Raw genomic sequence first — 72,089 nt, 5'->3', positions numbered from 1 at the left:
ATATACTGGATATTTGATTACAGGGTCTTTCTTACAAGAGAGAATCCAACCCCCATCAACTCCCAAGGTCTCCATATTTATAGGAGAAGGCACCTGGGAGTTGGTAAGAAGGTCATCCCGTGACCTTCTTACCTATCATGTCAATTCTGTGACATTCATGATTAATTCCTAAACCTGACACATAAGTGTGGTCAAATCAATAGGTAAGGAGATATGGGGCCGCACGGCCCAACCCAGTTGTGGGTGTCTGAATACGCACGTTCCTGCTGCGTGTCCGAGAAGTCAGGGATATATCAAACACGTGATGTCTGATATATGCATGTTTATCTTGCGTGGTTGACTTTATAAAGGGTCATAGCCTCCAACCCCAGCTCGTACTACGATCTGGGTACTTAACTCGACCTTCGGCCTTCAGAGCCCGGACTCCCTCCTTAAGTCACCGGAGGCGAACCCTCAGGTTACCTCGAGCTAAGGAGGTATGATCTTATGACGGCAGCTCCAGTTTTGGGGATGTCCACGAGATAATCATGATTAGGCTGCAGCTCAGCTCGCTAATCAGCCCGTGGGAAAATCAGGGCGTACAGTACTATACTCGCAGAAGGCTTTATGGGATCAGATTCAAGAGTATAAACCTACAACTGTTTGTACTTGTGGGGAAATGAAGACTATTTTGGCTTATCAAGAAGAAGATCGTGTTCTTGAATTTCTGGTGGGATTGAATGAGTCTTATACTAATGTCAGATCTCGAATTCTCTTACAAGATCCATTACCTAGCATTAACAAGGCTTATGCCTCGATTATCCAAGAAGAGAGACAAAGGGGAATCATCAGCACTCACACTGAAGTCCCAAGGCCTAATTCAGATTCTCAAGGCTCATCTACCCATGGGCAATTTGCTGGAACTACTCAATATAACATAACTCGCCTATCTTGCACTCATTGTGGCATGTCTGGACATACTATGGACAAGTTTTATAAGATACATGAATATCCTCCTGGCCACAAATTTCATGGTAGATTTCCCAGCAAACAACATGGTCATCCTGGTAACCCTCTCCATAAGCCTGCTGCAAATTTCTCTAGAGGAATGGATATTTCTGGACCCGCATTGCCCACTGATCAAGAGCTGATATCAACCTTGACTACTCAATGTCAAAGATTGATGGACTTGCTTGGACAAAAAGGTCAAGAGTCATTCCTATCTTCATCCACATCATCCAATTCTGATCCCCCACTTGTGTCTCATTTCTCTGGTAAGACCTTTTGTATTCCCAAGCATAGATGGATCATTGATACTAGAGCTACACATCATGTGTGCTTTGATGTTTCTTTGTTTACTCAAACCCGACCCAGTACTAATCTGACCTATATTTACCTAATGGAGCTACCACCAAAATTACTTGTATTGGAACCATCCATGTTTCACCCCATATTGTATTACAAAATGTGCTTTGTGTTCCTGATTTTCATTACAATTTGCTTTCTATTAGTTCACTAATTAAATCTACCTCTTGCTCTTTTCATTTTTTCCCTGATTCTTGCATCATTCAGGATCATATGAAGACACAGCAGATTGGGACAGATGATCGATTAGGGTAATTATATTACTTGAATACTTCTTGTACCTCAGTCCCATCCAAAATTCTGCCTCCATTTTCTCCTTTTCTGATTCTAAAATCAGTACTGAAACTGTATGGCACTATAGATTAGGCCATCCCTCTTGTATCAAAGAACATCCTTTGAATAAAAGTTTACAATTCAGACATTATTCTTGTCCACACTTTCATTGTACTGTCTGTCATTATGCTAAACAAAAGAAATTGCCTTTCATTTCTTTAAATCATATTGCTGCCAAATGCTTTGATCTTATTCATATTGATATCTAGGGGCCTTTCAATACTTTCATCACAGAAGGCTATAAGTATTTCATCACCATTGTAGATGATTGTTCTAGATTTACTTGGGTCAATCTTATTAAATAGAAATCTGAAGCACAAACTGTCATTCCAGCTTTTCTTCAACTCATTAAAACTCAGTTTGGTGCTCAAATTAAAGGCATTAGGTCTGATAATGCCAAAGAGTTACAGTTCCCAGAGTTGTTTCAAACTCTTGGCATTATTCATCATCATTCTTGTGTTTAAAGGCCACAACAGAATTCTGTTGTTGAAAGAAAGCACCAGCACTTGCTAAATGTTACAAGAGCCCTTATGTTTCAGTCTTACGTTCCTCTGTGCTATTGGGGTGAATGTATCTCTACTGCTGCTTATCTAATTAACCGGATTCCTAGTCCTAATCTGAAACATAAAAGTACATTTGAGGTTTTATATTCTAAAGTCCCTAGCTATGAGCATCTGAAAGCTTTTGGTTGTTTAGCCTATGCTTCTACCTTATCTGCCTCTAGAACAAAGTTTTCTCCTAGAGCAATTCCTTGTGTTTTCTTAGGCTATCCTATAGGTATGAAAGCATACAAACTCTTAGATCTAAACACCAATAAATTTTTCTCTTCTAGAGATGTGCATTTTCATGAACACATATTTCCTTTTGTTCAGAGTCCTGAATTACCCTCTGGATATAATGATTTTTTCTCTGCTGTGCCCGTTCCATCTGTTGTTTTACCAGATCTATCTACTTCCCAATCTAAGATTCCTGTTACCACTACTTCATCCTCCACTGGAAGACCTGTTCGAGTTTCCCACAAACCATCTTATTTGAATGATTATCAATATTTTTTGTCCACTAATCATTCTTTTTATCCTCCACATGAGTCTTTCCTAGTTACTTTACATCCTTTATCTAATGTTCTTGACTATAGCAGGCTGTCACCTTCATTCAGAGCCACTGTTTTGTCCATTTCTAGTCACAGGAACCAGAATTTTTCAGTCAAGCTTATGGGATTCCAGAATGGGATGATGCTATGGCTTCTGAGATAGCTTCCTTGGAAGCAAATCATACTTGGTCTATAGTCAATCTGCCTCCTAATCATCATGATATCGGCTGTAAATGGGTGTACAAGATCAAATACCATGCAGATGGCAATATTGAGAGACACAAGGCCCGATTAGTCACCAAAGGTTATAATCAACAGGATGGGATTGATTACACAGATACTTTTGCTCCTGTTATGAAATTGATCACTATGAAACTCATTCTAGATTTGGCTGCAATTCAAGGATGGAATTTGTATCAATTGGATGTTAACAATGCTTTTCTCCATGGAGACTTGCATGAATAAGTGTTTATGATTATACCTCAAGGGTATAGTCATAAGGGGGAGCTACCTGTCAATGCAGTTTGCAAACTTCAAAAATATTTATATGGTCTCAAGCAGGCTTCTAGGCAATGGTTTGAAAAATTCTCAAGCGCTTTGATTTGATGAAGGATTCAGCCATTCTGCCACTGATCACTCCCTGTTTATGAGATATTTTGGCAACAAATTCATCATTTTTCTAGTCTATGTAGATGATGTTATTCTAGCAAGCAATGACTTGGATGAATTAGAAGCCTTGAAGGGAAGATTGAACAACAGGTTTAAGTTGAAAGACTTGGGTAAATTGAAATATTTCCTTGGACTAGAGATTGCTATATCTGACAAAGGGATATTTGTATCTCAAAGGCCATATGCGCTTAAGATTCTTGAAGACTTAGGGTATCTTGGATGCAAACCACTAAGTACTCCTATGGAAACAAATCTGAAACTCAGTCAAGATGGTAATCAAGATGGGAAAGACAATCCGGCAGACCCCATGTTATATAGAAGAATAGTTGGGAAACAACAATACTTGACTATAACTAGACCTGATTTGTCTTATTTAGTCAATAGATTAAGTTAATTTCTAGCTAATCCAAGGAACAACCACATGAAAGCAGCACAGAGGGTTCTACAATATATTAAAGGATGCCCAGGTCAAGGAATCTTCATGTCAGCAAAGTTCCATATTAGATTAGAAGCATACACAGATTCTGTCTGGGCTGCTTGCCCTGATACAAGAAGATCAACAACAAGATTTTGCATCTTCCTTGGAGAATCAATCATTTCTTGGAAAAGTAGGAAACAACACATACGATATCTAGATCTTCAGCTGAGGCAGAGTACAAAGCCATGGCCAACACAACATGCGAATTGATTTGGATTCTTTCTGTGTTAGAGGAGCTGAAAGTCAAACATGAAGGTCCTGCAATCCTGTATTGTGACAATAAAGCGACACAACACATAGCAGCAAATCCAGTCTTCCATGAAAGGACTAAACATATTGAAATAGACTGTCACATGGTTAGAGAGAAAGTGCAGAAGGGAGTCATCAAAACCAGCCATGTTTCAAACAAAGAGCAACTTGCAGATATTCTAATAAGGGCGTTATTCCCGAATCAGTTCAAGCTTCTCCAAGACAAGATGAAATTGGAAAACATATATATTTCATCTTGAGGGGGAGTGTTATAATTGAGTTAGTTAGAAATCTATTAGGTTGTTAGTTGAGGAGGTTGGTCTAGGAGTTTGTAACCGAGTGAGTTGGTTTAGTAACTAATTGGTTACTGAATTAGTTCTTGAGCTTAAGAGCTCTATAAATACTCATACATTGTAATATTTTTTTGATTGATAAATAAGAATACAATTTTACAATTCTTGAACTTTTTCTAAACTAATATGTAACGACCCAAGTTCACTAATAAGGCTTAAGGGCCTTGATTAGTGTGCCGGGAGGGCATAACTGGATTATATGTGAATTAAATGATTAAAAGCATGTTATATGATTATTTGAATATTTGTGATGCATGACTATGTGTATTAGTATGCATGTAGGCCCTGATTAGGTTAGAAGGACATACTTGTAATTTTAGCCCATTGATGGCATAAATGTAAATAATTGTGATAAATCATTGAGATCACATTATTATGTGGATATATTTAGAATCTTTGACTCGAGGCGATCCTAGTGAGCGGTTCAGCGAAAAAGTCACGGCGAGGATTTATACCCGGCTCGGGGCGAGCCTGGGGGTAATTCTGGGGACTTAGAGAATATATTGGAGTCCATTTAGATATTGAGGAGTATAATTGGTGATTAGTTAGGTGTCGGGAAGTAAGCGGTAAAAATTAGAGACATTCGAGGAATTAGCGGGAATTGGGTGTAATAACTAAAATGCCCTTAGGAGGTTTAAAGGCCTAGTTTTAAATGGGAGGGAAATTTTTTCATTTGAGTTAAGTAGGGATAAGTATTATTAAGCTTTATACCTTAGTGGAATGTGTAGAAGGTAGTAGAGGTCTGAAGGAAAGAGAAAGAAAAGAAAGAAAAGAAGGAAAAGGAAAGAAGGGAAAAGCAGGGCAATTCTCATGAACGGTTTGGGTTTTCTTCATCAATTTCTTCTGGAAATTTGGAGTTAAAATTCAGAGGAGCTTTGGGCTAAGGCTGTGTACTTGGGATCTTGATCAGGTTGGGGAATTAGCTAAGGTTGTTCATCATTTGAGGTAAGGTTTTGAGGTTAATATTCAGTTCCTGGTTTGGTATTGAATTGGCTTTTCTAAGCAGATTTTTCTGTGGGAATTCTATGGAATTAAACATAAGGGTTTGAGGAGGTGAAGGCTAAGCAAGTGTGGAAGACAACCTAGGCTGAGCTCATCCATCAAAGGTAAGGAACTCTAGATTTAGGCTTTGTGATTTCTGTTGTTTTGCTGAGTTTTTAAGCTTTAGGTCCATCCATGGTGGATGTTGTGTTTTGGGGTGCATGTGAATGAATTACTTGTGGTTAGGTTGTTTGGGATGAGTTGATGATGTTGGGAGGCTTGTTTTGAAGTTTGGTTGAGGTTTTCTTGGGTTTTAGAAATGTTTGGCTCGAGGAAATTCGAAGAAGAGAAAACTGGGTAGTGTCTGGCTGTAACTAGTGTTGTAGCGCTAGCCTTAGGGCACTACAGCGCTAGGCTTGGGTGTCTGGGAGCCTGATGGCTTTGCTTGTAGCGCTGTAGCGCCCACTTTAGGGCGCTGTAGCGCTACCCTGTTCCCAGAAAATGGGTTTTTGGGTTATTTCTTAGGGATTTTGTCGGGGGGCTTGGGGTTTGATTCCACCACCCCGTTTGGTGGAATTAGGGCTTCCTGAGGGCTCGGGATTGGTCCCGAGGCTAGGTTTTGGAATTGAGGTTTGGAGTTGGTTCTAACTTGTGACCGTGACTAGGTGTACGCTAGGGCTCAGACGGGATCGTGCTTAAGGACCGAATTGAACAGAGCTATCAAAATTTAAAGGTGGGAAAAAATGCACCCAGTTATGTGTTTGTAATGGAACTAAGAGCTCCCTATATCTGTATGATGTCATAGATGGTATTATGCCATGGGACATGTGATAAATGGCCTAAGGGTGCCGTAAATAATACTTGCGCACAAGGCGCGGCTCGGCCATTGGTAGCTGAGGACAGCTTAATATTCACTGAGCTTGGTTTAAGCGGGTCGGAGTCAGTGGGATAAATAGAGGGTGCGGCCTAATGGCGTTAACCCTGGTTATCGTATGTGAATTGATTAATGATATGAAATGATGTACTTGGTGTGCTGAATACTTGAATGACATGAATGGTTGGACTGTTGAGTACTTGTTTATACTGTATGAGTTATCTGGTTGTTTGCTTGATGATTATGCTCTGTTATTATGTTTTCTTGCTGTGCCTCGGCTCATGGGTGCTACGTGGTGCAGGTAAAGGCAATGGAAAGTTGGACTAGTCCTGAGATGGAGAGCTTCGGGGTTGAATGTACATAATCAGCTGATCGACCGCTACGACCGAGGAGTGGAACAGGTCGAGAAAAGCCTATTTGTCTGTTTTGCCTTAGAGTGGCTAGTACTGTATTTTAATCCTGAAATTTTGTAAACTGTCTTATAACTTTACTACTTTTGGGATCCCATGTAAAAGAAAATGTTTGATTATAAGAAATGTAACTTTTGAGACCAAAATCTTTTAACCCTAGTTCAACGGTGGTTTCAGTAACACGTTTCTAATTAAATGACTTGATTACCAAGTCTTGCACTTTTATAAACACACAGTGTAATGGTCTTGGCTATTCAGGGCGTTACAACTTGGTATCAGAGCGACCTCGGTTTAAGGGTTCCTGAAGACTGGTTGAACATGTACATTCGCCGCGAAAGACAAGCTCGACTCCGGGTTTGGTAATTGTGTATACATGATTATATGCTTAAATGTATAGAATGGAATATGACTGTTGATATCTGCTTGATTAATAGGGAGCATGAGATACTGATAGGGCCTAGCCCTTGACTATTGCATGATGATATTGAGGCGTGCTTATCAGCACTGCTATGCATGTGGATGAAAATATTTGGATAATTGGATGAACTGTTATATTTTGATTGTTTGTGAATGTTTGAGGTTCTAATGGTGGATCATGGAAGGATTATTACCCTGTCATCATAGTCTGACTGCCGAGTCGTTGATTGCAAATTAACTTGGATAATTATGCGTCCAAGAAAATCTACAAGACTAGACGGCACCAGGTCAGAGACTAGAGATGATGCCTAGGGCCAGACCCCTCCGCCAGTCCCTGAGAATTGGCAGCAGCTTATGGCAACACATGCAGGCATGGCTACAGAGCCAGGATGAATAGATTCGAATTCTGCGACAGCAGGCTCCATCAGGGAGTGTTGCCCCTATTGTGCCACTTGCAGTGGTACCAGTTGTACAGCCAGTAGAGGTTGGGAACAGATGGGAGCCGTTGTACGAGCGGTTCATGAAACAGCAGCCCCTGATCTTTGAGGGAGGACCTAATCCACTGAAGGCTGAATAGTGGATGACCATGATTACTACCATCCTGGATTTTATGAGGATAGAGGGACATGATAGAGTGGCCTATGCCACATATATGCTGAGAGAGGATGCCCAAATCTGGTGGGAAGTGGCATCACAGACCAGAGATGTTACTGCTTTGACTTGGGAAGGATTCAAGGACCTATTCAATCAGAAGTACTACAATGTTGCCATCAGGGCAGCGAAGTTAAATGAGTTCGTAGGGCTGGTTCAGGGCAGCATGATAGTTACATAATATGCCCTAAAGTTTGACAGACTTGCGAAGTTTGCACCCGACCTTGTGCGTACTAATGCAGCTAGGCATGACAGATTTATTAAAGGGCTTAATGTTATGATAGCCCGAGATGTGAGGATTACAACAGTTCCTGGAGGGACAACTTATGCCCAGGCTGTAGAGAAGGCTCTTACCACTGAGGAAGCGGAAAATAAGATATGGAGGGAGAGTGCAGCAAGACGGGAGGGCCGCAGGGCGGTGCCTCCATATTCTGTATCTGGTAGGGGCGGAGGCCCCAGTGATTTAAAGAGGAAGACCCCTGATGCTTCGACTGCTCCTGGTCTTGATATGAAAGGTCGGGATACTTAGGGTGGCCGTCAGGGAGGCAGTGATTCATGGAGGACCTATCCTGAGTGCATGAGGTGTAGAAGACGCCATCTGGGCGAGTGTTGGGATAAGGCCTGTTACGTGTGCGGGGTGGTGGGACACCTTAAGAAAGATTGCCCGACAGTGAAGAAGGGAGATGCGGGGAAGGTGGACAGCTTGACTCTAGCTCGAGTGTTCACCCTGACGCAGGCGGAGGCCAAGGCTAGTCCCTCGGTAGTGACAGGTCAGCTTTCTAGCGTTGGCTCTCCTTTTACTGTATTGATAGACTTTGGTGCTACACATTCGTTTGTTTCTAGTAAGGTGATTGATAGACTGTGTAGACCTAGTGAGTATTGTACCTCAGGGTTTGGGACTATTTTGCCTACAGGAGAACTGGTAGTTTCTAGGAGGTGGATTAGAGCACTGCCAGTGATAGTTGATGGTAGAGAGTTGTCTGTAGACTTGATTGAGTTAAGTATGGAGGACTTTGATATGATTTTAGGAATGGATTGGCTAGTTAGAAATGGAGCTACTATAGACTGCAGGAAGAAGATGGTGACCTTTGAGCCAGAGGGTGAGGATCCCTTTGTCTTTGTGGGAGCAGTGCATGGACCCCACATACCTAGAATTTTAGCGTTGAGAGCTAGGGACCTATTACAGGGAGGATGTATAGGTTTCCTAGCTAGTGTGGTGGATACCACCAGGGTTTTTCCAGCCGGACCGTAAGAGACCAGATTGGTTTGCGAGTTCTTGGATGTGTTTCCTGAGGACTTACCTGGGTTGTCGCTGCGTAGGGAGATTTAGTTTGTCATTGAGTTGGCGCCAGGGATGGAGCCAGTGTCGAGGGCACCATATAGGATGACACCGGCACAACTGAAAGAATTGAAGATACAGTTGCAGGAGCTTCTGGATTTGGGGTTCATCAGGCCTAGTTACTCACCATGGGGTGCTCCAGTTTTGTTTGTGAAGAAGAAGGACGAGACTTTGAGAATGTGTATAGAATACAGGGAATTGAACAAGTTGACTATCAAGAATAAGTATCCCCTACCAAGGATTGATGACTTGTTCGATTAGCTGCAGGGTAAGATGGTGTTCTCGAAAATTGATCTTCGATCTGGTTATCATCAGCTGAGGATCAAGGACGAGGACATACCGAAGACGACCTTCCGAACGAGGTACAGGCACTATGAGTTTTTGGTCATGTCGTTTGGCTTGACCAATGCCCCAGCAGCCTTTATGGACCTAATGAACAGAGTGTTCAAGGACTTTCTAGATCAGTTCGTTATTGTCTTCATCGACGACATCTTAGTGTACTCCAGTTCAGAGGCAGAGCACGAGTTTCATCTTCGACAGGTTCTGCAGAGATTGAGGGAGCATCAACTGTACGCCAAGTTTAAGAAATGTGAATTTTGGTTACCAGAAGTGACATTCCTTAGACATATTGTGGGTGCAGATGGGATTAAGGTGGATCCATCTAAGGTGGAGACAGTTAGGGATTGGCCGAGGCCAAGGAACGCCTCGGAGGTGCGGATTTTTCTGGGTCTAGCGGGTTACTACAGGTGGTTTGTGGAAGATTTCTCGAAGATAGTGGCACCGATGACAGAATTGACACGAAAGAATTTGAAGTTTATTTGGTCAGAAAAATGTGAGAATAGTTTCCAAGAGCTAAAGGGACGACTTATTACTGCGCCCGTGTTGAGTCTTCCTTCGGGGGAAGGGAAGTTTGTTGTCTACTGCGATGCGTCGAGGCTGGGTTTAGGCTGTGTGTTGATGGAGAATGAGAAGGTCATAGCTTATGCATCACGACAGCTGAAAGAGTATGAGCAGTGGTATCCTACCCATGATTGGGAGCTAGCAGCGGTGGTATTCGCACTGAAGGTTTGGCGACATTATCTGTATGGTGAGAAGTGCGAGATATACACCGAAAACAAGAGTCTGAAGTATTTCTTTACACAGAAGGACCTGAACATGAGACAAAGACGTTGGCTAGAGTTTGTGAAAGACTACGATTGTGATATCCTTTACCATCCAGGGAAAGCCAATGTAGTGGCAGATGCATTGAGTCGGAGAGGCCCAGGTCAGTTATATAGTTCCACCCAGATCTCGAGGGAGTTAGCTGATGAGATGGTTAGAGCGGGGATAGAATTGGTGGTGGGCCGGTTGGCCAATATTACTCTACAGTCGACCCTGCTAGAACAGATTAAAGAAGGGCAATTGGTAGACGCTCAGTTACAGGAGGTTAGAGAGAATGTCTTAGCGGGAGTAGCTAAGGACTATTCTATTTCTGAGGTTGGTTTGCTTCAGTATCAGGGACGAATTTGTGTTCTGAATGATGAGGGGATCAGACGATAGATATTTGATGAGTCACATACGACGCCGTACTCACTTCATTCGGGTACCACGAAGATGTACCAGGATCTACGGACGTTATATTGGTGGCCCGGGATGAAGAAGGATGTGGTGGAGTACGTAGCCAGATGTTTAACCTGTCAGCAGGTGAAAGCTGAGCATCAGCGACTAGCAGGGTTGCTTCAGCCTTTGGGTATTCCCGAGTGGAAATGGGAGGATATTACGATGGACTTTGTGGGAGGTTTACCCAGAACTGTAGCACTTCATGACTCGGTGTGGGTGATAGTGGACAGATACACCAAGTCAGCCCATTTTCTTCCAGTGAGATCGACATATACTGTGGATTAGTATGAGAAGTTGTATGTGAGGGAGATCGTACGTCTCCATGGGGTTCCTAAGTCTATAGTGTCAGACCGGGTTCCTATCTTTACCTCCAAGTTTTGGGGTGGTTTGCAGAGGGCTATGGGGACTCAGTTGAAGTTCAGCACAGCCTTTCATCCTCAGACTGATGGACAGTCTGAGAGGACGATTCAGGTATTGAAGGATATGCTTAGAGCATAGGTGATCGACTTTGAGGGATCATGGAGTAAGTATCTCCCGTTGATTGAATTTTCATATAACAATAGTTACCTATCAACGATTGGAGTGGATCCCTAAGAGATTTTATACAGAAGGAAGTGTAGATCACCCATTCATTGGGATGAGATGGGTGAGAGGAAGTATTTGGGGCCAGATATGGTTCAGAGGACAAATGAAGCTATAGAGAAGATTCGAGCTAGAATGCTCGCCTCACATAGCAGACAGAAAAGCTACGCTAATCCCAAGCATAGGGACGTGGAGTTCCAGGTTGGGGACCACATGTTTCTCCAGGTTTCACCATTGCGAGGGGTGAGGAGGTTCGGAAAGAAGGGCATGCTAAGCCCTAGATTCATCAGACCTTTTGAGATCCTAGAAAGGATCGGTCAGGTGGCTTACAGGTTAGCCTTGCCACCATCACTATTAGGAGTCCATGACGTATTCCATGTTTCTATGCTCCGGAAGTATGTCTAAGACACGACATATGTATTGAGGTATGAAGACTTAGAGTTGCAGACATATTTAGCTTATGAAGAGCAACCGGTTCAGATCTTGGATTGGAAGGACAAAGTACTACAGAATAAGACGATTCCTCTTGTTAAAGTGTTGTGGAGGAATAGTAGGGTCGAGGAGGCAACCTGGGAGCTTGAGATAGCGATGCAGAATCAGTATCCCGAGTTGTTCAGGTAAATTTCGAGGAGGAAATTCTCATTAGGAGGGGATAGTTGTAACGACCCAAGTTCACTAATAAGGCTCAAGGGCCTTGATTGGTGTGCCAGGAGGGCATAACTGGATTATATGTGAATTAAATGATTAAAAGCATGTTATATGATTATTTGAATATTTGTGATGCATGACTATGTGTATTAGTATGCATGTAGGCCCTGACTAGGTTAGAAGGGCATATTCGTAATTTTAGCCCACTGAGGGCATAAATGTAAATAATTATGATAAATTGTTGAGACCACATTATTATGTGGATATATTTGGAATCTGTGACTCGAGGTGATTCTAGTGAGCGGTTCAACGAAAAAGTCACGGCGGGGATTTATACCTGGCTCGGGACGAGCCTGGGGGTAATTCTGGGGATTTAGAGAATATATTGGAGTCTATTTTGATATTGAGGAGTATAATTGGTGATTAGTTAGGTGTCGGGAAGTAAGCGGTAAATATTAGAGCCATTCGAGGAATTAGCGGGAATTGAGTGTAATGACTAAAATGCCCTTAGGATGTTTAAAGGCCTAGTTTTAAATGGGAGGGAAAATTTTTCATTTGAGTTAAGTAGGGATAAGTATTATTAAGCTTTATACCTTAGTGGAATGTGTAGAAGGCAGTAGAGGTCTGAAGGAAAGAGAAAGAAAAGAAAGAAAAGGAAAGAAAAGGAAAGAAGGGAAAAGCAGGGCAATTCTCATGAACGGTTTCAGTTTTCTTCATCAATTTCTTCTGGAAATTTGGAGTTAAAATTCAGAGGAGCTTTGGGCTAAGGCTGTGTACTTGGGATCTTGACCAGGTTGGGGAATTAGCTGAGGTTGTTTATCATTTGAGGTAAGGTTTTGAGGTTAATATTCAGTTCCTGGTTTGGTATTGAATTGGCTTTTCTAAGCAGAGTTTCTGTGGGAATTCTAGGGAATTAAACATAAGGGTTTGAGGAGGTGAAGGCTAAGCAAGTGTGGAAGATAACCTAGGCTGAGCTCATCCATCAAAGGTAAGAAACTCTAGCTTTAGGCTTTGTGATTTCTGTTGTTTTGCTGAGTTTTTGAGCTCTAGGTTCAGCCATGGTGGATGTTGTGTTTTGGGGTGCATGTGATTGAATTACTTGTGGTTAGGTTGTTTGGGATGATTTGATGATGTTGGGAGGCTTGTTTTGAAGTTTGGTTGAGGTTTGCTTGGGTTTTAGAAATGTTTGGCTCGAGGAAATTCGAAGAGGAGAAAACTGGGTAGTGTCTAGGTGTAACTAGCGCTGTAACGATAGCCTTAGGGTGCTACAGCTCTAGGCTTGGGCGTCTGGGAGCCTGATAGCTCTGCTTGTAGCACTGCAGCGCCCACTTTAGGGTGCTGTAGCGCTACCCTGTTCCCAGAAAAGGGGTTTTTGGGTTATTTCTTAGGGTTTTTGCCCGGGGGCTCGAGATTTGATTCCACCACCCCGTTTGGTGGAATTAGGGTTTCCCGAGGGATCGGGATTGGTCTCGAGGCTAGGTTTTGGAATTGAGGTTTGAAGTTGGTTCTAACTTGTGACCGTGACTAGGTGTACGCTAGGGCTCAGACGGGATCGTGCTTGAGGATCGAATTGAACAAAGCTATCGAAATTTAAAGGTGGGAAAAACTGCACCCGGTTATGTGTTTGTAATGGGACTAAGAGCTCCCTATATCTGTATGATGTCATAGATGGTATTATGCCATGGGACATGTGATAAGAGGCCTAAGGGAGTCGTAAATAATACTTGCGCACAGGGCGCGGCTCGGCCACTGGTAGTTGAGGACAGCTTAATATTCACTGAGCTCGGTTTAAGCGGGTCGGAGTCAGTGGGATAAATAGAGGGTGCGGCCTAAGGGCGTTAACCCTGGTTATCATATGTGAATTCATTAATGATATGAAATGACGTACTTAGTGTGCTGAATACTTGAATGACATGAATGTTTGGACTGTTGAGTACTTGTTTATACTGTATGAATTATCTGGTTGTTTGCTTGATGATTATGCTCTGTAATTGTGTTTTCTTGCTGGGCCTCGGCTCACGGGTGCTACGTGGTGCAGGTAAAGGCAAGGGAAAGTTGGACCAGTCCTAAGATGGAGAGCTTCGGGGCTGAATGTACATAATCAGCTGATCGGCAGCCACGGCCGAGGAGTGGAATAGGACGAGAAAAGCCTATTTGTCTGTTTTACCTTAGAGTGGCTAGTAACTGTATTTTAATCCCGAAATTTTGTAAACTATCTTATAACTTTACTACTTTTGGGATCCCATGTAAAAGAAAATGTTTGATTATAAGAAATGTAACTTTTGAGACCAAAATCTTTTAACCTTAATTCAACTGTGGTTTCAGTAACACGTTTCTAATTAAATGAATTGATTATCAAGTCTTGCACCTTTATAAACACACATTGTAACGGTCTTGGCTATCCAGGGCGTTACATAATATCTAGACATATATTTCTAGGTTGCCTCAGAAGATAGACGTTGACGTAGTTTTTTGCCAACAGTGAATTATGAAAATATAGCTGGGATGGATTATTGCTTAATGGTAAATCGTAATAAGAAAATGATACTTAGAAATGCTAGAAACAAAATATCAAGAATACTCGTCATTTTTTACGTGGTTTGGAGGTTAAAATCCCCCTAGTCCACGAGTCTGTATTATTATTGTACATCTCTCTATATTTTGACAGAGTATTTGTATTATAGAAAAATGATCAATCCTTCCCTTATCCAAGGTCTTGGTATTTATAGAAAAAAGCAATCCCTGGGTAGACGTTGGGGTCATCACGTGAATATAAATCCCTCATGTGACCTGTCTCGCACTAATGATGAATATAACAATTTATATTAAGGTATGGTCTAATCATTAGGTAAAACTGACCATGGTCATCTGGAATAATCGGACATGTGATGTCTGATCATGCACGATTATATTACGTGTTTGGGAATTCAGGGATGAACGGACATGCGGTGTCTGATCACACACGTTTATATAAAGTATCCAGGTTTATAAAGATCCATGGACACGACAGATCTTTAGTGTATCCGAGCTAAGCGTAATATCAACTCGCGTCTCGGATGCTTTGCTTCATAAGTGTTTCCAGGTCGTGCCTATTGCTTTGTATTTATCAGCTCGTGCTATTTACCTGGGGAATCACGCTGCCCTTATAGAGGAAATATGAACTTGTGGTACATCCGTTACAGTCCTTGGCTAGGCCACCGTACCCGAGCTGTGAAAAAGGCTCGTGCTGAATTTTAGGACGTACAATAGACTATTACAACTTCATATACTTGAAATTCACTTGCAGAGAAAAATATGATATTTTCTCTAATTCTCTCAAAGCTTTTCATTCTCTAAATATCTAAATTTTATGTGTTGAGTATATCTAGATATAGAAATTTGTCATTATCATTCTACGTACCTACACGCATTCTAATGTGTTGAGTATTAACTTGAAAGATCATGGTGTGGATCTTATTGTTGCATTTGTGGATTGAATATGATCGTTATTAATTACTAAAAGATAGTGATGATACTTGATAGACTACAAGAGGTATTATATCTAACTTTTGTATGTTTTGATTTAATGTATATATGTATATCTGAGATCCTCACTTGGTATTGATGAAAAAAATAATTTTCTAAACCTTCCGCTAGACACCTGGTGTGCTCTTTTCATGCCAACATTGTCTCCTATGAAGAGGCACTTCTTCAATGAGAATTGTGTCATGTTGCATTGGTATCCCATTGCGTGAGCTACCTCTCCTACTCCCTCTAATTATAAAACTTATTTAAATGGACTTTCCAGGGTCTCTTACTCCCATTGTGGAAGCAATCTCTTCATGAACGGTGATTCTCCTTTTGTGTTGGTGTTGATTGTATAAATAAAAGTGTACAACGATAGGGTGACAATAAAAATTTAATTAATACAAAATCAAAGATCACATATCATACTCATACATTAAATTAAGATTCACAAAAATATTATTATACCACTCGTAACCTATCAAGAATCATCTGTATCTTTTCATAAAACAATATCGATCATCCAATACAATAAGACAAATTTGAGATTCACACCAAAATATTCTAAGCCAATCTTCAACACAACGTGTGTGGGCACGTAGGATATTATGGATAAAATTTAGGCTCTCTTGATGTACTCAGCACATGAGATCAAGAGATGTTTGGAGAATATAAAGGCAATGAAATAGTATCGTATGTAGAAGCACAAATATGATAATGAAGCACAAATAGAATCAATATCAATATTAAAATGAGATGTATAAAAACTACACTCTAACCTCACCAAAATTACTACTCTAGTTCACTCCTTTTTGTCACATAAAATAAGTAGAACTATAATAGAAATAAAGAAATGATCTGATCTAAAATCTAATGTCTTTTCACTTCATTTGGGTATCTATTTATAGTGAAAATAGGAATGTGGCGAAATCGTGTACATGAAAGTGGATAAAATGGCTGTAAAAGTTAAGAAGAGTGGGACACGTGTCACGTGAAGAGGAGATGCTGGAGGAGTGCGGAACATGCTTGGACGCATGGCGCACTTTGAGAGGCTGAGTAGAAAATTTGTTGGGGCGTGGGAGACAAGTTGCTGCAATGGGGGACAAGGAGGTCTATGTGTCGAGTGGTGAAGAAGGCATGTGTCAGGCGACTGGCAGGCGTGTGCAGGAACTCGGCCAAAAAAAGCTAGCAACATGGTGGCAGCTCGCGGACATGTGGTGCTCAATGATTGGTGCGCAGTTGGGTTGGTCAAGTAGCTCGTCTTGGGCTCGGCTCGACGAATTCGAAGCCGCCACGTGGCTGGTGGTGGTTGTGCTCCAAAAATATAGCTTGGGCTTGGGATTTCTATTTGGGCTTTTGTTTTGGGTTTTCATTTATGCCATTTTTCTCAAATTTGAAAAATAACACAATAATCAAAGTAAATTAAATATTTCTAACTAAAAATAATCTTACAATTAAAACCATAAACATAATTAATTTAAACTGAATTTATGTACCCAATTGAAGTTTAAAATGTATAAATTTGAGCATTAATATATATCTTAAGCCTTATTTTTGATATCCTTGACCTTAAATTTGAGATATTTTTCCTTGTTGGCCTTATTGATAAAAAGACTCTTATTGTACTTCGAAATACTTTGATTGAGCATTTGTGGGATGTTTAATTCACGCAATGGTAATGATATTTTAGTCATGTATTTTTTATTTATTTATATTGTTTTATTAATTAACATTAATTTGTAAACTCTAAATAATTTTTTGAATTTAATCAATAAAATAAAAAGAATATTATATGTATATTTTTTTTTAGAGAATATGTATATATTTTTTAATTTTTTAGTGTGATTTTATTAAGATAAAATATAAATAATATAAAAATAAGGGTAAATAACACTTAGGGGGTGTTTAGTATGGGGGTTTGGTTTGATGGGAATAGGAATGTCAAATCTAATCCCTGTTGACAAATTTATTTTTAATAGCTCGGGGGTTTGTGTTTCCAAGTGAGTCTCATTTTTTAGCTTGATTTGAGGGTAATCATAACTCCTTTAAACACTTGAGTTTGACATTCCCTTAATCTAAATCTCCTCTAACTCTACTCCCCCAAACCCAAACTTCATATCAAACACCCCCTTAGAGTCTCTAACCTTTACCACTTGTATCACATAGGTCCTTAATCTTTATTTTGTAGCAATTAGATTACCAACATTTATTTTTAGGCTCACATAAGTGTCCTAAGTTATATTTTATTAAATAAATTCTAATTTATAAAGGTATTATATAATTTTAACAAAAAAAAATATATAAAAAACATATCACATTTTTTTTTCTCAGTTAAACATTTTTTAATTAATTATTATCAAATATTTTGGATTGGTAATTGAATTAAATAAAATAAAAGAGAATGTGAGTTGTAGAAAGGATTCCACACTATCCTATCTTGAGAAAATTGATGAGATGGTTCGCCGTTACTGGCTATTGACCGTTTTGAATTTTGTGGGATCGCGATCAAACGGTGAAGACTAAATGTAGGAGAGATCGAGAGGTACATGTGGCATGATCTGGTGAGAAGAAAAAATGTCAGAAGAAGTTGATGACTCGTGGTCGGTCGCGCGGGGGGGGGGGGATGGGTGGTTGGGAGGTATAGGCAAAGCCGTAGTTAGTTAAAACGACAAAACTATACAATCAAGTACAGCCTATCATCTTTGACTATTGAATGATTGATTGACTTTTGTAATCCCCAGACATTGTACCTCCAAAATGGAGAAATTTACAACTTGTGATAAATTTTCTAGATTATTTCATAATAATTTTACTTTGAGTAATCATATATGACTTAATAAATATTTTATTCAATCATATTCATTTATTCAAAATGAATCTTCCAAAATTTTATAACTTAATAAATTTGTAAATATAATATTTTGGAGTTCATTATTGTTACTCTTTATTTTATGATGAAGAAGAACCCACCTCATATTTTACTTTTATATTTTAATTCAAATTATATGTTAGTCCCAAAAGAAAAATACATATGCTAAAGTCTCGTTTATACAACAATATTTTAATTATTGTGAAAATATTAAATAAATCTAATTTCTAGCAAGGTTATTAAAAAAAAACCCTAGTGCCACTCCCACTACTAGAAATGAGACCAGTAAAAGATATGTTTCTCAACGCATTTTGTTGTGAAATTTATGTATTACGCAAGTATACACAATCGTAACAAGTAATAAAATAGTAAGCAAAATATCATTGCTACGAGGACTATTACAAATTACCAAAAATTAATCTTTGATTCTAATTGATTGACAATTAATAAATTTTGAATTTATAAAACTAAAACACTAAAATAGAACAATAGAGAACTCAATACTAAATATTAATTAAATGAATTAAGAATTAGGGTTATTAACTTCATCAACTATCCATCTATGCTTCTCTAATGTGAATATAAGAATTCCTATCTCTATTGTGATAGCAGATTACAATTGTAAATTATATTCTTATTAGGACTTATAATTCTCTACAATAAGCATTCTCCTACATCTCTGTGGTAAACTAACATATTGCATACATTAAACACGTAATCCCTAAGCTACACAAATCATATATGTACTCTCTGTTAGAAAAACTTATACACGATCTTTATTTATTTTCATGTAGATCTAATATTAAACAAATTAATATGAGTTAACCTAGAACATGTTTCTAAAATTGAATTCAAAGAGAAACAAAGACAAGAATACTTATAGTATACGCAGAGGAATGAAATAGTCATTCATTCAGTTTCTCTAACTCTTGTATCCTAGAGTATTATCAAGAAATTGAATCGATCTTCTATTTTCTTCACAGTCTTCCAATGTATCTTTAGAATCACCTACACTAGTGTGGACAATTCTCAACACATGAGATAGATATAGAGAGAAGAAGATAAAATAAAAAAGAGGCTTAGAAAAAGACTTGTGTTTAGAGAGAATCTAAAACTATCAGAAAACCAGTGATTGAACTTCTGTTTTGACATCTCTCTAAGCAATCCTTTTATAGACTCAATGATGCCATTTAATTTAATTAAAAAATCAATAAAATAATAGCCATTTGAAAGCCTTAGATCGAAATTATCATGCGCTTTAGACCCGTGAAATTTCCCATTTGATTACAAGCCCATTGGACTTAAAAACAAGGCCTGTATTATTTTCTATTGATTTAATTAATTAAATAATCATTTAAATTATTTATCAAAATAATTATTTATAATTTGAACATTGATTTAAACTTATTTATTAATTTAGATACCAATTTATCTCAATTAATAAATCTGTCATGATTTCTCTTTTCTTCTCAAAATTACATAACTCTGTGAAACTATCCAAAATTGACCTGGTCAACTTTGATAATTCTAATTGATAATTAAATCAATTAATTGAGACTGTTATCCCCAAAATTTCAGTTCGATGACGTGGCAATCAGAAGTGACAAGTGGCAATGCATGGTAAGTAAATGACACATTAATAGTCAATAAATGTATTGGCTATTTGGAGTTGTGATAAAGTGATCTGACCGACCTGGTAGAATTTCTGTCCGACCGGTAAAGATTTTTGACTGACCAGTTAGGAGTTTGGCCGACTAGTCAGTCGTTTTGACCGACCACTCATCTGTTTTGGCCGACTAATCAGTCGTTTTGACCGACTAGACATCTATTTTGGCCGACCAGTCAATCGTTTTGACCGACTAGTCATCTGTTTTGGCCGACCAGTTAGTCGTTTTGGCCAACCAGTCATTTATTTTGGCTGACCAGTCATTTGTTTTGCCTGACCAGTAAAGTGTTTTGCTAGACCAAAGATGTGTCATGCTAGACCAGAGGTGTGCTAAAGGAGTGCTTTGCCTATACCGACCAGAGGTGTGCTAGAGGTGTGCTTTGCCGACGAGAGGTGGTTGCCTATGTCCTCAGTAACAGCTTCAACCAGTAACATCTCTTAAAATCCACTGGCTGTGGAAGCTAGGCTGGCCAAGCATGTACACGCCGCTTCATGCCTGCTACACTTATGGTTGGTTGACTTTCTCCTTGCCCTTACCTGCACCACAGAGCATCTGTGAGCCGAAGCCCAGCAAGAAAACCCATAACAGATAACATATGCAAAACATACAGCAAGTATATAAACTGGCCATCAATAGGCTAAACACATACGGCCTAGCCGTCCTAGGTGCTTACCAGGCCCTGGGTTAGCGGTCCACACCGTGAGGATATCCCAGGTATCCTTTAGGGACTTGCCCTGGCAACTCGCACTCCACGTGCTCAACGCTGCTCCCAGCCCCTTGCCATACTCGGCCTTGCACTCAACGTGCCCAATGCCGTTCCCGGCCCCTGCCGACCTCGGCCTAGCACCATTCCCAGCTTTTGCCGATCATTCACATAATTGCGCTCATAGCATAATAAATAAGTACAGAATACTAGCAAATACAATCAAAGGGCTACGCCCTGCAATTCAAACACATTGGGCTCAGCCTTGCATACAAGCTCTATGGGAACAAGGGTTTTCTTACCTGAGTCCCGAGCTTTCCAAGCACCGATGTCTCGAGCACAGTCCTCTAACTTGAGCCTCACCGAAACCCTAGTCACAACACATTAACAATATCCATTCATCAAGTTCTAATCCATTCAATAACTTTGAGCTATATCTCTAACCTCCGGGACCTTGAATTCTATCAATCCGGGTGATAAAATCCATCCCGAGCCTTAGCCATTGAGTTCCCAAACCTAAACACCCTTAAAAACACAAACTGGCACTAAGAGACGCGACCCTTCCCACAAGTGTCGCGGCTAGCCTCGAAACAAAGGCTAGCACCTCACTGAAACCCACACGGGCTGCAACGCACATTACCAAGCACCGCGGTGCACCTCAAGCATCTCGGCCTCCCATGGCCGCGCACGCACACGGGTCGCGGCATGCCCATCCTAGGGCCGCGACCCTCACCTAAAACCCAGAAATCTTCATCATCTTTCTACATTTTCCTCAAGCCAATTCACCCAAAACTTAGCTAACAATCCCAGATAATCAACACAAACATTCCAACTCAATATCAGCATCAAAACCCATTAAAACCTGCTCCAAAACTCAACTAAAATACCCAAAAACAGATCAAGATCCAATCACATGCATATCCTAAAAACACAACAGAAATTCAAGCTTAATTCCCATGGTTAGAGCTTACCTTTGCTAAGTTTAGTCTCTGAATTTGATCCTTAATCCTCAAGCTCCTAGCTCCCAAGATTTCCCAGCTGAATTCCTCTAGCTTCTAGCTAATTTCTCCAAGTTTCTCCTTAAGCCTCCAAAGAAAAGATAACCACTTCTTGAGAGAGAATGAGTGAGTTGGTTTCCTGAGTGTTCTATATAATTCTAAGGTTTGTTTTATTCAACTTAAGTCTATGTGGTTACCTCAAGGCTCGGGGTACCAAAACGTCCCCGAGGGAAAAATGGTAAATTTCTCCAATATTCCTTCCTAGACATTCTATCCTCAATTATATCTCCAAATATTTATTTTCATAACCCAATAACCCCATAACACATCTAATACCCAAATTACCCCTCGACTGGCCCCGAGTCGGAATCTCAACCCTGTTGTGACTTTCTGGCTAACCGCTCCCCAGGACTGTCTCGGATCGTGCTGCACAGACATATCACATATATATAGCATTTATCACATATATACCCCTAACATCCAGACGGGGCCTACATGCACATTTAACTCAACTAAACATGCATCATTATCATATATTCACATTAATTCATATATTAACATAATAATTCATTTATTGCCCTCCAGGAACACTAATCAAGGCCTTAAGCCCTATTAGCAAATTCGAGTCGTTACATGCATGGTCAGTAAATGGCACATTAATAGTCAATAAATGTATTGGCTCTGTGGAGTTATGATAAAGTGATCTGACTGACCTGATAGAATTTCTGTCCGACCGATAAAGATTTTTGACTGACCAGTTAGGAGTTTGATTGACCGGTTAGTCGTTTTGACCGACCAGTCATCTGTTTTGGCCGACCAGTTAGTTGTTTTGGCCAACTAGTCATTTGTTTTGCCCGACCAGTAAAGTGTTTTGCTAGACCAGAGATGTGTCATGCTAGACCAGAGGTGTGCTAGAGGAGTGATTTGCCTATACCGACCAGAGGTGTGCTTTGTCGACGAGAAGTGCTTGCCTATGTCCTCAGTAACAGCTTCAACCCGAATCATTCTCAACTGCCGCGGGAATATCTCAGATATCCCGGAATAATAGCTATATTATTGTAATTTAAATTCATTTATATTTTATTAATTAAAGTCTGTTAGAAGAACCAAGGACTCGGTCAAAGGAATATATCTGATGTACGATCCATGAGCCTATAAATAGAGGGCTCATGGCATCATTTAGGGGGATCTGATATTTTTAGACTGAGAAAAACTCTCTAGTTTAGAAACTTTGGGATTGTTACTTAGGGCATTCTTGGGGCATTTTCTGAGAGCTTAGAGAGATAAAGCTTGAATTCTCTAGAGAGAGAAACTCTGTATTTTTCTACTTACACTTAAGAAACTTAGTTGGCTCAAGTTCATCTGATCTTAAGTGTAGGATCTATATATCAAAAATCCAAGTGGATTAGGCTATTACCAATAAATTGGGTCTGAACCACTATAAAATTATCAGTGTCGTATTTTCTCTTGAAGGTTTATTGTAGTTTTGACGTCTACTTGTCGTTGGGCAAAATCGTGGTCAACAGAGACTATCTAGATGATTTTATCCAAGGTACAATGGGGACCATGGGTCTATGAAATCAAGCTCCAATAAGTTATCATAAATCTAACAAATAAATTTTCTAACTTATTAATTCCTTGTGACTCTACTATAGACTCGGAATTGCACTCTTGAATTCATAGAACGCTCTATAACAAATATAGATACGCTATTAATTATCCATCGTTACAACCACAATTGTCACTCAATCCTCTATAGATGGTCTACAATGAGATAGGACTAAAATAACATTTTACCACTCATTGTATTTTATCCTTAAAACACTTAGTTCCTTGTAAATGATATTTCAGTAAACTAATTTAATTACTGAAATGAGATCTCTATCATTAAACACCTTGAACCAAACTAAAAGGAAACCATCGTTTCACTTCTTCATCAGAAGCTATAGATGTTCATATCTATGATTAACATTTCCACTCAATTATACTTCTGAGTTCCCAAGATGTAAGTATGGGCTAGTCCGCAGGGTAAGTTTGTAACGAACAAGTCAAACTCAAATAATACAATCAGTTAGAATACTAACCACTCAGAATTGACATTGAATTGACATATGGTTAACTATATGATATGACTAGAATAGATAATAACGGTATGTTTACTTATCTTATCAACTGTCAATATCGGTCCTGTCCGATGTAACAAATACATCCGATCTTATCTACTTTGCTAATGTTCTGGAAAGAACATAACACTGTAATGTGTAAGTAGATCATATCGTAGATTGGCAAGTCAATGTAAATCCTGTGCACTGACTAATCTTTGGACTAACTTATTTTGAACATATAATCATATTTATATTCCACTGTGATTACGTCACTATAAATAAGATTAGCTATATGCTCGGGATTTAATAGAAGTTTATATTAAACAGATAATCATGAAAATAAAATATGTGAGCAAAGTGATTGACCAAGTCAAAAAATGATTTCTATTCTTTTATTGATAATAAAATGAGATTACAAAGAATTTGGGTTTTAATTAGGGCATAAAACCCCAACAAACTCCCATTTGCACTAATTGAAACTAATGCTTTAATTCTACTAATCCCATTTCCTTGATATGCTTATCAAATGTAGCTTCCGGTAGTGTCTTTGTATATGGATCCGCAAGATTGTCTTCAGTTGCAATCTTCATAACCTTCACATCTCCCCTGGCCACATATTCTCGAATAATGTGATACTTCCTTTCTATATGCTTACTTCTCTTATGACTTCGAGGTTCTTTTGAGTTGGCTATCGTTCCTGTATTTTCACAAAACAACACAAGCGGTTTATCCATTTCTTGAATAACACCAAGATCTGAATAAAACTTCTTTAGCCAGACTATTTCCTTAGCTGCTTCAGACGTGACTATGTACTCAGCCTCCATGGTGGAATCTGAGATTGCAGAATGATTTACACTTCTCCAAATCACAGCTCCACCCCCAGGAGTAAACACCATTCCAGAAGTAGACTTCCTGTCATCGACATCAGTCTGAAAATCTGAATCAGTGTATCCTACAAGTTTCATAACACCACCCTTGTAGACTAACATATAATCCCTAGTCCGTCTCAAATACTTTAGGATATGCTTAACTGCTATCCAATGTTCCAGTCCTGGGTTTGACTGATACCTGCTCACTACTCCCACTGCATAGCAGATATCTGGTCTAGTACACAACATGGCATACATCAGACTTCCAACTGCAGATGCGTAAGGAACTTTTCTCATTGCATTTTCCTCTGCAGGAGTCTGGGGAGACTGCTTCCTTGAGAGAAGAATTCCATGGCGGGACGGGAGACGCCCTTTCTGGAATTTGTCATTGAGAAACGTTCAAGCATTTTATCTATGTAAGCTGCTTGAGATAGAGCTAAGAGTCTGTTCTTTCTATCCCTGATGATCTGGATACCTAGAACATAACTTGCTTCACCCAAATCCTTCATCTGGAATTGAGTGCTCAGCCAATTCTTCACATCTGATAATTTCTTAACATTGTTTCCAATGAGTAAGATATCATCTACATAAAGAACCAAGAATACCACTATTTGATTTGCCTTCAGTTGGTAAACACAGGGCTCATCAATATTTTGTTCAAAGCCATAGGTCTTGATTATTTCATCAAACATAAGATTCCAGGAACGAGAAGCTTGCTTAAGTCCATAGATGGACCTATTCAACTTGCAAACTTTTCCTTCTTGTCCAACTACTTTAAATCCTTCTGTTTGATCCATATAAATGACTTTGTGAAGCTTTCCATTAAGAAAAGCTGTCTTGACGTCCATTTTCCAAATCTCATAATCGAGAGCGGCTGCTGTGGATAGGAGGATGCGAATGGACTTGAGCATGGCTACCAGACTAAAAGTTTCCTCAAAGTCCATGCCTTCTCTTTGGGTATAACCCTTTGCCACTAATCGAGCTTTATAAGTCTAGAAATTTCCATCAACACCTCGTTTCTTCTTGTAGATCCACTTGCACCCAATGGCCCTAAAGTCACTAGGTGCTTCCACAAGATCCCAGACGGAATTTGAGTACATGGACTCCATTTCCTGTTTCATGGCTTCGAGCCAAAGTTCCTTTTCAGGGCTAGCCATTGCCTGTTTGAAAGACAACAGATCATCATCACTAGTGTCACCAACAACCATATTGGTTTCACCATCCAAACCATAGCGAACTGGGTTCCTAGAAACCCTCCCACTATGACGAGGCTCTGTGACTGTTTGCTGAGGAACAATGGTACTTTCTTCATTTAAATCGACTTGCGTCAGTTGGACATGAAGAGTGGGAATTTCATCATCAACTCGCATTGATGATGATGGAACATTGGTTGGAGTCAATTCTTTAACCATCTCCTCTAAAACTACTTTGCTGCGAGGTTTAAAGTTCTGGACGTAGTCATTTTCTAGAAAAGTAGCATTTGTAGAAGTAAACACTTTCTTTTCTGAATGACTATAGAAAAGTCCACCCCGAGTACCTTTAGGATAGCCAACAAACATGAAAACTTTAGTTTGCGGTTCTAGCTTTCCCTCCTTTTTCCTCAGGACGTGAGCGGGACACCCCCAGATTCTATAATGGCATAAACTAGGTTCACGACCATTCCAACGTTCTAAAGGTGTTTTGAGGATTGATTTAGACGGCACGACATTGAGAATGTCGTTCGTAGTTTCAATTGCATGTCCCCAGAACGAAGTTGGTAGAGTTGAGTAACTAAGCATGCATCTAACCATTTCCAATAAAGTTCTGTTCCGGCGTTCCGCTACACCATTTTGTTACGAAGTATCTGGGGTTGTAAGTTGTGATAAAATCCCAAGTTCAGTTAAATGATCTTGGAACTGCATATCCAAATATTCTCCATCCCTATCAGATCACAAGATCTTTAACGTTTTACCTAATTGGTTCTGAGCCATTGCTAGGAATTCTTGACACTTTGAAAATGTTTCAAATTTCCTATGCATTAGGTAAAGACATGAGTATCTAGAGTAATCGTCAATGAAAGTGACGAAATACTCAAAACCACCCCTGGCTTGTACATTCAAAGGTCCACAAACATTGGAATGCACAAGACCAAGTGGTTCTTTGGCTCTATCACCCTTTGCAGAGAATGGACGCTTGGTCAGTTTGCCTTCTAGACAAGATTCACAAACAGGTAATTCACCTAAGGTGAGTTCCCTCAATGGTCCATCCTTTGTAAGTCTTTGAATCCTATCATAGCCAATGTGACCTAGTCTCAAGTGCCATAAATACGTCATATTATCGTTATCGGTCTTTTGACGTTTATTGGTCCTAGGTTTAGCTACTTTGAATAAATCATTATTAAGAGAGAGGGGTTCTTTAGGTCACAGAATATAAAGCCTGTTTTCCAAACATGCAATACACAATTGTGATCCATTGAAAGAAATAAATATATTAAAACTTGAGAAAGTCATAACAAATCGTTCTAATTGTAACATGGAAACTGAAATTAAATTTCTACTAAAATTCGAAATGAAAAATACATCATTTAAAATTAAAACATTTATTTCCAAACTTCAGACGAGCTCTTCCTCTAGCTTGGACCGCAACGAACGCTCTGTTCCCAACTCTAAGCTTTAAGCCGCCTTCGTCCACTTCCTCCCACGATTCAAGAACATGTAAAGAATTACAAACATGGTTAGTAGATCCAGAATAAATAATCCAAATAGATTTATCATTCTCTAAAACACATGTTTCCAAGATCAATGAACTATAATCATTACCTTTGTTTTTAGCTGCTAGAAACTTGGGGCAATCCTGTTTCCAATGCCCCTTCTCTTTGCATTGAAAACACTTATCTTTACCTTTCTTGTTTTTCTTGTTCTTCCCCTTAGGCGTCTGTGCACTTGGTTGTGCACTCGTCTTTGCAGCCTTTGCAGGCTTGGGGTTGTTGTTTTGTCCATTCTTCCTCTTGTTTCCTGCTTTCAAAGACGAAGCTTGTTTAGCTTCAGCCTTAGCTAAATCAGCAACAACATCAGTATTCTTATTTTCACCTCCTTTACTAGGTCCACCCATGATAGGTTCAATAATCTGAAGCTCGTTCATGAGATGCATCAGACCATAGTTGAGTTGATCACGAACTTGTAGAAACGATGCCATTCGAGCATTTACGGTGTCTTCACATATGTGCGGAGATGGTGCTATCCAAGCATTTACGGTGCCATCATCAGCACTGACGGTGCCATCATGAACGTGTGGACACAATGCTCGTTCTAGGGATTCCTCAATCATGACGAACTTGGAGTTGTCACCAATCAACTCTATGTTGATATTCTGCTTCCAATTAAGGAAGTTTTCTCCAGTGAGTTTCTCCATTGAAAGTTGAGAAAGGATGGGAGTAGACACAACCATAACTTAAAACTACAAATTACCAATAAAATAGAAATCAATCACATTTTCTCAATAAAACTTCTATTCACACATATTTCAAGAAATAGTACAACATATACCAAAAAAATGTAAGGTATGAGAAAAAATACCAAAAACAATCATATCTCTATTTCTTTAGGTTTTTAACTAATCTATGATATCCTTGTCCCAGTTGGCGAGAGTAAAAAATACCACTAGTTAAATACAGTTGTAAACTCATTTAATAATGGACACAACTATTAACAACCTAATATTCGATCAAAATAAGAAAATAAAATTACTTATTTTATGAGCTAGTCCCATGGTTTCAATAATCATAGATTTAGTCCTAGTAGTCACCCTAGGGATGAGTCTAGTAGAATTCGACCTATAATTATCTATCTTTCGAAATCTAACCTTGTTAAAATAACTAATGAACACCTTCCGTAGGGGGACGAATCAAAGTGCCTCGAGGCCCCATTTAGCTATTGACTATGTTAAACCAACGGTGTAGATCGAATAAAATTATTAAAATAAGCTCATCATTAAATTAAAAAATAGTATTTTTATTATTTATTTTTTAGAAAATTAATAACTATGGTTTTCCAAAAAAAAAATAAAAAAATTAAACAGATTAAATTTTTTAAAACCAAATTCCTATAATATCCTATTAATTCTAAAGTGTCACATTGAAACAAATCCAATTAATTTAGAGTTAATTATTTGCTAATCAATATTTAGGTTTAACTAATATAATGAACCTATACAATTAAGTCAAACTTAGGTAAATGAGCCTTAACAATTGAATTTGTATGGAGGAGGGCTGAGTCCAGTATGTCGTTCCCACTACAAAGGCCCCCAATCTTCCTTACAAGGTCCAAAAGAAAGGAATTCAAACCTTTGTTTTATTAATTGTTATTAATTGATTAGGCCCACTATAGTCATGCAAAGCAAATGGACCTTCACAAGTGGAATCACCCATAAGAGAGGAATTTAAACTTTACAATTTCTAATGGGCCCAAATAAAACCTATCATTTTATGAATATTTTATTTGGCAAAAACCATATATCTAACAAACATATGGGCCACTATATGCATCTAAGCCCAATTTCAAAAATACCACATATAGTGCAAACAAACATGTTATAATTGGATGGGCCTAATCATGTTACTATATGAGCAATTCTATGAATTTATGCAAAAATATCACAATTTATTTCATTTGCAATTCTATGTAATGTGTAAGTAGATCGTATCGTAGATTGGCAAGTCAGTGTAAATCCCGTGCACTGACTAATCTTAGGACTAACTTATTTTGAACATATAATCATATTTATATTCCACTGTGATTACGTCACTATAAATGAGATTAGCTATATGCTCGAGATTTAATAGAATTTTATATTAAACAAATAATCATGAAAATAAAACATGTGAGCAAAGTGATTGACCAAGTCAAAAAATTATTTCTATTCTTTTATTGATAATAAAATGAGATTATAAAGAATTTGGGTTTTAATTAGGGCATAAAACCCCAACACTCTCATCCAATATAAATCTATGATTATTTGACTATAACATATTTATCCTTCACTTCTCAAATCTCATGTTAAAATCATATGAATCATGCAATTGGTGGCCAATTAATCACAAGCATTAAACACAATACAAATAATTCACAATATTGATAGGGAATTCATAAAAATCATTTGATAATCATAAGGTTTCAAGAAGAATCCATTAACACCCTAAATAAGAAATTAGTTCATGCTAAACATAGTAAAATCATTAAACTAAATATAAATATCACTACATGAGAAAGTAAAAGTAAAGATGAAAAAGAATGATAGAACTAGTTAATCTCCAAGCTTTTGCCTCTTCAGTGTGTTCCTCGAGTCTTCTCCTTAGGATTTTTTTCTTCAGAAATTGTCATAATGATGCTTAAATAGTAGTCTGTGCTTTGAACGTGAAATTCCACTTTTGCCCCTACTTAAAATGCCCTAATCTGCATGTTGACTGCTCATGCGCCACGACCTTATAATGAAGCACCGCGGCCCTCGATTTCTCAAGATTCGACCTTTCTTTCTAATCGCAGCGCTGCGACTCAAATGTGAGAATATCGCGGCTCAAATGCTCTTTTTTCACCAAATCACATCTTTTCAAAGCCAAACATGGTCATTTATCAATTGCTTTCCATAAATCCTGAAATATTATCAAACACAGGCAACAAAAACGTCATACTGTATAAACATAACTAAATATGCTAAAAAATTCCATAAAATAACCCTTTAAAATACTACAAAAAATACTCTATCAAACTCCTACAAACTTAACTTTTACTTGTCCTCAAGTAAAACCAATTGACAATTTCTAAAAAAGACTAATCACAGACATGAATCAAGTTATAACCTAACAAGCCTCCACCTCATGAAAACCATGCAATACAAGGTCAGAATTTTCAACTACATTTCATCCAGAATTTCAGTAGAATCACTTCAATAATCAACTTCAATCTTTGCTATATCAATCAGCCTTAACCAATAAATAACGGACAATCACAATACCATATACATTTCAAATCTTCCAAATCATTCCATCAAAACCAAATATTTCATATGCTTGCATAATTCATCAATCTCCCCTAAAATGATAACACACACTCAAGAATCAAAAGGTTTTTTTAAGCTTATAACGAAAGGCTTAGGCTCAGATAGGTAAATAAAAAGTCATTTAGGCTCAACTATACCATAAGCATACAACCAAGAAAACCAATCTTCCTCAACTTGAAACTCACAAACGATCCCCAAATTCCCCAAAATTTCATACTTTGAGATAATTCATACTGCTTAAAACATTTTTTTTCTAATGATACTACAATCCCCCAAACTTATTTCTGTATATATTTTCAATTTGGAGTGTAGTTCATTTTCAATATATATATTTCTCTCAATTTTCCTTCTATTAATGACACATATTTCCAAATATAAACTTTATTACAAACCATCCCTCAATCACTTTTCATATGCTCATGGTTTACATCAAAGGGAAAGTTAAATAACAAAGTTTCAATTAAGCTCAAAATAAGTGGCAAACAACAAAAATATTCACATTAAGCTCAAAATTTGGGTAACTAGGGATTTAATATATTAAGGTTGGCTTGAAAGGCTCTATCGTTCCAAAGAATTGCCTAAATTATCTTCCTTAGCATGCATCATTCCAATGTCAGCTCAATCAACAAACTATGAAAGTTCTAGAATATTATCAAATTTTGATCCACAAATCCACAAACCCACTTACACATGCATATATTAAAGGATTGTAAGAAATTTATTAATTAACGCTTTCATGACAATTAAAACTTAGATCAAAGCTAATCACTAAAATAATTTCAACAAGCACATGAATTCACATAGTTGTTAAAAAAATCACTCACATCAACATGGTTATAAGTATCATCGACTTCAAAACAACCTGATTATAATTATAAACACTAAAAAAAACTAAAACAAAACAAATAAAAGTAAAATTAAACCAAGTAATCCCTCTCCTAAACTTAAATAACACATTGCCCCCAATGTGTTAAAAAGATAATAGGAAAAGAAAACTTACCCAACCACCACATCAGTATGGTGGAGGAGGCGGTGGCTGCTGGTAAGGTTGAAACTCTGGAGGATACTGAAAATAAGGTTGTGGAGCTTCATTTAGATTCCAACGATTGACCAAGACATTCAGTTGATCGACATGTGTATGCTCATATGGATTCCTAGACATCCAATATTATTGCATATGGTTATTCTGCTGAATAATATAATTCAACTGATCATGTGTAAATTGGACATGAGGGTTGATCAATCCAGCCAATGCCAACGGTGGATCCTCATCCATAGCCTCCTCATTTTCCTCTTTAGTTTGGGAAGCATCAGGTTGAACAGCCTCGACATGCCGCCGACGACGATGCGGTCTTTGTTCCTCTAGGTCAAGAACTGCTATAGGTGCATAATAACCTTAAACAACACTCCTAGTAATTATTCCTTGCACCTGTCCTTTAACATCAATCTAATGCACTAGAACCCCATAAGTTTCACACAGGTCCATGACAAGTTGTTGTGAGCCAAAAAATAAACCCAATACTATTTCTAAGTTGTTTTCCCACATCAATTTTCATCCCTTTCATGATTGCACAAACCATAAGCAAGCGGTCCATAGAAATATCAGAAAAATGTGAGGAAGGGATCAACCGAGCACTCACAATATATAAGAATGCACGCGCTATTCAGTTGAGTTGACACCTATACATGTGTTTGGGCTCATCATGAGTATAAGTAACCCTAGCCCCCGGAAAATCGGTAAACCCCGCCATGTCCTCATAATTAATTTCATTGCAACGCATTATACTCATCTTGCTCATTCGGGGTAAGTTTGAGCTAATAAAAATTGTTAAATGTCCCAGCACTAACCGGTACCCTCTTCCCCCTCACAAAACATGTATTATTTTCTTGCTCAGGCTAGCTTGCATAAAACTCATACACAGGAGAGACATTTGGTTTAGGAATGCTCTCAACATTTACTAATGACTGCCAACCTCTTTCTTGAAGTATAACCTAAATAGGCTCATAGGTCGGGTCATCAAAAGGAAAATTTTGGTAGTCCATTCCTCGCTCTGGAACCAAACTCCACTTCCTTAATCGCTCATGTCTATCTTGAGCTTCATTACTTACAAACCTTGACCTATCAAAAGAAGCTCCCCCCTTGAAGACGACGCACCACGACTAGATCTCTTAGGTCCCATTACACTTCTTAACACTTAAATTCTTCAAAAAATTGGATAGCACCTCCCCTTGTTTTTTTACTTCCCCAAATCAACAAAAACACCACAATTCTCACAAATAATCTTCCCAAACAAAAAATCAATATCCAACTAGACAATAGAGCCTCTTAACCACCAAATTCACAATAATACACTTCAAAAACACCAAAATATCAAGAGATTAAGAGAGAAACATTTATCCACAATAAAAAATGATGAAAGATACTCCCAATTCCTCAAGCTTTCCAAAGATTTCAAAATCTCCCCCAAAATTTGAATTTAGGGTATATGAGTGGAAAAAAAAGAGGTTTAAAGGTGATTTAGGCTAAAGTAATGGTGAAAAAGTGATTGAATAAAGATTATAGGAGGATTATTATAGGTTTTATGGAGATATTTGAAGGTTTGGCATGAAAAAATGGTGAATTGGAGGCAGGGAGTTCAAAATGTGTAGAGAGAAAGTGATGAAGTGAAGGGAAAACTAAAAAAAAATAAAAAATAGGTTGTTGACGTGGTTTTTCGCCAACAGTGAATTATGTGAATAAACAGGATGGATTAGCGCTTAATGGTAAACCGTAATAAGAAAATGATAATATTCAAGAATGTTGGCAATGAATTATCAAGAGAATATAGAAACTAATTGCAAAGAAAGATGGTCACTCCTTTTTTACGTGGTTCGGAGGTTAAAATCCCCTTAGTCCACGAGTCAATATTATTGATCTATCCTTGCTATTTCTTATAGAGTATTTTCATTACCAGAAGAACCCAACCCTTTGCACTACCCAGGCTCTTGGTATTTATAGGAGAATGATCTTTGAGTAGGCATTGGGGTCATCCTGTGATCTCTTTATCCCTCACGCCATCTCTGTGACATTGATGATTAATATCTAAACCTTACACTGAAGTGTGGTCTAATCAGAAGGTAATAATGGATAATGGGCCGCATGGCCTAATTAGGTGTGGGATGTCTGATCACGCACGTTTATATTGCGTATGCGGGAATTCGGGAATAAAACAGACACATGATGTCTGTTATACGCACGTTTATATTGCGTGGTTGACTTTATAAGGATCCTGGGATATGTCAGGTGTCTGATATACCATGAGCTTAATGTAGTGCTAGCTTGCGTCTTTTGATGCCATGTTGACAATGGTTCCAAGTGACAAACAACTAAACGATCCGCCAGCTTGAGCTATTTGTTTAGGAGATCGTACCAAATTGCTCCGGATGAACGGTGAAAACGTGGCACCTCGGTTATGGCCCTTTATTAGTTCGCTTCTCCCGAGCTGCCTCAAAAAGCTATGTGCTGATACTCAGGGCGTACATTTGCCCCCCAAGCCCCTGCCCGTGATCTATTACGTCACTTTCGTCTTTCATGGTGGGGGCTTTTAAACTTCCTTTTCGATTATCCAGACCCTGTGCGTTACTTGAGTATTGGACACGTGGAGCGCCGTGATTAGCGTCTGTTCGGGTTTCGAGGATCGAATTAAATTGCTTGGCCACCTTTTTGCTGCCGTTTCGTCTTTTGAGTTATGACCCTCGTATCTCGCATTAATTTAATAGGACGGTCCTCATTTCCTCATGCCTTTTACGCATAAATAAGGCTGGCAGTTCTCAGTACTTATCACCCTTCATTCGAAATTTTCCTTTATTTTCTCTCTTTCAAAATTTAAAAAGCTCTTCTTCTTCTTCGTCTTTTTCTTCTGCTTATCATCCCAGGAATCCCCATATTCTTGCCACAAGAACCTTTCAGAAGTCCAACCTTAAGGAATCTTCCAGGACTCCTACTTCTACGCCGTTAGCAACCTTCGTTTAGAAAATACATTGTAAGTTTCCTACTCGTTGTATGTTTTGATTTCCCTTTTTCTTTGTTATGCAAACCTAAATCTTATAGTCATAAACAATAGGTTGTTTTTGGCTGGTTTTTTGGGGCATAAATTTCGATTCTAGGCATATTGAGTAGACCCAAAACATGTCTAGATTACGATGCTCACAACTAGGTAATTTCTGGGTAAATTTGTGGGTGTTATTTCTGGGTAATTTTAGGAAATACCCATTCGGGATATGGAAGATGAGAGATTTTTAGGGTGCAAAATCGGGTAGCTTAGGGGTCACGCTTCCTAGGCGGTTTTTCTCTCAAAACCTCACTACACCAAATACCCCTTTCCATAACACATAAATATAATACTAATAAAAAAGTATTATGCTAGAGTATTATTACTGATTTGCTAAATAAAAAAAACACGGAGGGAACGAAATTTTTTGGCGCCAAGTGAATTAATATAATGGCGCCTTTAGTCTCTTTTTCCCCCATTATTTTACTCATCATTCTCATTCTCTATCCTTTCAATCTTATAATATTATATCATATGTTTTCTTGGTTAACTCTTTTTTTCTTTTCTTGTTTCCCGTCTCTCTGCCTTCTTCCTTCTTCCGTTTCCTTTCCTTTCCTTCTCCTTCTCCATCGTAGTCTTGGAAGACTCCAAGCTCTGACGCTCTAGTCATGGAGCATGCGACACCCTTGGGGATTGGTTCAGTTTTGGGGTTTGCATTTGAAGGAAAAATAAAATAAAAAACAGATTTGGGGTTTTGGGTTTGAAGTAGACTCTATGGTTCTGAAGTAGACCAAAGTGTTGAATGGATTGGATTTGATTATGATTTATTTTGTAGTAGTGTTTTTAATTCAGAACTAGCAAAACAAGCAAGTTGATGACCCTGTATAACCATATTTATTCTCTTTGCTTCTTAAAGCTTCTTCTTTTGTAGTTACTTTATTTTCGTAGGCCAAAGAGTTCATTGGATTGGATTTGATTTGATTATGTCAGTGTAAGGTTGGAGTTGGTGGACATTGACATTATGATTTATTTTCCCTCCATTTTATTTTACCAATCCAAGATTTTGGCTTGGCTTGAATATGAAGAATCATGATTGAAATTGGTGACACAATAAAAGTAACCAAAATCTAGTGACTTTCCCAGAGGAATATCGTATTAATGGATTGTGCTAATTTTCTTGTACATTGTATTGGGAATTTCTTTTTAGTGTGAACCACAAAAATTTGATGAGACAATTACCTTAATTTCCTCCATTGTACAGGAATTAGTGAGACGATAAAAGTAAGCCAAATTCATGTATTATAATTGTCTATTTGGACAAAAAGTATTCCTGATTTTCTCAGGAAAATTTTATGGAAAATCTATACATTTGTACTAGTATTTATGATTAAAAATAGATTTTTGAATGAATATATATATATATATGACTATAGCCCCATAACTTGATTCAAAATCCTTGGCACATACAATCAATTACATAATGGAGTTTTTTGTATTGACAGTTGTAATAAATTTGGTACTTTATTTGAAGATAATTCGCCGTGTTGTCTCCCTAAGTGGTTTAATTAACATATTTTCTAAGTTCAACTATATCTTTTCCCTGCATGTACTTTCTTGAATATTATTTATTTATGTGTATTCTGTGCGCAAACTGCTGATATATGTTCTGAGGATCAATTTTGTGTTGTGTACTATTTTGAGAGTTAATTATATTTATTGGATTGAATCTATTGTATTGTTGTGTGTTGTTAGCATATGGGATATAGGATAGTAGTGGCTGTGGAATTATTTTGTAACTTTGAGAATTCTTTAGAATTCACTGGGACACTTAAGGGATCCTCGAAAAGTTAATCTTTGCTCAGTTTGATGTGAAACTTTTAGATAATCAAAGAAATCTTTTGTTAGAGCTTTTCAGTTTGTTTAATGGCAGAGGGCGAGGCAATGGCTTTTGAGTTGGGCATTTTCAAAGAATTGATCTCTTTTTGCTCCCACATTCTCAATATTGCAATGGTTTTGAATCTCGATCATATGTCAAGTGGCACTTTTTGTTTTGATTTTATGTATAATGAATTGGTAGTTTATTTAATCTCTGCCATCATAATGATTTTATACCGTTAAAAGAGTATACTATTTTGAGTTCTAAGTTCTTATCAAAATCAACTTAAATTGAAAGAATGATCATTAATACTTAGACAAGTTTTTGCTTCCTATGCTTATATCCTTAAATTGGAGAATGAAAATTTCAGGCTAATTGTTTGCAATATTCTTTTGGGTTTGAAATTCAATGCTCATGCTATATAACGCTCTGTTCCAATAATTTATTTTTCTGAGATGGTGAAACAAGGGCGTGAGCCTAATTTATTCATAGCTAATTCTTTAATTGACATGCTTTTCAAGAATGAGCTAGTAGATGAAATTTTACCTTATTTATAATCATTTGAAGATATTATAAACAGCTCAATGTTTTGGAAATCTTCTTGACTGCATACCAGAACCAAATGAGAAGCTTGTGGAATTTGGAATAGGAGGGGGCTGCAATTCTTGTGCTGGTATGTTCAACACTATTAACTGGTGATCTTAACTTGATCATATTTATTGCGATGCTTGTTTTCATAAATAGATAGATGTGTTCTTTTTATTGATAAATTTTTGCATTAGTGTTTTGAATAAAGCTTATGAATAAAATTAAGCTAACACTAAAGTATCATTAAAACCAAACAAAAAATTCTCATCACCCAAAGCCCTTTCTCTCTTTGTAATAGAGTGCGACCACGGACGCGAAGCAAACCCAGCCCCCCGACCGACCGCCCAGTCAGTAGCCACCACTGGTCACCGGTCAACAAAACTCAGCAGCGCAGCAGTCCACCTTGAATTTCTGGCCTTCTTCCTCCTTTTTCTGCCGTAAGTATTCTTCTTCTCTACCCTAATTCTCAACTTCTTTCAATTGATTGCGACTATAATATTTGCAAACAGAAGGAATTTCAATATTGTCTCCAAATTTTCAAACAGAAGGAATTTCAAACAGAAGGAAACAGAAGGAATTTCAATATTGTTTCCAAATTTGACTGTTTTTCTCAATATCAGATTCCTCTCCATGAATTTCTTCATACACCTTTTTCAACCATTTTATTAATTTAATTAAAAAATTGTGTTTATTATGTGTAATTTTTACTTATTTTTGGTCTGATTAATAATACTAAATATGGACCTATACCATCAACGATCGCGAATCTGACTTCCCTATTAGACTTGTGAGTACTATATTTAATAATCATTTTCATATTTATATGCACGTTTTTAATGCTAACAATCTTTAGTGTGAATTATCTGTAGGCGGTTAAGTGAAATATCTAATGTAAGTTCTTCTCTTGCAATTATCAAGGATATGAAGTCTCTAAGTACCTTGTAAGTAACATGGTTTCAACACATTATTACACCCTTTCTAATAAATCATTCAAATTCAAACATATCTTTTTTCTTCTGTGCTGTTCTGCTTTGAGATATAATCTAACAACTATTAAAAAAAACCTGCAGAGTACTTAGGAACAACAATATCACTGGTACAATTCCATCGAATAACGGAGAGCTCCAACAGTTACAAAAACTGTAAGTTAAGTAAGAAACTCAAAACTACCCTACTTGCACTATTAACTTTTCATGTTCACTCATGAAGTTGCACTTTTTTTTACAGAGATTTGAGCTTTAACAAGTTAAATGGACAGATTCCAGACTCTCTTTTCAACATTAGCTCACTCTCTTATCTGTAATACAACTTTAGTTTTCTCTCTTGGGTTAACATGCTTGTACCATTTGGTTAACTCTTTATGTCTAAAAAAAACTGTCATTTTTTTTGGCAGTAACTTGGTTGGCAACAACTTTACAATGAATGGCTCAAACAACATGTAATTTTCCTCAGTATTTTAGAATAGCTTCCTACATTTTTGCTCTTATTTGTACTGCACTTAATAAATATGTTTCAAGTGTCTACTGCTTAAATTTTTTTTCTTGGATTTGTTGTTCAATATTATATAACCTCCTTCTTTTGTCTAAATTTATTCTTTGTTCCTTTCAGTCTTCTTCTTGTAACAAAAGCCACTTTTAACAACAGATGAACATAAGACTAATGGAAAAGTATTATAATAGATATGAATATATATATATATATACTCAACTTTGCTTTTATTTAATATCTAAAACTTATAAAATCATATAAATTAGAGTGACAGAGAGATAGGGAGAAAGAAAAAAAAGAGAAATCAGTATTCTTTCTTCTGTTGTTTTATTTTAGAGAGCTTGATTTGGTTAATTTTACAATTAAATCTCAATATCTTTGTTTTTTTTTATATATTAGCTTTATTTGATAAGAATAAATATGTATGTTTTAATCAACAGAAAAGTGGTATTCATTTTCTTATTATTTTTTGTTTCATAGATGGATGAATGATTGAGATATAGTTACTTCATTTGCTTCAAGAATCAGAAACTTATATGTATGGTATACAACACTGAATATTTTTTTGTTTGTCCCTTTAAAAATCATAAGATTTGTGCATTGATATGAGATAAAATGCTAGAAAGATTAATAAATAATTAATGTTTTCTAATTTAAAAATCATAATTCTTTTTATAATCTGCTTTGTGGGCCAGTCATAATTATTTTTCAGAAAAAATTGGTGAGAGTTTACGAATTCGTTCCATTCTGTGTTAGTTTGGGTGTTAGATTCACTGGTTGTTTACTTAGTTAAGAGATAGTTTTGGAAGCAATTAAATATGTGTATTTCAGATTCTAGAATGCCAAAATAATGGTTGGTTGTCTGGATTGTTGTTATAAAGCCGCAATTTTACACATTATTACAATTTTAATATGTGATTTTGATAAATTGCTTAATGTTGTAATGTGAAAATTAATATTTGGTTTTACCACATACACTGTTATTGATACAGTTGATGTGATTGCAATTCCGAGGCATAAATAAAAAGGATGAGTTTGTGAGAAGAATTGCAGAAGCAGCAGAAAGTAAGTTCAATTCAATTTCGTTTTTTGGTTTTAGATATGAAACACATATTTTATTGATTTTTCCTCTTTTTTATTTCTATTTAATGTGATAAACATTTCCAAGTCTATACTTACTTTACATTTGTTATGCTGCATTTATTTTCTGGATGCTTGCTTAATTTAACTTCTATTTATTTTCCCTATGCAGATGAAAACGGGATATGTTTCTCTTGTTTTATGTTTAAACATTAGTGTTGATCCTTCTATTTCTTTGAAACTCTTTTATGTGGTTTAATTTAAGGTTAATCCTCATAAAACTAATTGGTATTAATTATCTATATGGATCAATAATCAAATATCTTAGAAACTGATTCTCATTTGTGTCTATATATTATTTTGTGATTTGTCTTTGTCTTTGTCATAGAAGTGGACGCTACTTAGAGACCAAACAAATATATTATATATATTTTTTCATATATGTGTTAGTGTGAAGCTGCCACCTTGATTATGTAAATCTTTTAGGATATCAACGATAGTCTTTCAAAGTACTTTGTTTAATGGTAGAGACAATGGCTTTTGACATAGCAATTTTTTATTTATTTTTAAATATTGCTCTCTTTTTGCTCAATAGATTTGATCCTTTGTCATCTAAGTTCTAACAAAAATTAACTTAAATTAAAAGAATGAGGACTGGTTTTCTTTAGGCTTAGATTTGTGCATTGTGAATTTGAGTAAACCGATTGTATTTCTATGTTTAGGCTATTAGTTTTGGGGTTAGAAGTCTGGAATCTGAATTTAACTAGATGGAGCTTTCGATTATCTCTCTATGTTTAGGCTAACAATTTTAGGTGCAACATCTTTAAGCTGTTTAGAATCAGAATTGCATGGTTGGGCTACTTCATTTTGGTGCAACATCTTTGTTAGTAAAAACCAATACTGAAATTTTGAACATTTGGAGGGCTTATTACATGTGATTATTAAAGATAATTTACTGACGCATTTATGTAACAGGTGGTTTGTCAATAAAATGAAGTTTATGTTCATTGGTTGGCTCAAACAACTCTAGGTCCTATAGATAATATATGCTTTACTTGCATCAAACATGTCGTTCTTTAGGTGAATCTATTCCTGTTATTTTCTTGGATGTAATCATGTAACTGGTGAGAGTGTTCCCCTTTCTGAAACTGAGTTGGATGATTTTACTCTGACTGGAATAGGGGAGCCTCCACTCTCAAAAGCAAAGTCTTGGGTATGCGTAATTCATATGCCCATTTTTTTTAAAGTTTCTTTTTGATGACCTATGGGATAGACTTGCATTTTGTAACTTTACAAGTTGCCTGCAAAAGTTTTGAATTAGTTGTTCAATAACAAGACACGTTAGTTTATTATCATTGTTTTAGAAATGATTTTGCATTTATTTTTTTCTGAGTGCCTTCAGAATTCAAATCCCATGACTTCTATCACTTATTTTCAGGTTAAAACCACAGATCCTTTATCTGGAAAACCTGCTCAATGTAAAACAAGCACAATGCCACAGTGGGCTGGTTCTTGCTGGTAGCGTTTTCTTTTCCAATCTATAGTAGCTAGCCTTTTGTTGTTGTTCTCAACTCTAACACATTTAGCCTCAATCACAATTTAGTTGCTTGAAAAAATTACTGCTGCTTTGTTATAGAGTGTTAGTTATAGAGTTTGATATTATTATTACTTGACTTGGTTAGGCCATGCCCTTTTAATATAAATATCTTGGTATATTTTTTGTTTTCAAATATCTGACTATATAGTTTCCTGTATATTTTTGGATTTGACATTTGATCTTGTTTGTGATTATGTTTTATGGGTTTGAGATTATTTTAGTTTCAGTTTTTTTATCCTATTTTTGGATTTAAACTTTCGGTGTGCTGTGCTATAAAATCTTGAGCTTCTTGCAGTATTATTTGAGGTCAGGGGGATGTAAATTTGGAAAAGCGTGTAAATATAACCACACTAGAGGAAAGACTTCTGCAACACCATTAGCACTAGTTCTAGCGTTTAACTTTGTTGGTCTTCCAATTTGAGTGGTATAACATCATTGTTCTGTTTATATTTTAACCTTTCAACATATGAAAGCTGCAATAGTTGCTTGTGGTCATCTTATGTGGTTTATATCGCAAGGTGAGAAAGAATGTCCATATTACATGCGATATCCAGAACATCTGCCATTTCTGTCAAAGTCTGCTGTTATTTTCCGGGTAAGTTATTATTGTACCAGAAATTCTACTCATTTCCATGCTTATTTAAAGGGTAGCGATGATACTAAGTTTTGAAGATTGGGAGTCTATTCAAAGATTTTAGTTTGCATTTGACGTTAGTTGCTTCTGCTTGTAAACTCTGGTTTTATTAATGTACTTTATCCTTTATATGACTTCAATCTGTTACTTTTTTGCTTGAATGATCCTTTTTTTTTAAGAAAAAATTATTTGGTGGTTGCTTTTTGATGGATGCAAAACTATGTGATAAGTTTGTCTAAAACAAGTAGGAGAACTATTAAGAAATAGCTTAAGAATCATGTTTCGGTGATGAAAATAGTAATCACCCTTTCCCTTGTCATATTTATTTTTATCATTTAAGTGATGTTTTTTTTCTTTTAAATATGTACTGGATACTTTTCTCCTAATGACTATGAAACTGAATTATATTTCATGTGACATAGTGGGTTCTTCAATAGTACAATTTTTTAACTACATTTAAGAATTCTGTTCATGTTATCTTTATGGTGGATGGCTCTTGAGAGCTCTCCACCACATATATAATTATATTTCAAGCTTACACACACACACACACACACACATATATATATATTTAAATATATACATATATTGATTGAAAATAGTTTATTAAAAAATAAGATACTGTTTTTTAATTGAATTTGGCAACAATTTTTGCTTTCTTCTTCTTTTTTTCCTGAATGTTTGGAGTTATCAATTTAAATGTTGATTAGATGTGTATTTTTTTGTTTAACTTATCCTTTTTACATATTTACGACATTACCCATTTAGACAGCGGGGATTAATTTTTGGGGGAGAAAAATATGTTGTATGTGTCATGAGTTTCTGTAATTTCCATAGGCTCTCACAAATAGCATCTAATTTTCTGATTTGTAATGCACAGGAGTGTTTTGATCCTATTGTAGCAAGATCTGGTCGTGATTTGATTCCTGTTATGGTGTATGGGTAAGCAAAGTTAGCCTATTAGTTTGTGATTTATGTTATAATATATTGGCAAGCAAAGAATCTCAATTTATGATGTCTTTTGCTTTGGAAATTTGCAGAAGAAACATTTCTGGTCAAGAGTTTGGAGGAATGTACTGTGTAGTTTTAATTGTGAGGTACTACGCCTTTTCTAATATTATATTGGGCAATATTTTATGTTAATGTTCTTTCTTTAATTGGTTATTGATATGAGAATAATACCTTTCTTCTGCAAATGCATCCATCCACACAGGTCTATTGTTGTATCAGCTGGTCTTCTTAGGATATTTGGTCGTGAGGTAGCCGAGCTTCCCATAGTGGCGACAACTAGAGAACACCAAGGGAAAGTAGGAACAAATGAAACTTTGATTTTTCTTCTTCTTCTTAGTATTTTAGTTTTCTTTTCGTTAATGTTAAGAAGCAGAAGAAGAATAACTACTAAGTTGGTATATTTTGGTTTGTTATAACAGGGCTATTTCCAAGTATTATTTTCATGTATAGAGAAGTTATTGGTTTCCCTGAATGTGGAAAACATTGTGCTTCCTGCTGCTGAGGAAGTAGAGTCAATCTGGACAAACAAGTTTTGATTCACAAAGATGAGTGATGATCGAGTAAGTGTATATATATTTCATGACACCATTAAAAGATTTTGTTTGGTTTTTAGGTCTTACAAATAAAAAATGAGTAATGTGCTTTGGTTGTAAATTTTTTCAGTTGTCAAAGTATATGAGAGAGGTGCAGTTTACAATTTTCAAGGGAACATCCATGCTGGAAAAGGCAGTGTAGCAGCAACACATAATAATACCACCAGAATAGCTTAGCATACATTGAAAGATGGGGTTCCTCACTTGGTTTTCTACACTGCATTCTTTTACTTCTCAGTATCTTGTTTTGTCCTTGCTATAATCCTCATATCACATTCCTTTACTACCCTGTGCTGGACTTACTGAAATCATCATTCAAGGCTTATATGTTGAATATTTAAGACTACTTGAATACTTTAAGAACATTTTGTTGTTGATGACAGTGTTGAATGTTTTAAACTAATTTGTGGATTGTTAATATAATGTTGAATGTTCTTACTATTTGTTATTTGAAAATCAAGTTCATTTGATGATGCTAGTATATATTAGAAAGCTAATTTTAATTATATATAAAAAAAATATATATAATAGAATAAATTAGTGTTATATAAATGAATATATAATGAAAATTTAAACTTATCTAAATATTAAAATAATACGAAAAATGTGTTATAATAACTATTACAATAACACTTTTTATAAGTAAAGAATTTTGTTATGCAAACTTCATTATATAACACAAATAATGTGTTATACTAAAGTGTAGTATAACACAAAAAATGTGTTATACTAAAGTGTAGTATAACACAAATTTATAAGTATTGAAATGTGTTATATAATTGACTATAAATAATATAATTAAACACTTATCTATTTATTAAAATAACACAGAAAGTGTGTTATCGTTGACAGTATAATAAGACATCTGTATAACAATGATAAAGTGTTATGTAAAGTAGCCTGACCTACGATAACATAGTGGGTCTTAACACATCAAAAAGTGTTATGGTATGTTTTAACAACACATTTTTGGTGTTATTAAAAGCATTTTTTCTTGTAGTGCCTCTCCCGTAAGGCAAGTAATAACCTGACCCTCCTGACACAAGGATCCCTGAATATCAGGGATCCGTTGGAACGTCGGGCACGTGGCCTCGCACCGCGGGTTGAGATTACCTCAGCTCGTGCACGAAAAACCCTTGTTCTTCTTGCGCTTTTGGTCCTTTCATAGCTTTTAGGTCGCCTACTAAGTTTTTCATCGTTCTTGTTTGCTAGGTGATCAGATGGGGCCCAAAAGGAATGTGCCTAAGAAAAGCGCGGGCGGCTCGTCGTCCCAGCAATCCAGTAGAGGGAAGGAGGTCGTGGTGGAGTCTCCCATCCCCCAATTTGGTCCCATGATGGAGAAGGAGATCGAAGTGGGACCTAATGCTTTCTTTGAGGCGGAGAGGATAGCCTCGAAGATCACGACCGAAGGGAGGGTCAATAAGATAATGTTGTCCCATAACATAGAGGTAAGGACCGGCGTCCTTATTGCCCGACCTCCCTTGGAGGGTGAGAGGAGCTGCGCACCCCTCGATGAAGACTTCGCGGCCTGGAGCGATGAGCATCTCAGGCCCAGGGCCTTCCTCCTCCTAGATCAATATTTTGCCGACTTTCTCAACTACATAAAGTTGGCACCATTTCAACTACCTCCAAATTCCTACCATCTGCTGGCGGGGCTGAGGTATCTCTTTCTTAAACACGAATGGGAAGCCCCTACCCTGGTCGACATCCTCTACTTCTTCTGCCTCAAGGCCAGCCCGGATCAAAGGGGACTAGGTGATGGGTTCTACTACCTGACTCGCTTCCCGAACTCGTCCGCGGTGATCGAACTTCCCAGCCATCCCAATGACTTCAAAGATCTATTCTTTATGTCGAATGGGTTTCGCAATTGCGAGTACCACTACTTCAACCGTCCTTGTAAGCTTTCTATCTTTAGCTCGTGTAATTTTTTTTTCTTTTTCTTTTCGTGCGTATACTGACTGGAGCCTCATCGTGCAACCATTTTCGCGAGGACGGCCAAATCCGTGACCTTTGGGGGTCAATACGATACCCTGGCGGGGCTCCCGCCCAGTGAGAAGGACTATCGCCAGCTCGTGTCTGATGACACGATGTTGGCGTGTAAGTTAATCTTCGCAGGATAGACTCTGGCCTTGAGGAGGACGCAGGCCACTCATCTAGCAGCCCGCGTGTTGGCACCTATTCCCGAGAGCGATGCTGCGGATGATGGTGGCGACGAGCAAGAAAAGGAGGCCAAGGTGCCACTCGTGCGGAAGAGACGAGCTCCAGAGGCTGCTTGGGACCCCGATTTGGACCATGCTCAATCAGGGGCAGCAGCCGGCCCCTCCAGTTGTAATTAATGGTGTAGAATTGCAACTGTGTTTTGAATTAATATAAATATTAGAATAGGTTTTACAACACTGCATCTCTACCATGCCATGCACTTTATCTGATCATTTTCCCTATTCTATCATTTTACTTTCACAAAATCCACTTTTTTTTTTTGGGAATTCTAAGTTAAATAGACAATCTTTACATTTATTCTAAGAGCCATAAAATAGAACATGAAATTAATAAACACATATTTTTTTTCTTGGACACAAGAGACAACATAATTGAAAATGATAGAAATATTGCTCTTGTGTCTTTCTCGTTTTTTCTAATTTTTTTTCTTCTTTTTTTTTTAATTTTTTTTTCATGAACAACATAATAAAAGGCTCTCTAATAAGATTTGTCTATAGAAAATATTATCCCTAAAACATCATCCATTCATACCACAATACCTTGTCCAAATAATTATAACCATTTCTTAGAATCAATAAATTTTTTTAAGTTGTTTTCTCAAGTCTCAACTCTCACAGAAAAGAATGAATTCTTAAACATGGAAAATTTCTAAGCCAATATGTGCTAACAACCATCTTACCACAATGTTTGGCATGTGCATTAGGTAACTCTAGAGAAACTCTTAGTAATATAGATAACAAAAATTGACTCAACAGTAACATTTTGCAAGAATAAATAAGTAATTTTCAAAAAAATTGACCATGAAAATATTAGTATGACAAAAATCAACATGAACGTGCATGAATATGCTTAGGTGACATAACAATAGGAGTCTTGTATGCAGTCTTGTATGCCCATAATGCATCATCTAACTTCTTAGATTGGTCTATTCTTGATTTTTTGATTGTCTTCTCAATGATACTTTTGACTTCTTTATTTGGCAGTTCCGCTTGACCATTAGTTTAAGGATGGTATGGCAGAGTGGTTATATGACAATCACCATAACGAGCAAGCAAGGTATCCATCATCTTGTTACAATAATTGCTACCTTTGTCACTTATTAAAGCCCTAGGCGTGCCAAAGCGAGTGAATATGTGCTTGTGCAAGAATTTGAGTACCACCTTGCTATCATTTGTAGGTGTTGCTGCTGTTTCCACCCATTTAGACACATAATCCACTACTAGCATGATGTACTTGTTATTGTAAGATGGTAGAAAGGGACCCATAAAATCTATACCCTATACATCAAATAATTCCACCTCAAGAATCCCAAGTAGGGGCATCTCATCTCTCCTTAAAATACTGCCAACTCGTTGACATCGATCACAAGCTTTCACATCTTTCCACAACGTAGGCCAATAGAAATCACACTGTAATACCTTTACACCTGTCCTTGTTGCTCCGAAATGACCACCACAATGGAATGAATGACAATGAGTCAAAATTGACACCATCTCATCTTTAGGCACACAGCAACGAAGAATCTAATTTGTGCAATGCTTGTATAAGATGGGCTCCTCCCATTTGTTGTCTAGACATCTCCGAAGGCACTATATTGGCAGCCAAGAAGTTAACATAGTCAACGAACCACGGTACCTCCTTATTCTCATGTACTTTAAATAACTGCTCATCTAGAAAAACATCATTAATCTGCACCTCTTTCATAGTTTGACTCTCTTCTAATTCTAATATAGACAAATGGCCAGCCACCAAATTTTCAGTTCCTTTCTTATCCCTAATCTCCATGTCAAATTCTTGTAGCAATTGATCCCAACGAACGAGATGAGGCTTTGCATCTTTGTTGGTCATAAGGTATTTAATGGCGAAATGATCAGTGTATACTATTACCTTATTCCCAATGAGATATGGCCTAACCTTATCAAAAGCGAACACAATGGCAAATAACTCCTTTTCTGTAGTGGAATAATTAACCTGAGCATCTTTCAAAGTATGACTCGCATAATAAATCATTCTAAACACCTTGTCAACTAGTTTCTCCAATACTACTCCTATTTCATAGTCACTTGCATCACACATTAATTTAAATGGCAATTCCCAATTAGGTGCAACGACTATCGGTGCTGAAGTCACTTTTTCTTTAAATTCCTTGAAAGCATGGCGACACTTTTCATCAAATTCAAAAGTTACTCCATTCATTAACAATGTAGATTGGGGTTTTGAAATCTTGGAAAAATCTTTAATGAATCTTCTATAAAACCCCGCATGACCAAGAAAACTTCTCACTCTTTTAACTGAGACAAGAGGTGGTAAATTCTCTATTATTGATATCTTAGCCAGATCTACCTCAATTCCCCTACTTGAGATCTTATGCCCTAAAACAATTCCTTCATATACCATAAAGTGGTATTTCTCCCAATTCAAGACTAAGTGCGATTCCTCAAATCTCTTCAGAACTAGCTCCAAATTGGCCAAATAGTTATCAAAAGAAGAACCATAAATAGAAAAATCATCCATAAAGATCTCAATACCCTTTCCTACCATGTTAGAAAATATAGCCATCATACATCTTTGGAACGTTGCAGGTGCATTACAAAGTCCAAATGGCATTCTTCTAAACACAAAAGTACCATACGTGCATGCAAACGTGGTTTTCTCTTGATCCTCAGGTGCAATGAAAATTTGATGGTATCCTGACTACCCTTCCAATAAACAATAATAGTTATGGCCCGCCAACCTATCCAACATTTGATCAATAAAAGGCAAAGGAAAGTATTCTTTTTCTAGTGGACTTATTCAATTTACGGTAATCTATACATATCCTCCAGCCTATCACAGTCCGAGTCAGAATCAATTCATTATTCTCATTCTTCACCACCGTCATTCCTCCCTTCTTTGGAACTACTTGCACTGGACTCACCCATGCACTATCTGATATTGGGTAAATTACTCAAGCATTTATCCACTTAAGAACTTATTTCCTTACCACTTCCTTCATTGTTGGATTTAATCTTCTATGAGCATCAATTGTCGGTTTAGCATCATCTTCCATCAAAATTATATGCATCACAGTGGATGGGCTTATTCCCCTTATGTGAGCTAGAGTCCATCCAATAGTTTTCTTATGAACTCTTAATAACCTTAATAACTTTTCTACCTCTATCTCAGTAAGTGATGCAGATACTATAACTAGAAGGATTTCCTTTTGTCCAAGATATGCATAGTGTAAATTCTCTGGCAAAGCCTTCAGTTCTAGAACAAGAGGGTTCTCAATGGACGGTAGTGGTCTCTCAGGTCCTCGACCAAGTTCTTCAAACCTCTTCTCTCTCAACGGTCCATACGAATGTATCCAACTCAAACAACTCATTGCCTCCTCACAATCCTCTTCATCTACGTCATCGATTGTAAGAATCAGTTGAAGTGGATCTTCTACTAGCTTCTGACTTGCCACTACTCCATCTATCATATCAACAGAATAACAACTATCACTCGCCTTAGGATAAGTCATGGCCTTGAATACATTGAATACTACTTCATCAACTTGTACTCTCAACCATAATTCTCCCATTTGCACATTTATTAAAGCTTGCCCAGTTGCTAAAAATAGACTCTGCAGAATAATTGGGACATTCTCTTCCTCCTCCATATTAAGAATAATAAAATCCACCGAAAAAATAAACTTGTCCACCTTTACCAACACATCTTCTATAATACCTCTTGGGTGCTTGACTGAGCTATCTGCCAACTATGATGTCACTATCGTGGGCCTCACTTCTCCCAATCCAAGTCTGCGAAATACTGACAATGGCATCAAATTTATACTTGCCCCCAGATCACACAACACATGCTTACATTCATAATCCCCAATGGTGCATGGTATAGTAAAACTACCAGGATCTCTTAACTTTTGCGGGAGCTTTCTTTGCAAAATAGTACTACACTCTTCAGTCAATGCTACAGTTTCATAATCTCCCATCTTCCTCTTGTTAGATAGAATCTCCTTCATAAACTTTACATATAGGCATCTATTCCAGTGCTTCAGCGAAATGTATGTTAATGTGTGGCTTCTTGACCACCTCTAAAAACTTCGCAAACTATTTATCTAAATTATGCTTATGGAGTATCTATGGATAAGAATCTTTATATGATGCTCAATGTTCACTAATGGCAACACTTCCTTCTCTGCTAAGTCTTTAGTAACCTTCTCTTCACTAGAATTATTCTTTGCTATGCCTTGTTCCTTTTTCTCTGACTCATCTCCTCTGACTGATTTCTCTTGAGCTCCTCGTACTGTGTTCCACTTCTCAAGGTGATGGCTTGGCACTATTCTTTAAGATTCACCTCAGTAGTGCTAGGAAAATTTCCTTCAGCTCTATTTGTTATCAAAGTGGCCACCTGCCCTATTTGAGTCTCCAAACTCCTTATAGATGCCCTTGTCTCTCTCAGGAATTGGTTCAGTGTATCAGGTTGTATTTCAGGATGTTTCATGGGCATTGGCTATTGTGGTGGTCTATTTTGTGGTTGATAAAATCCTAGTGGAGGTTGTTGATAAGATTGTTGAGTGGGTTGATTATTTGTCCAAGAAAAATTTGGGTTGTTCTTCCAACCTTGGTTGTATGACATGAAAAATTGGTTATTGTTTTGTCTTTGGTAATTTCCTATAGCTTGCACTTCTTCCATGGGCATGTTATTCACATCTAGGCCAGGGCACTGGTTTAGTGGATGACTGCTACCACTTGCCTTGTATAAATTCTATACTTGCATGGCTTGGGATGAAAGATTGTTCTGTTGTAAGTGTTTCGTTAAAGCTGCCACTTGTGCCGTAAGCATGGAAATAACATCCAATTCAATCATACTAGCAACCTTCTTTGGATGTCCCCTTTCAGTTGGCCACTGGTAGTTATTCATTGCCATCTCCTCTAGCAATTCATAAGCTTCATTAGAACTTTTGCTCATGAACGCACCTCCTATTGCAGCATCTATTATGGTACGAGTAGTACCGTTCAACCCATTATAAAAGTTATGGACTTGCATCCACTTCTCTATACCATGATGTGGACACTTCCTTAACAACTCTTGAAATCTCTCCCATGCATCATACAATGATTCCCCTTCTGTCTGGTAAAAATTATGAATTTCCCCTCTCAACTTTGCAACTTTTGCTGGAGGGAAAAACTTTGGTAAGAACTTTTGAGCTAACTCCTCCCATGTTGTCATTGAATTAGCTTGCAGCAAAATTAGCCAACTCTTCGCTAGGTCTCATAGAGAAAATGGGAATAATCTCAATCTGATTGCATCATCACTTGCCCCATTCATCTTAAACATTTCACATAGCTCCAGAAAATTGTCTATGTACAACTTAGGATCTTCAGTAGGCAACCCCCAAATTTGAACAGTAGACTGCACCATTTTTTGTATCGACGGCTTGATCTCAATATTATTCGCAACAATAGTGGGGTGTCTGATGCATGAATGCACTACCGTGACAGTAGAAAGTACATAGTCTCTAAGCGTCCTTGGTCCTCGTTCCACTCGGCCCTTGCAATATTTGGAATATTATTAATGTTAGTAGCATTGTTTGCTGCATTTCCTTGATTCTCAGCCATGGAAAAATCCAGCTTTCTTTTTATCTTCGGTTTTGTCTGCAAGTTCTTTCAATTCCAAGATCTACCATTATTAATTCATTATGTCTACTTTGTCGCATATACCAATAATTCTTGAAAACACAATACTGCCAAAAGCCAAATGAGTACTAAAATAAAAACCAATTTAGAATAAAAATCAACTATATTGATATTAATAATACAGTCCCCAGCAACGATGCCAAAAACTTGTTGTGAAATTTATGTACTACGCCAGTATACGCAATTATAACAAGTAATAAAATAGTAAGTAAAGTATCGTTCCCATGGGGATTGTTACTAATTACCAAAAATTAATCTTTGATTCTAATTGATTGACAATTAATAAATTCTGAATTTATAAAACTAAAACACTAAAACAATAAAATAGAACAATAGAGAACTCAATACTAAATATTAATTCAATGGATTAAGAATTAGGGTTATTAACTTCATCAACTATCCATCTATGCTTGTCTAATGTGGATTTAAGAATTACAATTGTAAATTATATTCTTATTAGGACTTATAATTCTCTACAATAAGCAATCTCCTACATCTCTGTGGTAAACTAACATATTACAGGCATTAAACACGTAATCCCTGAGCTACACAAACCATACAGGTACTCTCGTCCAATATAAATCTATGATTATTTGACTATAGCATATTTATCCTTAACTTCTCAAATCTCAGTTTAAAATCATATAAATCATGCAATTAGTGGCCAATTAAGCACAAGCATTAAACACAAGACAAATAATTCACAATATTGATAAGGAATTCATAAAAACTTCATTAGATAATCATAAGATTTCAAGAAGAATCCATTAATACCCTAAATAAGAAATTAGTTCCTGCTAAACATAGTAAAATCCATTAAACTAAATATAAACATCACTACACGAGAAAGTAAAAGTAAAAGATGAAAAAGAATGATAGAACTAGTTGATCTCCAAGCTTTTGCCTCCTCAGTGTGTTCCTTGAGTCTCCTCCTTAGAGTTTTTCTTCTTTAGAAATCATCATAATGATGCGTAAGTAGTAGTATGTGCTTTGAACGTGAAATTCCACTTTTGCCTCTGCTTAAAATGCCCTAATCTCCATGTTGACCGCTTAAGCACCGCGACCCTATAATGAAGCGTCGCGGCCTGTGTCCAAAAATCGAAGTCCGCCTTATCTCTGACTCAACAAGTGCTACTACTATAATATACCTGCGGCGCGGCTCAAATTCTCCAACCAATATTGTCGCGACTCTCAAAGGTAGCACCATAACCCTCGATTTCTCAAGATTCGACCTCTCTGTCTAATTGCAGTGTCGCGGCTCAAATGCCCTTTTTTCACCAAATCACATCTTTTCGAAGCCAAACACGATCATTTATCAATTGCTTTCCATAACTCCTGAAATATTATCAAACACAGGCTTCCAAAATGCCATACTATTTAAACATAACTAAATAAGCTCAAAAATTCTATAAAATAACCCTTTAAAATACTATAAAAATTACTCTATCACATTTAGCGTTAAAGCACTGGTAAAAAGAAGGTACAAAAAGAGTGGTTAAATGATATTTTTCGGTGCGTAAAGAAGGTGAAAACATTATATATGCCAACGATTTTCACCAAACGACCCAAAAAATGTTATGGAGGGAAATGGGAAAAAGGCTCACGACAACTTTCTTCATCGCATCATAGATCCAAATTTGTCTTTGTCGAAGGTAAGATCCAATGGTGGGGTCACGGTTACTGGATCATTTTGAGCTTGGGACTGTGGTGAGGTCCGATGGAGTGGGGACGGTTGTGAGGTTTGAGCTGTCATGGTGTTGTTATTGGTTAGGCTGCTTTTGATTTTTTCTTTTTCAATTTTTTTATTGTTTGGTTTAATATCTATTATTTAGTTTTGTTAATAAAGTCTCATTGTGTGGGTGGGTGTAGACCATCGTGTGTGGTGGTGTTGTGAGCCGTTTATCTTAGATAGTATGGTATTTTGTTTCACTTTGTCACATTTGGTCCTTGTCACTGTGTTCTTGTGAGGGGATTCTAGTGGCCTATTACCATGACAAAGTTAGGCTCCAAGATACTTTAGACTTCAAGATGAGGTTACATCTATTTACGCCATTTGAGAATACTTCATGTATGATGTATGATCCTTTAGGTAGCTAATGATTTTCCTTTTAACCGATGAAAGTTTTCCCCTTTTAAAAAAAAACTAGCAATATTTTATTTAATTTTTTTTTACAATGTCAATATTTGATAGCGATAAACATAATAAATTAAAATAATATAAAATAAAAGGGATATTTGTGGCAATACTTACTGTTGAGGGTTTGTTGTTGTTATATACCCAATCTTTTTTAATTTTAATTTTTTTCCCAGGATAAATACCCAAAGTAAAAAAAAAGTGTAATTTCATTACTACTCTATTAACCTCCGTTAGTTGATGACTGGACTAACACATGTCACTTTGTGATTGGTACAATCATAAATTAGTTTTAATTGATTTTAAAATATAAAATTAATTAAAAAATACATTTAATTGATAAAAATTAATTTCCAAATAAATAAATTGAACAATTAAATACTTTTAAACTAAAAAAAAATCTAAATTAGAAAAAAAAACTAAATTAAAACAAATAATAAAAAAAACATAAACCCACGACTTTTGTTCCTCCCTTTTCTTCTTCTTCTTCTTCCCTTGTCCAATGGAGTTACCTAGGCCTGCCAGAGTTGCAGGTCTGTTGAAGTCCTTCATTGCCCAGGTGGTCTTTCAGTGCCCAGATCTGGCAAGGAACAGGGTGGGTATGGGCAACATCATTGTGAGTGGAAATTGCACAGATCTGGCAGGGAAATCCAGTGAGGCTCCTACAAATCTGGTGGATGATGCCGCTCACGCTATGATGAACTTGGGGGGGGGGGGGGGGTGCAAATGTTATCCAAAATTTTCAGCATGATGACATGGCAGTTGTTAAAGACATGTGTCAACAGTATAACACTAGCAACATCAACTCTAGTTGGTATAGAACAACCATGAAAATGGAGATTGAGGATGGAATAGTCAGCAAAGCTTGTCGAGCATCTTCATTTGGTCAACATATGTAGTTGTTCAATATATGAGCTGGTCGAGGAACTAGTTCATTACGAAGTGGTCAAGCAACTTATTCTGAATATAATAGTTTTATATGTATTTCTAGCATTTAATAGCATATTTTTGTCATAAAAAGGCATTACATACTTTTCGGGCCCAGTTATTGACACTGTAATGCCAGTGAGCCTATAAATAAAGCACTCACTAGACCATTTAGATTTAATGCACACTTTTACTTACATAAACTCTGTCAAATTGCAAACACAATTTAGACTTGAGAAACTCGGTTGATTTTAGTTCATCTCATCTTGATTTTAAGCATTTTATTTAATAAAAGTGTCAAGTAGGCATAGAACATTACCAATTCTTGGGGCCAAACTACTACAAATTCTATTTTTTTATTGTTTAATTATCGAATTATTTGTCGTTTTCCATTCAAATTGTTGTTGGGAATAGTGCCCTTTAAAGCATATGTATTGAACAATATTTTATGAAATAAATAACTAAAATGAATTTTTGCATATATTGATTGTTTATTATTATTGTTAGAATAATATTATATGAATATTAGAAAATTTCCAAATTCGTTATTGTGACTACAATCTTGTATTGGTACGAGAGGATTATGATTGTAAGGAACGAAATTAAATAGTTCGCAGTAAAACAAACTTATATGGAATCTTTGGATTAAATACTCTAAGTACGATTCACTAATATTATGATACATGTAATCTAGATCCAGATTACTGATGTAGTAGAACATCTTAGTGGAGATACTTTGTATAAAGTGATTATACATGAACTGGACTCGATATGTTATTAATACTTTACTAATATTGTTTGTTTTATAAGTATCAATTAAACATATCAATAAGATGATCATATACAAATTGATCTTCATCTTGAAGTTATTATGAACCCATGTTTATGTCATATGAGTTCTTGATTCACTTGTTATGATTTGTAAAAATGATCAAGCTGAAAACTTTTGTTTTGAGAACTCATTGATGTAAATGACTTGAGACATAATAGACATATATGAAATCTATATCTTTTTTTTAGAGGAATTGAATAATGTTTCTCTTAAGAGTTAGCTTTTGGAAGTGAAAGGTTATGGAGCTCAAATTCATAAATCAATTTATCAATTAACATTCACTAGTAAAGTTAATGGTACTTAAGGATATAGGATATAATTAAAGAGGTTAAACAGAAATTAATTCCTACTTTAATTATGAACCATTAATAGAGGATTGAATTGTATGTAATGCTTAAATCGATGGATGCTTTTTATATTTAAAAAGTACACAATAAATAAATGTCTATAATTTCAAGAGTACAGTCTCATATATTTAGTGTAATAATATTGAGATTAATAAATTAAGATTATTATATAAAAGATTTTTAATTAAAAATATAAATTTATTGGAGCTTGAAACTATAGGTCCATAGGTCCCCGAGATAGCTCTATTAACACTATTCAAGGTAAGAGTTGAAATTGGGACAAATCAGAAAATGACATATTTGGAAGAAATTTGTTCTTCTGGATCAAATATGTAATTAAGACAAATTAATTAATTAACATATTAATTTTCAAAATAAATAATTTAATTATTGCAATTTTTTAAAATCATTTTTTTTAATTAAAATGGGTATTTTCGAAAATGCCATTCAAATAATTAATGTTGACGCCGTTTTTCGTCAACAGATAAAAGAAGAGAGCACGTAAACAATTTAAGACAATGGCAAAAAATAAACAAACGAATCAAACACGGTTTTTTACGCGGTTCAGCAGTTAAATCTGCCTAGTCCACGAGTCTCTGTTATTAATCTCAAGATTATCTCTGAACAATTCTTTAGCATGAATTCTCCAGAGTGCTCTCTCAAGGATCGGAATTTCGGTCCTTTACAATGGTGCATGACTTCTCTATTTATAGAGAAGGATGCAAAATACTATCCCACATATTTTGGGTAGTTACTCTTTTGTGAATAAAAATAAATGGCTTTAAATGCCAATAATCGGATATAAAAGGAAACGTCCCCCAAAGATCAGGAAACGCATAACTGACTGAATAATATCCCACGATTCTTGGGGATTTACATCAATAAATGAGGATTACATCTCATATTTACAATACTTGTAGATATTCAAGGTGGTCATAGCGTATCTCCAAGACTTCAGCATCTCAGGTTTCACGTCATTGTGCGAGCCACTGACATCTCCCGAGCTAACATTGCTTTCGAGATAGTACATCGAGCTCAATATCCCTGCTCCGAAGTTGTTCCCGAAGATGAGGGGCTCTCAGAGCTATCTTTCGAGATCGAGATCATTTCGAGGTCACTACATTCGAGGTCATGTATCATACTTTGCAGGCTCGATTTACAATCGTAGAGCATACCCTAACCCTCACGAGACCATTTAATGCGAACTCAGCTTTCGAGGTCATATTTACTATGGCTCGAAATCTGGGTATAACATTTTGCCCCCTCAAAAGTATTTGTTCGAGTCCTAAGAGAAGGAAACTTTTGAACTACTCTTTCTGGGAACCATACCGTCACACTCTTAAAAACGGACACGTGCCAGATGGGTATTGCTCACTTTAGGTACTTGAGTACCTTGGGAACACGCCCACGATCGTTCGTCTGACAGCTTTTCGGCGCCATCTTATAACCGATTCCCCTCCATTCGATCTGTTGAGGATTTTAACCAACGCTCCTGATTGATTTAGTTTTCCCACCTATATATATAAGATCTCCTCTTCGTCTTCTTCTTTACGTTTGTTCATTGTAAACCAGAAAGAAAAGAAAAAACAAGAAAGCCAGAAACTTTCTTAAGAAGCTTCCGTCCCGCGCATGTTTTCTCGACCCAAAAAACAAAGGAACCCTGGTCTGTTCGAGTCAGTGAGTTCTTTCCTGCAACCTCTTCTCCACTCGACGATTTCGCTGCAATCACCATCACTGTGTAAGTACGCCATTTTTGTTCTTAGCTCTTCTCTTTTTTTTTTTGTTATGTCGCTCTTGCTGCGTATAATAGAATGATACGATAGGAGGTTTTGGATCAATAGGCTTTATGTTTTCTGGATTTTCTTTCTGGATGTTCGTCTCTGGTTTATACCCAGTTTCGATGTTTGAATGTGGTTCCCATTTTCTGGGTTTTGAAGTTCTTAGGCTATGTTTCTTGTACACCAAGTTTTCGGGTAAAAACCCTTGTTCTTGACAATTACACGAAACCCGAAAATGCCCTTTCTTGGCTAACCGCCACCTTTCTTTCCCTTGAATTTCTGGATTTTCAAAAAATCATCCACGTTCTTTTTCTTCCCTGTGGAATACGCGCTCTGACTCTTTAGTGAGGGTCTTAATATTTAGTTTCTTGTCATTAGATCTCCGAGCTCATCCATCGAGCTTGTGATTCTTGCATGCATGGCCCTCACCATTTTTTCTTTCTCGCTAGATGTCACAGAATTCGGAAAGACGGTGGGGGTCATTACGAGCAATTCCTTACGAGCCCAAATCTCCGAGCCCAGAATCGATCTTTGCCCGGAACCAGCGTCGGATTAAAGAGTACGAGATAGCACGCGAGCAAGAAGACATTCGAGCCCACTATCGCCGCCAGATTGACGAGGTCATCGAAAAGAAGAGAAGGGTCCTTTGGGAAGCCATCTATCCGGAGCCTAACCCCGGACCTAGGCCAGTTCCCCTCGACCCCGCGTTAAAAGTCACGGTAGCATACCACCTGGGGGAACTTCAGTTTTCCTTAATGGCGGAGCCTTCATCTTCGCAGCCTAGGAGGGAGATGTTTGAAGCCAAATTCTACCAGAGCTCGGTTACCACCTCCGACCAGATAACTGACATCCTGGCCATTCATGGCCTTAGCTCATTGGACACACTGAAGTGTCGAGCTCCGACAAGGCATGAACGGAGCTGTTTCGCTCCTGGGGGCCGTGATTCCAGTGTGAAATACGCGGCCTGGAGCCAGGAACACCTAAGGGCAGGAGCTTTGCTGCCCCTGAAGTCCTTTTTTAGAGACTTCACCGATTTCGTTGGGTTGGCTCCATTCCAACTCAACACCAACTCATACAGGGTGCTGTCTGCCCTGAGGTCCTTATTCCACGAGCTGGGGTGGATAGGACCTTCACCCCAAGAGATTTTATATCTCTTTTGTTTGAAGAGTAATCCCTCCCGAGCTCGGGGAGGAGATGGTTTCTACTATCTTTCGAGCTACCCCAAAGAGACGAAAATCTTTGAAGACCTTCCGAACCATCCCCCTGACTTCAAGAGGGCTTTTTTCTGGACAGACGGTCTGTTCCCGTCTCGACATCGTTCGTTTAGGCGAATTCATAAGTATTCTCGTTACTTTCTATTTTTGAGCTCGAATCTTTAGCCCTTGAATCCATGTGTTAGTTGAAGTGTATCTCGCCTTTCAGCTAACTTTCAGCGTCCCACCCCTGACGAGACAATGAAGGAGCACAGAGAGAGCCTGCTCCGACTCCCTTATGGCAGGAGGTCTCTCTCATTTCTGCTACATGAGGACAAGCTACGAGCTTGTGGGTTGTTGGGACAGGGCCAGTCAACCTCTGACTGGTCCAGTAAAAAATATGAACGCTGGGAGGAAGTGCCTCTGCCCACAGGTATCCTTCCTCCGAGGAGGGAAAGGAAAGCATCTCTCCCAAGATTTGATTAACTACGAGCTGGGAGTCGCTGTAGTAATGTATAGCTTTGGCCTTGAGCTCCTTTGCTATTCGTAGTCCCGCAAGTAAAGCTTCATACTCAGCTTCATTATTAGATGCTTTAAAGCCGAACTTTAAAGCAGAGTGAAATCTGCTCCCTGTAGGAGTGATCAGAATAACTCCTGCCCCCGCTCCATTTTCATTTGACGACCCGTCGACGTAAAGTTTCCATAGCTCGTGGGCCGTGGTTGTTACCTCGTCGTCGGCTGTACCGGTGCATTCCACTATAAAATCTGCCAACGCTTGTGCCTTAATGGTTGTTCTCGGATGGTAGGTGATCTCGAATTGTCCGAGCTCAACAGCCCACTTTAGGAGTCGACCAGACGCCTCTGGTTTGGACAAGACTTGCCTTAGTGGTTGATCCGTTAGTACATGGATAGGATGCGCTTGAAAGTAAGGGCGGAGATTGCGAGATGAGTGGATTAGGCTGAGGGCGAGCTTCTCCATTAGTGGATATCTTGACTCTGCCCCCAGTAATCTTTTACTGATGTAGTAGACGGGTTTCTGTATTCCCTCTTCTTCTCGAACTAGCACCGCGCTTATCGCGTGTTCAGTTGTTGAGAGGTATAAGAACAGTACTTCTCCCGTCTCAGGCTTCGATAGGATGGGTGGTTCGGCTAAGTGCCTTTTGAGCTCTTGAAAGGCTAGCTCGCACTCATCTGTCCATTCGAACTTTTTACTTCCTTTCAATAAGTTGAAGAATGGGAGACCGCGGTCCGTTGACTTCGAAATGAACCTGCCCAGAGCTGCCATCCTGCTAGTCAAGCTTTGAACATCTTTATGCTTCCGAGGTGAAGGCATATCGATCAGGGCCTTTATTTTATCGGGATTAGCCTCGATTCCACGAGAGTTGACAATGAAACCCAGAAATTTCCCTGAAGACACCCCAAAAGTGCACTTCTGAGGATTCAACTTCATGTTGTACTTTCTGAGCACGCCAAAGCACTCTTCGAGGTCATCAACATGGTTTTTGTTAAGTTGAGACTTTACAAGCATGTCATCAACATAAACTTCCATGTTGTTCCCAATTTGCTCTGAGAACATCATGTTTACGAGCCGCTGGTACGTGGCTCCGGCATTCTTGAGTCCGAATGGCATGACATTGTAGCAGTAGAGCCCCTTGTCTGTGATGAAGCTCGTATGCTCTTGGTCGGGGGCATGCATGGGAATCTGGTTATACCCAGAATAAGCATCCATGAACGACATCAGACCATGCCCTGCCGTGGCGTCTACGAGCTGGTCAATTCTCGGCAGGGGAAAACAGTCTTTCGGGCAGGCCTTGTTGAGGTCTGAGTAGTCAATGCACATTCTCCACGTCCCATTGGGTTTCGGGACTAACACTGGATTGGCCACCCAGTCCGGGTAAAAAGCGTCCCTTATGAAATTATTTGCTTTCAGCCTGTCTACCTCCTCCTTTAGTGCTTTCTTTCTGTCTTCATCCAGCTGCCTTCGCTTTTGCTGCTTCGGGGGAAAGCTTTTGTCTATATTCAATGCGTGGCTCGCTACATTAGGGCTTATTCCCACCATGTCAGAGTGTGACCACGTGAAGACATCCTGGTTTTTCTTCAGAAAGCAAATTAATTGCTATTTTGATTCGTCTTGGAGGTGTTTCCCGACCTTCACTTTCTTTGAGGGATCAGCTTCCTCGAGCTGAACCTCTTCGAGCTCTTCCAAAGGTTGGAGGTCGACCTTCTCCTCAATCCTTGGATCGATCTCCTCATCAATTTCTAAAACTGTCCCATCTTTATTCTGTATGACAACGAGTGCTTGCGTGCTTGTTTGTTTCTTTCCCCTTAAGGAAATGCTGTAGCACTCCCTTCCTGCCAATTGATCTCCTTTCAATGTTCCGACCCCGCTTGGAGTTGGGAACTTAAGGGCTAGATGCCTTACAGATGAAACTGCCCCCAGCCCGACCAGGGTGGGTCTCCCGAGCAGTACATTGTAGGCAGATGGTAACTCTACCACCACGAACTCCATCATCTTGGTCACCGAGACTGGATAGTCTCCCAAGGTCACAGGGAGTTCAATGGACCTCATACAGGCGGTTCCTTCTCCAGAAAAGCCGTACAAAGTGGTTGCACAAGCCTTCAGGTCGCGAAGGGAGAGTCCCATTTTCTCTAGTGTCGCTTTATGAAGAATGTTAACTGAGCTCCCATTTTCTATGAGAACTCGGCGCACTCTTTTGTTGGCAAGCTGTAGGGTGATGACGAGTGGATCATGATGAGGGAACTGGACATGGGAGGCATCCTCCTCGGTGAAGGTTATAGGCTGAGTCTCAACCCTTTGGCTTTTTGGTGCCCTTGGTTCGGGTTCGTATGGAGACCCGTCCCCTGTCTTCAGCTCATTCACATATCATTTTTGAGCATTTCTGCCCCCTCCTGCGAGATGAGGACCTCCCGAGATGGTTATTACGTCCTCTCCATCTATCGGCGGCGGCCTGTCTTCATCCCGAGATCGGGAGTTATTATTCTGTGCTGCCGGAAGTGCGGCTACTCTCTGGCTGGCAGTAGCCTGTCCAGTATTCTGGTTTTTGACATACTGCCGGAAATAACCTCTCGAGATCAATCCTTCGATCTCATCCTTCAGCTGTCGGCACTCGTCAGTTGTGTGGCCGGTGTACTTATGAAATCGACAATACTTGCTGGAGTCCCTCTTAGACTTTTGATTCCTCATAGGGTCCGGACGCCTGAAGGGGACCTGGTTTTCATTAGCCAGGTATATGTTTTCCCGAGACTCGTTGAGCTCGGTATGCACTTTATATACGGAGAAATACCTTTCTCCTTTTTTCTTCTTTCCTTCATCAGCCTCGGGATTATTTCCCTCGCTCTTTTTCCTCTTGGAGGGATTCTCCGAGGTAGGCTGTGTAGCTGCTGGGTCAACCGAGGTTGAGGCGGAGTTAATGTTCATCGTTGTAGTTTCGGTCTGCGAGGTCGCCTTGAGTGTTGACCTCGCCTCCTCTACATTGACAAATTTCTGCGCCCGTCTGTTAAACTCGGTTATCGACCTCACCGGTTTCCCTTGCATGTCATCCCAAAGGGCACTCCCGGGTAAAACACCAGCTCGGATGGCCATCAAGTGCCCACTGTCATCCACGTCACGAGCTCGGGCGACCTCTAGATTAAATCTTGTCAGGTAGCTCTTCAGTGTTTCGCCCGGTTGTTGTCGGACGTTAGTCAAAGTGGATGCTTCGGGTCTGACTCCCATCATAGCTCGGAACTGCTTCTTGAAGTCTCTAGACAATTGATCCCATGAAGTTATAGAATGTCTCTTGTACTTCTCGAACCAACTCTTGGCAGGTCCGGCCAATGATGTCGGAAACAACATACATCTGAGCTCGTAACCCACGTTACTAGCTCTCATGATAGTGTTGAATGTACTCAGGTGGCTGCATGGGTCGGTTTTTCCTTCAAACGCTGGGACGTGAGGAATCCGGAACCCTTGGGGGAACTGAGTGTTAGAAATATTGGGAGCAAACGGCCCGAGCTCCTCATCAGAGTCCTCATATCGACCGTTCCCTCGTTCATTCTTCAAAAGCCTAAAGGCTTTTTCGAGCTGATCGATCCTTTCTTGTTCTGGGTCCTTAGGCGGTGTTTGGAATAGATAGTCATTAATCGCGATCCCAGGCTCGCGTCTCCGTGAGGGATCTCTACGCCCATTCAGATGATTCCTAAGATCCGGGTTTGTCTGATCTCCCTTTCCCCTGCTCTGATTCAGATGATTGCGCAGGTCGGGATGGCTCTTGTGATTTCCAGTATTTTTACGACCCCGGTCGTGTTTACTGACAGACCTAGTTTCTCCGGACTCATCACTGGTGAAACTCATCGATCGGTCATTTCGTGGTGGATCCTTTCTACGTCGCCTTGTCTCTGCAGTGCGAGATCGGGACATCTGACTTCTCTCGGATGGCGCGCCTTTCCGCCCCTGGAACGTCTCCCTGTTTCCTTGTCTTTCCCCCGTACGCCCTTGATCCTGATCTCGACCAGGTTGAGCGTTCCTGCGGGGAGGTGAAGGATATCTTATGGGAGACGGAGGAAACCGTATAGGTGACGGTGGTTGTCTTCCTTGCCTCGGCCTGGAGGGTCCAGAATTTTCCCGAGACGGGCCAGTTGCGTTCGGTGCACTACCAGGAACCTGAGTCCGAGCCTCGGCAGGAGCTCGGTTGTTCTCAGTTCCTGCAGGCACTCCCACAGGTGGATTAGGCGGGACCCGAGCTCGGGTATTCCTCTGAGGCCTAGAAGGAGCAGATGGCTCTGTTGGTGCTGGAGGTTGTGCTGGCCTCCTTGTGGCAGCATTTTTTCGTGGACGTCCTCGGGGCCTCCGGGGAGGAACGTGCACGTCCCTTGGAGGAGGGACTTGGTCTTCGCTCGGAAGCGAGGGCTGAGCCACCTGCGCCTCCGCGGCTATCCTAGTCAATTCCTCGTTACGTTTGTTGGCATCTGCCAGCAGCTGTTTCAGCTGCCGATTCTCCAATTCTACAATAGGGACATAACGCTCAGGGTTATAGTACATGTCCTCATCCCTTGGTTGTGGAGGTGGTCCCCGGGAATCAGAGGACCCACTCCTTTCTTCAGCGTCCGGGTTCTCCATTGGTTGTTTCCCAGGACGCCTTGGGTAATTTCCTTCAGGAGTGTTCTGATTGTTTGCAGCCATGAATCTCTCTGGGATGGATGCTTGAGGCTCTCAATGAAAGCACCAAACTGTTGACGCCATTTTTCGTCAACAGATAAAAGAAGAGAGCACGTAAACAATTTAAGACAATGGCCAAAAATAAACAAACGAATCAAACACGGTTTTTTACGTGGTTCAGCAATTAAATCTGCCTAGTCCACGAGTCTCTGTTATTAATCTCAAGATTATCTCTGAACAATTCTTTAGCATGAATTCTCCAGAGTTCTCTCTCAAGGATCGGAATTTCGGTCCTTTACAATGGTGCATGACTTCTCTATTTATAGAGAAGGATGCAAAATACTATCCCACATATTTTGGGTAGTTACTCTTTTGTGAATAAAAATAAATGGCTTTAAATGCCAATAATCGGATATAAAAGGAAACGTCCCCCAAAGATCAGGAAACGCATAACTGACTGAATAATATCCCACGATTCTTGGGGATTTACATCAATAAATGAGGATTACATCTCATATTTACAATACTTGTAGATATTCAAGGTGGTCATAGCGTATCTCCAAGGCTTCAGCATCTCAGGTTTCACGTCATTGTGCGAGCCACTGACATCTCCCGAGCTAACATTGCTTTCGAGATAGTACATCGAGCTCAATATCCCTGCTCCGAAGTTGTTCCCGAAGATGAGGAGCTCTCAGAGCTATCTTTCGAGATCGAGATCATTTCGAGGTCACTACATTTGAGGTCATGTATCATACTTTGCAGGCTCGATTTACAATCGTAGAGCATACCCTAACCCTCACGAGACCATTTAATGCGAACTCAGCTTTCGAGGTCATATTTACTATGGCTCGAAATCTGGGTATAACAATTAAGATAATTAATTTTGAATTAATTAATTCTATTTATTTAAATAGTGTGAAAATATATTTATGATAATTGATATTGGATTTGAATTTGAAATGATATTTATTCTTTAATTAATTTGATAAATAAGTTATCAAATTTATATATTTTTGAATAAATAATTATTAGATAATAATTAAAAAAAAGTGGTTGAAACACATCCCTGAAAATAGGGAGTGTTACACACCAATCATAGTGGCGGTAACAAGATCCATGATGATCTTGGATATTAATTTTATTTATTTAATAATTTATTTATAATTCGAATTTTGAATTTTGAATTTAATTAATTCTTTTATAAATCTATCATATAGAAATTGTTTCAAGATACGCTTAAGTGAGAGAATATTCTAGAGAGAAAATTCTAAGTTTTTCACATAGAAAAAAAAATATTGTAATGTTTTCCTATCCTTGAAATCTGTCTCAGACCTAATATTCCAAGATCTCGTGAGTTGGGAACATCTTGTGAATCAGCAATATTCCCACCTTAACTCTACCTATCTACTCACGTTTTGTGGTGTAGAGATATATCTTGGTCTGAGTATGTACAAGACTGCTGTGGATTGAATGTTAGTAGGAGTTACTAAAAGATTGCGAGAATTTTTGATTGGTCTACAATTGGTAAATCCTCATCTTTTTCTTTCTCTTCGATTAATGTTTTGCACAATAATAGATCCGATTATTTAAAGATGGTTTAAATAATTTTTTTGGAAATCTCTGGGCCCACCACCCTTGCTTTCCGCTGCGCACATGTAAATCAGTTGCCAACAATTGGAACCAGAGCAATTATTAATCTCTGCATACATTAATTGATGAGTGGTATAATATGCATTCTTATATTTTTGTAATATGTGATGATGAATGAATGAGTGTATGTTTCATGAATGTTTGTTCTTAAGAGTCATTAATTATATAGTGTTTTGGGTTTAGGAATTGCTCTTATTTTTTTTTTGTATATCTACAAAATTGTAAGCCATATGGAGATATACAAAAAAAAATAAGAGCAATTCCTCAACCCAAAACACTATATAATTAACGACTCTTAAGAACAAAAGGTGCCGAAAAGGCCAAAAAAATGGAGATGAAGATTCTACATGAAGCCTTAGTTTTATTTTTATTTTATTTTTTAATTTATTGCAGGTGTTGTAATTTTTTCTAGAAGTACCCAAAACACATCCGACTTACATTTATTTATTTATTTACTGTATTTAAATGTTTGAATGTATTAAATATGTTTAATAATATTTTCATGCATTGTAACATCCCATACATATTACCCACACAATATCTAATTAAAGCATGCATCTCATAACGAGTAGCAAAATATTTTGATTAAGAACGTCCTATTTGATTATATGCATTTAAAAAATCATATAATTAATCTAGTTTAATCTAGAACAAAGTGATAAATTGATTTTAAGTGTTAATTTCAAAACCGATTTGATAATTAATTTTATTAGATAGGACAATTATGTTCTTAATAATTAGAGTATTTATAGACTAGATAGTTTAAGGACCTATTCAGTAGATTGATTAAATCTTGTTTAAATTTTAAATGCTTGATGAGATTAGTAATTATTAGAATATCATTTGGTAAATTAATTTCATTAATTTTATTAAAAAGCAAAAGATGTTTTGAGAAAACACATATTCTAAAATAGTGAGTGAGAGAATGAGATATAACAATAACTCCTATGGTCTCCATTATTTGTTAACACCGATGTTTCATGGAATAGGCCTCGAGGCATCGTTGTTTGTGTCCCCCTAAGGAATGTTTTTTACTATGTTATTATTCAAGGTTGAATTCTTTAAAGAATATGATTGATGGATGTATTTCAAGTTTGACTGACCCTAAGGCACACTATTGAGTTAAGTCATTAATATAAAATAATGGGTTACACTCACAAATGTTAACTAGGATTTCGAGTGGACTAGTTAATCTTGACCAAACAAGCGATTGTTCGTAAGTCAAAAGAAAATACTTGATTTTAAGTTTTCACTTATGGATTTGAGAAGTGTCTCAAAATTAATGTGGGATTAGTTTGACCTACCCTAAGGCTGATCAATTAATTTTCAAATTAATTTATCGCGAAATTATTCATTATTGTTTTTATGTGTTATTTAAATTTGTTGCATTCATGCATCATATTTACTATTCCAAAAATTATTGATATTCATAATATGTGCTAAATTAATATTGTTTTATTTATTTATTTAAGCAATGATGAATAACTCAAACCCTGTTATTGCTTTACTTGCAAATGAGAAACTTACTAGTGCTAATTTTATGAAATGGGAATCAAACATGAATATTGAGTTGATTTGTGAGAACCACAAGTTTGTCTTTACTGAGGAATGTCCTGAGGTCCCTACTGCCATTGCTCCCAAAACTGCTAGGGAGAAGTATGATGTGTTGACCATTGCTAGTATGAGTGATGTACTCAGAAAGAAGCATGAAGACATGGAGACTGCATATGAAATATGGGAGTCTCTTCAAGCCATGTTTGGTCGACATTCCTTGTTGGAAAAACAATCAGAGTGTACAGTGAAATGTGTGTGGTGGGCCTAGTGTTATAAACACAAAATTTTCCATCTCTAAGATAAACAATTTATATGTTAAAGAAAACACTCACACAGAAACATTAATATGCAATATTATTAATCATGCAACATATATATATAAATATTCACATATATACAAATATTCAAGAACATAAATATTTACCTCTTGAAGCCTATCAAGTGTCCTTGAGTCTTTTCGTATATATATATATATTGATCTTCCTATCCAATGCTTTGAGTACTCAAACCACAATCTTATGGAGTGTTCTATACATCTCAAGATGTGTGTGTGCACAAAGAGAATATGGATTTGTAAATTATGAATCACAAAAATATCTCAACACATGAGAAATTGGATTATGGCTTGAGAAGAGTTAGAATAAAAGAAGAAGACGATGACAATGTCTTATCTGAAAAATTCTGAAATGTTTCTGAATTACCAGTGAATTATTTTTCTTCTAGTTATTCTATATTATATATATAGAGATTATGAATTACCTTATTATTCATAATAATAATACCAATATAATAATATCATAATGAAGATAATAATTGATTTAGGTAAATATCTAACTTACCAAATTTGAAAATATCTATTTTTAAATTATTAATTAAATAAATAATAAAATAAAAATAGTATTGATACATTATCAGTATACTGCTACACGCATGGCACACTCCCTGGACTGTGCCATGTGTGAATAGCAGTATTCCCTTTTCAGGGATACTTCATTTTTCTTTTCTTTATTTATTTAATGAAAATCAATCATTCCATAAAATATGGTATTATCTTTTCAAGGAAAAGATTACAACCATATTTCAAAATTGAAATTTTAAATTCAAAATTGAAATTGATGATCATCATTATCATCATATTTTAAAATTCAGAACGTTATCAATATTATGAATAAGAATCACAACATAATCTCTCTGGTAGAGATCTTCAAATGGTTTTTTCATGTCAGCCATCCAGTAAAGACTACTTAGACATCCATTTAAATTAATTATAATCCATGAATAAAACAATGGATAACAGTATGCAAACATATTTAAGCTTGGTTATAGTAAAAAGTATTTATTCGAGTAATAGCCTTAGGCTGTTAACCTTATTTTAAAAAGTTTGTACTTCCTCTATATTATCCTCTTCATCTTGAATATCCTGTTTCAAAGTTTAATGAACTTTAGTTGGATGTTCAAGAATCCAGATGTCATAGAATTCCAAATTCCAAATTCCACTTCTAAATTCATGGTGTTTCAACCATTGTTTTCTGTAAAAACTTTTTCATTTCATGGTAGTATGTGAATGAAATATAGTTAGATTGTGTTACACACAATTAACTAAACTTTATGTTTGTAATGGAGTAGTTACTAATTAATGCTCCCACTACAATAATGCTTTACAGAATTTGTGATATTCATTGGTTTTATCATTGTTATTTATTAGTAACTTGCAGTCATTATTTCTAGTACAAATTAACTAGAAAAATATAGTGATTATAATAATCATGCTACTTTAAAGTAGCTTTTAAGAGATACAAACTCCTTTGTAATCTTTTATGATTATTAAATTGTTTAACTAAATGACTTCATGGAAAATTTTCAATTTATTCACATAACCACTTGTGAATCCTAATTTTTAAGTCTTTGATGTTGTACAATCAAACATGTACATAGTATAACAAGTGTTAAAATTATAGAAATAATAAAGACGATAATGATCACTCATTATCTATTTAATCTTATCTAATATGATTATACTCCATTTCTAAAATACTAATTTTGCTTAGCATTCTAGTTGTATGTGATTTGGGTTTGAATTCCAAGTTCACATGAAAATACTTGAATTCCAAATTCGAGTTTAGACTTCCTTTTGATAAGATCAAACAAGTTTTTAAGTGACTTCACTTTGAATGTTACATGAAAATTTATGGAAATTTTCTTTGCATTCAACAAAAATAAACATATCTTAAATAAATGTCAATCAATATTGACTTACTATTTATTATCTCTTTTAGCTTTGAACATTAAAAGGTTCAACATACATCTCCATGTATTAGCTAAACGATTATGTGATTTTTGAGCCTTTATTAGAGAAAGGTCTTTTTATTAACTTCAATTAATAGACTATATATACATGGAGAGAACCGATAACTGGTTCCAATAAAAGATTGTCTTTTATTTATTTTATGTGTCTAATTAATTACAAACCAATCTCAAAATTTATTCACATATATGTTTCACTTAATTATGGTTGGAATAATATGTCTTATTTATTAAATCTATGATTTTCACAATAATGAATAATTCATAATTATCGTTTATACTCATTGATGAAATAGGTGGAACAAATATATTTCTAAAATAATAACTGAATTTATTTTTCAAAAGAAATATCAAATTTGTTCACTCGTCAAATAAATGATTCTAAAATATAGTTTCTAGAACTAATTTAAATGTAGCGTCTCATAATTTTACTTAGCTAGATAGTAGTAGTAGTAATAGTAGCTTAATATTTTAGTTTTCATGGTTATTGGTTCAAGTCGGGATTTAGTTGGAAACTTGCAGAGCTAGTTATGGATTTTATAAGTTTAGCCTATAGTTTGGAAATATTAATTTTATCATAAGGTTTGACTAATAAAGATAGTCCTAAGAATATTATTTATTATAACCTAAGGTTTAGATAGAATAATTAAGAATGTGACATTTGTCACATATATGTTTATTAAAGATTTAAGGTTTTTGATGAATAAAAATAATCATGGATAAGTCTAGGAATTCTAGAACCTTCCCTTAGCTATTAGGATCACGTTTTACTCAGTAAAAGTGGTTTAAACAAATTCAAGTGTGCTAAAAGTGCGCAAAAATGTGTTTGAAATATCAGCGTATGCCGATATATTGCAGCTATAGGGGCCAATATATCGCTTATGATTGATACGGAAAACACATCGACTTCGCACGAACAAAACCACGGATCCTCATGATTATAGGTGATATATTGCCTATAGGAGGCGATATATCGGCTCTAGTGACCAATTTTTGAATCTTCGTGGAATCCAAAACTAGAAAAAACCCTCAACAATTTGACTTGTTCTTGAGCGTTTTTGACCGAGTTCTGGGCTATCGTTGAGCGAAAAATGTATTTTTAATAATTTATTTATTCATTTTAAAAGGAGTTAGTTTCACTCCTTGAACTCTATAAATAAGACCCTTTACAACCATTTTTCATCATCTTTCAAGCACAATTCAGAGCCTCCAAGCCGCTAAGTTCATTCTAGAGAGAAACACTAGAGTTTTGGGGTTAAAGCTTTCAAATCTAAAGCTTTTCTAAACACATGGGAAGTAAATATTTTGGAGTGATTTCAGAGTTTGAGGTATAGAACGAATCCCTAAGCTGTGTAATGTACTTTTAATCTTCAGGTTTAGTCCATTTCCATTCTTCTTATTTTTTCATTTTCTTCAAATCCTAACTCGTTACAATGACTTTTGGTTAGGTGTTCAATTTCTTTGAATCTTAAGGTTTTTTGGTAAGTCTTTATTCCAGTGGTTCATCTTCTTTTCTCTAGAGGACTTATGGTTTCTTTATGCTTGGTTTTAGGAGTTCCCAATCCTGCTATTGTCTCCAATATTCTGATTTTTGGTAAGGAAAATTAGGTAGTTTAGTTTATGATCTAGTTTATGTTTTGTATGACCTAACATTTCAGGTACAACAAAGGGGTAAGTGTGCCTGGACCTAAGGTGTCCAATGATGTATGACAGACTTATGTCTGGTAGGCTGGGTTGCCAAAATTTTATGACGGACCTAAGTTGATGTCCGGTATATGACGAACTTTTGTACGGGGCTTAATTTCCACCCCTTGTATAAGCATTTATCTTTTTAATATATCTAAATTGTTATTATGATCTTTGACCTATAGTTACGATTATGACTTATGACCTATGATTTATGACATAGATTATGATTTATGATTATGACTTAGGCTATGATATGACCTATGGTTTTGTGATGTGATATGATTAGTATAAATAAGTTTTTGTTATGACTCTTGTGTTATTTAGGATATGTTGATTAAGTGATTATATGACTAACTCTTGTTTGTATTTTCCTTACTGGGGTTAGAAGCTCACCCCTTATGATGTTGTTGTACAATAAAATTGATGATAGAAAGGCCAGTGGCGAGTGGGACCTATGAGCTTCATGATGTACTCGTGGGGACCGTATAGTCGAGGAAGATCAAGCGGGCCTATTTATTTATTTTTATTAAAGAATGTGTTCTTTTGAAGTTGTATTTACATATTGCTCATTTTAATATGTTAAAGACAATTATTTTATTTTTTGTAAAACCATGGATCCATATATTTATTTTCAAGTTTTTATTCAATAAAAGAGAAATATTTATGATTATGATCCAACACTGTGTTCTCGATAAATTATGAGAAATTGGGGGGTTACATTAAAGAAATTGTTAGTTTTTCCTTACCAAAACTGGGATATGAGAACAAATGCGGGACGTAGAACACTCCTAAAACCAGTAATAAAAAAGTGAGTATTTCTAAAGGAAAGAGATGAAAAGAATAGAACTAAACTACCAAGAGAAAACTTACCGAAAAGTCACCTTAAGTTCAAAGAACTTAAAAACCTAACCACAAAACTATAACAAAAGTTAGAACCTGAATGAAAACTTAAGAAACTA

At 37.2% G+C, this 72,089-nt stretch overlaps 2 protein-coding genes, 1 long non-coding RNA gene and 1 other non-coding gene across 5 annotated transcripts; all 4 read left to right on the top strand.

The window, feature by feature from the left end:
• The first annotated feature begins 3,284 nt into the window (after positions 1–3,284).
• LOC133825174 (uncharacterized mitochondrial protein AtMg00810-like) lies at positions 3,285–3,830 on the top strand. The gene is made up of 2 exons (XM_062258155.1): positions 3,285–3,342; positions 3,451–3,830. The coding sequence occupies exons 1-2, from the start codon at positions 3,285–3,287 to the stop codon at positions 3,828–3,830; spliced, it is 438 nt and encodes a 145-aa protein (XP_062114139.1).
• A 34,500-nt stretch (positions 3,831–38,330) lies between these two features.
• On the top strand, positions 38,331–38,711 carry LOC133821416 (uncharacterized). Its single transcript, XR_009887555.1, has 2 exons — positions 38,331–38,402; positions 38,488–38,711. It is a non-coding gene; the product is annotated as an uncharacterized LOC133821416 (long non-coding RNA).
• A 3,242-nt stretch (positions 38,712–41,953) lies between these two features.
• Positions 41,954–43,624, top strand: LOC133821415 (uncharacterized). Of its 2 annotated transcripts, XM_062253725.1 has the most exons (5): positions 41,954–42,020; positions 42,940–43,001; positions 43,100–43,156; positions 43,273–43,366; positions 43,490–43,624. In XM_062253725.1, exons 1-5 carry the CDS (start codon positions 41,967–41,969, stop codon positions 43,604–43,606), a joined length of 384 nt encoding a protein of 127 aa, XP_062109709.1. In that variant the 5' UTR covers positions 41,954–41,966; the 3' UTR covers positions 43,607–43,624. The 2 variants fall into 2 exon arrangements, with proteins under 2 accessions (XP_062109709.1, XP_062109710.1); XM_062253726.1 differs by lacking the exon at positions 43,100–43,156.
• A 7,300-nt stretch (positions 43,625–50,924) lies between these two features.
• LOC133828080 (small nucleolar RNA R71) lies at positions 50,925–51,031 on the top strand. The gene has a single exon (XR_009890723.1). It is a non-coding gene; the product is annotated as a small nucleolar RNA R71 (small nucleolar RNA).
• The last annotated feature ends 21,058 nt before the right edge of the window (positions 51,032–72,089 follow it).

Source organism: Humulus lupulus, chromosome 3 (genome assembly GCF_963169125.1).
Source record: "Humulus lupulus chromosome 3, drHumLupu1.1, whole genome shotgun sequence".
Lineage (NCBI taxonomy): Eukaryota > Viridiplantae > Streptophyta > Magnoliopsida > Rosales > Cannabaceae > Humulus > Humulus lupulus.
The sequence above is the reverse complement of the archived record's forward strand: the minus strand, read 5'-3'. Positions and strand labels throughout refer to the sequence as shown.

What these genes read in the sequence shown, in the direction of transcription:
- LOC133825174 (XM_062258155.1), top strand. Translation starts at nt 3,285, where the DNA reads ATGCAGTTTGCAAACTTCAAAAATATTTATATGGTCTCAAGCAGGCTT. An exon ending in AAGCAGGCTTCTAGGCAATG is followed by an intron (nt 3,343 to 3,450) that starts GTTTGAAAAATT and finishes TCATTTTTCTAG; the next exon opens with TCTATGTAGATGATGTTATT.
- LOC133821415 (XM_062253725.1), top strand. Translation starts at nt 41,967, where the DNA reads ATGCGATATCCAGAACATCTGCCATTTCTGTCAAAGTCTGCTGTTATT. An exon ending in AGTCTGCTGTTATTTTCCGG is followed by an intron (nt 42,021 to 42,939) that starts GTAAGTTATTAT and finishes TGTAATGCACAG; the next exon opens with GAGTGTTTTGATCCTATTGT. An exon ending in CTAGAGAACACCAAGGGAAA is followed by an intron (nt 43,367 to 43,489) that starts GTAGGAACAAAT and finishes TTGTTATAACAG; the next exon opens with GGCTATTTCCAAGTATTATT.